The sequence below is a fragment of the Somniosus microcephalus genome, chromosome 8 (assembly GCF_052327205.1).
Source record: "Somniosus microcephalus isolate GS21.2 chromosome 8, FLI_Smic_1.0, whole genome shotgun sequence".
NCBI lineage: Eukaryota > Metazoa > Chordata > Chondrichthyes > Squaliformes > Somniosidae > Somniosus > Somniosus microcephalus.
The window spans coordinates 64,440,055-64,512,143 of NC_140994.1; the positions used below are offsets into that span (position 1 = coordinate 64,440,055).

Below are 72,089 nucleotides of genomic sequence, written 5' to 3' on the forward strand. Positions count from 1 at the left end.
CTAAGTTCATACTCTTTCAGTCTGTTGAGCACCAGTTCCAAGTTAGCGAGATGCTGTTCATCACCATCACCTGTGATCAGAATGTCGTCCAGGTAACATTGTGTGCCTGGAATTCCCTGTAATACCTGCTCCATGGCCCTCTGCCAAATTGCTGGAGCCGATGCCACACCAAATACCAGCCTATTGTACCGGTACAACCCTCGATGCGTGTTGATCGTGAGGTATTGGCGTGACTCTTCTTCAACCTCCATCTGCAAGTACGCCTGCGCCAGGTCTATCTTGGTGAAGTGTTTCCCGCCAGACAGTGAAGCGAAAATATCCTCAATCCGTGGAAGTGGATACTGCACCGTGTGAAGCACCGGATTAACGGTGATTTTGAAATCTCCACAGATGCGAACCTTCCCTGGGTCTCCTGGCTTATTGTTCGCAGGACGTTTCATAACAGGAACAATGGGCGTAGCCCACTCATTCCAATCTACTTTAGACAGTACCCCTGAACGTTCTAGTGCTTCCAGCTCCGCTTCAACCGCAGGTCGTATTGCATAGGGTACCGGTCTGGCTTAAAAAAATTTTGGTTGTGCATGTTCATCAATCTTGATGTTTGCCGTAATTCCTCTCAGTGTTCCCAGTCCCGGCTGGAACACCTCTTTAGCCTCATCCAGTATTCTGGACAATCGTTTAGGTTTGACAGCTGTTTCCCCGGAATCTACCGTTAGTGCTTTCAAGGAGTGCCAATCCATATTCATTTTCCTAATCCACTCCCGTCCTAGTAGTGGTGGACCTCCTTCAGGTAGCACATATAAGTCCATTACTTGGCTTCCTTCGCCCTTGTGGACCACTTCTACCTCTATTTTTCCGATGGGGTACACTCTTTGCCCCGTGTACGTTTTCAATATAATCTCCGTATCCTGTAAGGGAATATGTTGGAATAACCTTCTGTAATCTTTCTTATTCATGACCGTCAATGCCGATCCAGTGTCCAATTCCATTTTTACTTGGACTCCTGCTATCTTAAGAGTGACCCAAATTGTCTGGAGGTCTGTACCCTTAGCAATGTTGTGTATTCTTAAGCTATCCAGTTCATTACTGCGAGCGTCTGAATCTGACTTCTGTTCGGTCAAACTGTTCTTTGTCACCTTGTGTACCTTTGCATATTTTCCTTGCGGTGACTTTTTATTGCTGGTCTTCTTTCCTGACCGGCATACTTTAGCTATGTGGCCAAGCCTGCCACACGTTCTGCATTCTTGGTTTTTAAACCAACACTGGTTCTGATCGTGCGTTGTCTCTCCACAACGATAACATTTGACAGAACTCAAACCCAATTTGTTTGTACCGAGTTCCGGTGGCCGTAGCTGCATTACTGCCGTGCCTCTCGCTGCGGCCTCGTGTGCTGCTGCCATAGTGACCGCCTTCTCGAGAGACAGCTCATTCTCCTCGAGCAGTCGCCTTTGTGTATCCTGTTTAAATAAACCACACACAAATCTATCTCGAAGTGCCTCTTGTCAGTCCCGTTCCAAACTGACAATATTTTGCTAGCTTATGTAATTCCATCAAATATTCAGCATTGCTTTCATTTTGCAGCTGTCTTCTATCGTAAAATTTAAATCGTTCCGCTAGCACCAGCGGCGTGGGGCTAAGATGATTTTTTAGGACAGTAACAATCTGTTCGAACGTCTTATCCGCCGGTTCATCTGGTGATAACAGGTGTTTCAATTGCCCGTATGTCTTCGCACCCATTATGTTTAGTAATGTTAGTGCTTTATCTGTCTCAGGAATTTTATTTGCCTTACAATAGTTTTGTATGCGTTCTACATACATAGCCCAGTCTTCTATATCACTGTCGAAGGCATTAATGTTCCCATGTTTAGGCATCGTAGCAATTTATTGTATTTTTAATGTTATCTAAGATGGCGGCTTCCCGCTCTTGCCGTCGTCCTCCACCCACAAAATGGCGGTTTTCCCGCACTTGGCGGTCTTCACCCGTCCCCCGATGCTGTCTCCGCTTCACCGCGGCTCTCGCGCCTTCAGTTTCCCCAGACGCTGCGCCTTTAGCCCGAATGCGGCCCTTATCTCCGGTCGCGATCGATGTCCCGCGCTGCGCCTCTCGCTCGAAAGCGGCCCGGCCCTTATCTCTGGTCGCGATCGACCTCACCGCCCTTATTCCTCCGTCTTCCCAGCCCCGTCTGTACAGCCAACGCGGTTGACTTTCTGTCGCGTCGCTGCCCGGCTTACCCACCACGAGGTAGTAGAAGAAGCTGACAGTCGCTGATGGAGGCTTCGAGGTCAGGATGTCTTCTGCACTCCGGTTGCTCAATGCCTGCCGCTCGATGTGTCTTCCCGTAGGTGATGAGGGTGGAAACCTCTCTTCGACGTCCTGTCTGTGGACGAAGTCGCCGTGGAAATTACTGCAGCAGGGTAAGAATCGGACTCGTTGCCACTGTTAAGTCTGTGTGTTATAGTGAGAATTACTACACAGACCACAAGAGTAAATTCAACAGGTCTTTACTGGTTGGAGGTCGGACTATACTGAATACAATATTATTACACTGTGCTTATATACCGGTGTGGTCACCACCGGTATTACGTATACAGCAGCCAAAGAAAGTAGTACCTTTCTTAAGGTGGACCAGGCTTAAGTTCTCTTAAGGTGGAACAGGTTACACACACCACATGGCCCGCAGTGGATTTCCTGTAAGTGGCCAGGTTCTGATCTCGGCGCGCTGTGCTAACCTGACCCAGCGGCGTAGTTAGTGCAATGTGCCGGCTGGGATCAGGTGAGCACTGTTCAGCCAATCAGGGGAGGGGAAACTTCATTCATAAGTTTGATAGTAAAGACTGTCAAACTCATGAAAAGTACGGCACCCCAAAACACTACTTAAACTTTAAATAAATTTTTTAAAAGCATCCCAATAACTAAATTAACTATGAATAACTTTAAAAAACTATTTTAAACAATTAATCAAATTTTTGAAAAAAATAAATTTAAAAAAAATTGCGTCTAAAACTAAACTTACCTTACTGTAGGTTCTTTAAAAATAATAAACCTGTGAGAAAAAAAATTCTAAATTGGACTAAAAGACCACTTACCTGTAAAACTAAGTACTTACGTGTGGTTTTTCAATGCGTAAAAACCGGAGCCCTTTACACATGCGCAAATCTGTAAAAATACAGGAAATCCAAGTCGCACGCGCTGCCCAATACCGCGCATGCGTTCAGCCTCTTAACCCCTTGGGTCAGAGGACAGGAAATGCCGGTTTTCAGCGCATGCGCTGTGCATGCTGAAAATTGGCAATTCCTCCTGGCACACGCGTGAGTACCCCTTCCGTACTCACGCGTTGTGACAGGAATTACTGGGCCATTAAGCAGGTGCAGAGACTTGGAGGTTGGGGGGGTGGTTAGGAAGGGAGGAAGGAATTGAAAGAATATCCTGTACTTTTATAAGAGGCAGGAAAGATAAAATGTTGCAAATGGGAGTGGCAAAAATCATACTGCATGAGAAATGGGGGCAGGGATAATTATCTGAAATTGTTGAACTCAGTGTTGAGTCCAGCAGGCTGTAAAGTGCCTAATCGAAAGATGAGGTGTTGTTCCTCGAGCTTACGTTGAGCTTCATTGGAACAATGTAATAGGCCGAGGACAGAGAGATCAGAGTGGGAGTGAAGCAGTGAATTAAAATGACAGGCGACCGGAAGCATTCTGAAGGGACCGCTCCCTCTGCGACACCCTGGTCCACTCCTCAATCACCCCCAACAGCCCTTCTCCTTCACCTGGCACCTTCCTGTGCAAGCGCAGGAGATGCAACACATGCCCTTTTACCTCCTCCCTTCCCACTGTCCAGGGCCCCAAACACCCCTTCCAGGTGAAACAGCGATTTACTTGTACTTCTTGCAATTCAATATACTGTATTCGCTGCTCACGATGCGGTCTCCTCTACATTGGGGAGACCAAACGCAGATTGGGTGACTGCTTTGCGGAACACCTCCGTTCAGTCTGTAAGGGTGACCCTGAGCTTCCGGTCGCCTGTCACTTTAATTCACCGCTTCACTCCCACTCTGATCTCTCTGTCCTCGGCCTCTCAGCCTATTACATTGTTCCAATGAAGCTCAACGTAAGCTCGAGGAACAGCACCTCCTCTTTAAATTAGACACTTTACAGCCTGCCGGACTCAACATTGAGTTCAACAATTTCAGATAATTATCCCTGCCCCCATTTCTCATGCAGTATGATTTTTGCCACTCCCATTTGCAACATTTTATCTTTCCTGCCTCATACAAAAGTACAGGATGTTCTTTCAATTCCTTCCTCCCCTCCTAACCCCCCCCCCCCTGTCTCTGCACCTGCTTAATATCTGTTACATCTCCAGCTTTTTCCAGTTCTGATGAAGGGTCCCAGACCTGAAACGTTAACTCTGTTTCTCTCTCCACGGATGCTGCCTGGCCTGCTGAGTATTTCCAGCATTTTCTGTTGTTGTTTCATAATTAGGGTCTTGCTGGTTTGAATAGCACTCTGCTACTACTGGTCTGAGACCTATAGTACATCTACAGGGAGAAGTACATTCCTCAGAGTTCAGTGCTCTTCCCACTGCACATCACATTGCAGTAAGGGTGCTGTGTGTGTCAGCACATTGACAGCAATATCTACATATCCAGGAAGCCAACACTTCTTTCAACGCACAACAAATTCACCTGTGTGCAGAGATAATGTAAGTGGTGTGCACCTGCCTCAGATCAGTGCATGTGGTATAGCTGTCCCTTTTGGAAGTTTGTTTAATTTTGTTTTCAAAATCAATCCCCGTACTTATTTTCTGTTACTTGAATATGCCTGTGCTCCAGTCCAATGGTGAACAATTGCCAATTGACCGTGATATCAGTTCTCAAAATAATTCAAACCTGTCAGATGGGGGTGCGCGGCATAAGTTACAAAATCGGTCAACAGCACACCATTAAATCCTTGAAGCAGAAGTGTCTAAGCAGCAAATCAATTAGCATTTGTTTCCATTGTTGCGTATTTGCACATTCTGTTTGTACTCCAGATAAGTATATACCTGCTGGTTTTACACTTAAGCAATGCAGAACTTTGTTTTGGTTAACTATGTACTCTTGCATCAGCAGTCTCATTGCAAAACTACTCAAAGCTTGCTGCTTGTACAAAAACTATTTTATCCATTTCATAGTATTTTACATCTATTTATGGTCAGTTCCTTCCCAACAGTTTGTTTCCCATGACTGCTAGAATATATAAAATAAGTTGTTCAGCTCTGTACCATAGTGTGATTTGTGGTTTAGGTTTTGACCAGGTAGCCAGTTTCAGCAACTCGGAAACCTGGGTTGCCAAAGTAACTTGGCTGTTTTTTTAAAAACATTTATTATGTTTGAGCCAATGCAGTATCCAATCTCAAACATGGTCCACCATGGCTACCAAAATGGTGCCACTGCACCTTCAAGCAAATTAAAAATGTGAAAGATTGTTCATCAACCAGGATGATGATGGTGATTCCTGTTTTAAGGACAATATGGACTTAAATTGTGTTAATGCGTTCTTTCAATGAAAGTACAAGTATTACTAGTACATGAGCAACTTACTGGCTTATAAATCTCCATGGCAGTTGAATAAGTACAAAATACTCTACAATTTTTGCAGGTATGTTAATAACTACCACATTTCATGTTCAAAGTAACTATTCTCAAAATTATTTCCCCCACCCCTCACTAGTAATCTTGGGCAGATTAAGTTAAATTAATGTGAATTAAACCTATGGATTCCATGAACAGTGCTGCTTACCAGCAGGTGGACAACATATGGAACAGTAGCCTCCTCTCTTCAGAGGGGAACAATAGATGTCTGTCCCAGCATCCAGTTTGGAGGATGGAAAGTTTTGTAACAGTGATATGCTGGAAGTGTTTGGGTAATATTGCACTCCCAACAGTTACATTCTATGGATTACATTGTCACTGTCTTAATAGTACTGGTGCCATCGAGTTTTATCAAGCATTTGATCATCTGTTGGAGGATGGGTATTTATTTATGATTTATTCCTCAAATCAATAATGTTCTTAAACATTGAATATTGGGTATTGCAGATTTATTAGAAACACCCAATCTTTATTCATTTCTCTTATTCCCTCCATTTGCTAATCCACACAATTCTGCATTACATAATTATATAATAGTTAAAATACAATTCCATATAAGGAGAATTTACTTGACTTATCCCTTAATAACTTTAGTTTTCATTACTTACCAAGCTCTCCATAGCCTGGTACAATGCCCTTACTTCAATAGTTTCACTCTTGTAACATATAATTGCTATTCTACCAAGTGAAACGTTAATTATAAATCTGTCTTTGACTCAGTAACATTTTGTGCCAGTCTGTCTCTTGCTTTCCAGAGAAACCCCAATTAAAAAGGATGATGTATACCTAGATGTTTTCCTTTTCACACACTTATCAAATGATTCAATGGCAGTCTTTAATTAAGCCTCTTATTACTTCATCCTGAAACTGATCATTGCTGCAGGGTTAGCCCAGTGGTACTTTAAATTGACTTAAACTTCCCTGCTTAACAGGCATAGGCGAAAGGTTAACATTACTGCAATATAATGAGAAAGCAATAGTAGTATAACATTAGTAGAATTCAGGAGAGTCTGAGTAACCCTTTCCTTACAGCGCCATTACCTCTACAATAAGGGGCCAGATTTTGTGGTAAAAATAATGGTGAGGCTATCGGCGCTCACAGTTTGAGTAAATCAGACAGCAACTTCTGGCGACTGCACATACGCCGTTAAAGGCAGAAATCAGGAAATTCCTGTCCCAGTTGCCGTGCTCCTCCAGAAGCTTCGCTATACCGGTATCTCACCCAGAAACCTGCCATTGAAACACATGGAATGCATGAAGTTGAGGTATTTACTCACTAGATACCCACTAAACTCGCCAGAAAAAACATAAGGCTTGTCCATTTAAGTATAAATGGATTTTTAATGGCTTGATAAGTCTTAATAACTACCAAACAACCTCTCTGGCACTGAAAATTAACTTTTACAAGTGTGGTGTCTCATTCCTTCAGATTTTAATTATTGTTGGAGATTTAAAAAAAATAAAATTTAAATAACTTTTAAAACTTTTTCTTTCTGTCTCTTCTAAGTCCATCTTTCCCTCTTTTTTTATTTCACCTTCTGTACATGATTTGGCATTGAATTAAATATTCAAACTTGCACGTTCTGGTTCAGACTGTGTGCTGCTCATTAAAAATTCTTCAATTTGATTCATTAAGGAGATGCACAGTTGCTTGCCCTGTTCACACAGGTCCCAGATCCCCTGCAGAGGGTGCTGCACTGAAATGGCTTTCTAATTACTGCAAGTGGCAGTGCAAAAGCCCATAGAAAGTTTGTGGGCAAATGTAAGTGGAATGAATGGCTAGTGCCATTCATTTGCTGCTCACCCACAAACAGCAATGTGATAATGACCAGATAATCTGGTTTTGTGATGTTGATTGAGAGATAAATATTGGCCAGGACCTGGGATAACTCCTCTACTCTTCTTTGAAATAGTGCCATGGGATCTTTTACGTCTACCTGAGAGCAGATGGGGCCTCAATTTAACGTCTCATCCCAAAGACGACACTTCCTCAGCACCGCACTGGAGTATCGGCCTGGATTATGTGCTCAAGTCTCTGGAGTGGGACTTTGAACCCACAACCTTCTGACTCAGGCAAGAGTGCTACCAACTGAGCCATGGCTGACAATGTTTCCTTTTCTGCAATTGACGAGGACTCTGATGCTGTCAGCCTGTGTAATTCTCTTCATTGCAATGCATCAGTGACCTTTTTGAAAGATAAGGTGCTCCAAATTGCAAGTTCTCAAACCTGATAATTAACAAAGCAACTGGCGCTGTTTTTATAAAAAAAAGTTTAGAATTTCTTGAAACAACAGTGGTGTGTTTGTAATCATTGTATTTATGTATTTATCTATTATTAATAGTCAAAAAGTTAAATAATGAATTAAGCATTCAATGCTTTTTTTCCCCCCCAAAATGGGCTCCATACGAAAAATACTACGGGGCCATTTTGATGTGTATTGTCCAGTGGCCAGGTGGAGCAATCAGGACGCCCACCTGACGTCACCAGCGGGAGCTAGAATCATTTTACTAATTGAGCTTGATTTAAATTTGACAGGCGAGCTGCCGACGCCTTTCCAGCACTGATTGGCAGCTCGCCGAGGTGGCAAATCCAGTGGCCCATCCACCAAGCTGAACATCCGACTTAAAGGAGAGGGGCAGGACCGATGGTGTAGGAGGTGAATAGACAGGGAGGAGCATTTTCATTTTGGCAGCACAAGAAGATTATGCTCGTCCTGGCCCCAGAAATTTCCCCGAAGATTTTGGGGGGTTTTTCAGCAGCCTCCAGCAATCTCGTTTAGGGACACTGGTTTGGCTATATGCAATTCTATAAATTGCGTAAAGGTTAAATATATATTGTGTAAAGGTTGTCGGGCTGGATAGCAAGGTATTAAGAGCGTAGTATAGTGTAGTGTAATGCAAGGGTTCATATAATTTAGAGAGGCCTTTGATGCATCTTGTCAATAAAACTACCTGGCGGTGATTTGGATACTTTAGGCGCTAAAGAGCCTCCGAGGTGGCCAAGATGGGGTCTTGAGCTGCAATGGCGGTTTAGCCTGCCCTTTGCACAAGATGCCATCTTGGTAAAGGAGTTGAAGCGTGCGCTAGGAACAGCCACCCAGAGGATCATTAAGGATCTGATTGACAATTAAATTGCCTGCTAGCACTCATGAAAGAGGCTGCATGCCATTTTGGTGGCTTGTGCTTCAATTAATAACCTCTCCTAACAGCGACCAGCTGAACAGGAGTAAACAAGTCGTTGCTGAGGATTTTGAGTGCTACTTAAAGCTGTGCTCAGCTTTCACTCTTCACTTGCTGCTGGAGGTTTGAAGAGGACTTTTGAGACACATCGGGAGACTTTCTGGGACACTTTGTCGAGATTTTGTCAAGACTTAACCAATATGCTTTCAATCTGGAAAATCTGAGGACTTCACGTAAAGAGAGTGAGTGCCATGCTACTCTACCTTATAGGAGTCACCAGGAGAAAGGGAGTGTTTGGTCATTGGCATCTTGCTGGGGGGCCCCCTTGGTCTGGAGGAGGACATGAAACCAAACAGAGCAGCACTAGCTGCTGCAGGAGAGAGACAGACAGGAGGGCGAGGTGGGCTGCTTCCTCCGGTACAGGACATCCCTCCTCCTCTGGACCACCTCCAGTGCTGCGTCCGAGAACCCGTGCGCCCTCTCCCTTGGTCCCTGACCATCCTGAAATGTTCCGTGTGCATCAGCCAGCACACTCCATACCTGAAGTGGAAGTGGGTGCGTGGAGGCTCCACAAAATTTACTTCTAATCAGCGCTTGAGTGCCAAACTTGCAGGTGTCCGTTTTAGCATCTCTAGGCAAGTTTAAATCATGGTAATCATCAATTAGACCCCAAATTGTGGGCTAAAACCAGACTTTCAAACAGGCCTGTCTTATTAGCACAGCAACCACGTAGCGCCTGTTTTCACCCTTTCACCAAACTAACCCCTCTGTTTTGCTTGCAATTTTGTCTCCACCTATTGCTTGAACCTGATTGACCCGGCTCTGTTGTATGGCTATGGTGCAGGAGGAACAGCTGTGTTGTATTTCAGTCAGTCAGTCAGCCATTAGACAGCTGCTGCATCCTATTAACCGACTTCTGTTTGGAATTTATCTCGCTTGTTTAAGCAAAAGTTTGTTGACATTTGAGTTTTGTGTTTGACATTTACTTAGGTTATCAGGATCCTTGGACCTAGATGGCTTTGTGAAAAGTATGGTACTCAGTACATCAATATTTGAATTCCTTTTCTTTGACTACCCTATAATGCAAAATATAAACTCATTGGCCTGTTGAGCAAGTCATTAATAATTTTCTCACGAGACCTATAACACAGTGGCTGGAATTTTCCCGGTGCTGTGCGTGCGGGTTTGGAGGCGGGTCGGCAGTAAAAGTTGCAGTAAATGTGAGTCGGGAATGAGCCATTATCCCGCCTCCTTGTGCCTTTAACTTGGGCGTGTTTGTCAGCGCACCACACACCCAAATGGCAGAGGCAGGAGACCTAATTAATCTCATTAAATCCTTGTTCTTAGACCCTTAACAGGGATTTTAACCAGATCTTTTGAATTTAACTGGAGGATCACAAGAATCACGCAGGTCGGGAACCACGTCTGTCAACCTGAGGCGGAAGCTCAGTGACCATTGAGCGAGGTCATTAATGCAGAACATGGAAAGTGTAATAAATACTCCCACATGACACCTGCGTACTAGCCTAAGCGAAAGGCTCTTGTTGACTTCATTTTGAGCACAGATTTAGGTGTGTAGAATTTGCAAGTCTTTTCTGCAACCTTGGAAGCCACTCTCACCACATTGCTAGTAACTATCACCCCATTGACAGATTGCTCCTCTGATCTCTACTTGACCTGCCATCTATTACATCAGCATGGGTGCCGCTTATACTGTCTCACCTTGGTCCTCAGATTCGGACCAGGATGAGCCCCAACACCAGCAGCAGCAACCTTCTCCTCAACGACCTGATGCTCCACAGGACAGAGGGCATCAGCGCATAGCTGCACAGTGCCGGAGATGATACCCCCTACATAGAGTATACAGGCAGAGGATGAGCTTCCTCAATATAACTGAGCAGCAGTGCCAAAGGAGGCTCAGGTCATCGCAGACATTTGCAGCTTGCTGGAGCAAGACCTGCAGCCTAGAGGACGTGGTGGACATGCCTTACCAGTGGCTCAGCACCCTCAACTTCTTCACCTCGGGCTCTTTCCAGTGATCTGCAGCAGACATTTGCGGCATCTCGCAGTCGGCCACCCACAGATGCATCACAGAGGTCACCGATGCCATGTTTGACAAGTCAGCCAATTATGTGAATTTTGCCACTGATAAAGCCAGTGTTACTGAGCATGCTCTCGGCTTTGCCACTGTAGCTGGTTTCCCACGGGTACAAGGGATCATCGACTGCACACGTGGCCATCAGGGCACCCCCACATCACCCAGGAGTGTTTGTGAACCCCAAGGGCGTTCACTCCCTCAATGTGCAGCTGGTCTACAACCATAGGAAGATCATCATGCATGTGTGCGCCAAATTCCCTGGCAGTTGTCATGACATTTTCGTCCACCCTCCCTCAGCTCTTCGCACTGCCAAACAGACTTTCCGGTTGCTTGGAGACGTGGCTCATGACACCCTTGAGGAGGCCAAGCAATGAGGCTGAGGAGCGCTATAATGAAAGTCACATGTCCACCAGACGTGTCATAGAGCAAACAGTAGAGATGCTGAAGATGCGTTTCAGATGTCTTGACAGATCTGGAGGAGCCCTTCAGTACGCACCAGCCAGAATCTCCAGAATCATCATCTTTTGCTGCACGCTGCACAACAGAGCAAAGCATCGAGGATCAGAGCTGCATGAGGAGCAAGGTGCAGAGCACACAGCTTCTTCAGCGGAGCAGGAGCAGGTGGAAGCTGAGGTCCACATGCCAGCAGCACCGGAGCACATTTCTGCCAGGGAAGCCAGATTCACTTAACTTCCTGCATTGCACCCATATGGCTGCCACATGCTGTGCCAAGTTTCCTCCCGCCGCCTTGCCAACAACATCATAAAGCATCCCTACAATGAACAAGCCAGTCCTTTCATATTGACCCCCATTGCTGGAGGTAACGTTATGTCTCACCACTCACTCCAACTCACAAAGCCACTTCCAAAGTAGCAGGCAACAATGGGCATGACTGGAAAGCGGTGAAAATAAATACTTTGTGTCATAACAGTTACACAACCTTAACAATAACAGTTCTTTATGCTCCCTTGTGCATTTACTTCTGTGTCATTTTTCTTTTCCAAGTGCTTCTACAAGGTGCAACCCCTGTGATTTCAGCAAAGGTAGAGGCAGGCTGCTCAAGTCCCTGCTGTGACTGCGTAGACACTTTTGGCGGATGTCCTCTGGGTTTTGGAGCCTCTGATGGCCCCACCAAAGTCTGCTCCTCCTGCGACTCTGCAGGGGCAGACTCTGCCATCGCTGTCCGAGGAGGCATCTGGGGCTCTGACTGAGGGGATGGCAACGAGGGAGAAGTGTGAGCGCTTTGAGAGGAGCCCACACTTCCATGTCCCCTCTCTCCATCATCCCTCTCATAGGCCACCCGCATTTCCCTGATAGCAAGGAGCTGGAGAGCACCTTGCTGCGCAACAGTGGGGACATGAGGACCCAAGTCTACATTTAGATCCCTCATAGAGAGGAGGTCTATGAGCCTCTGCCATCTGTTGTCCATAGCTAGCATATGCTCATATGAATGGCGCATTAGCTGCTCCATACAGATGGCCATCCTTTCCATGGAAGAGCATACCGTCGCTATCACCTGCGACATTGCTCATGTTGGAGATGGACTCCTTCATTCTCTGCACATTTGCAGACATCATGGCTGCAAAACCTGCCAGAGCCTCCTGCATTTCTTGCTGCCCCTCCAGGATCGCCCTCTTTCTGGATGGCCCCCATGGCTCAGCATCTGCAAGCAGCTGAGCAGAGCTAGGATCGTCCTGCGCCCTCCAGCGAGGAATCTCCACTGCTGTTCCTGTCTCCTCCAACTGCCCTTGCTGACTTGTGAGACTCCAGGTGACAACACTATATCTCGCATTGGACCCACCGAGGTGTGCGTATCTGCGCTGGTGCTGGGTGCACTTGGGTTTGCTGATGCTGCACCCTCAGTGGCTGGAGGTTCCTCTGAGGAGTTGTCTTCCTCCTCTGGCTGGACAGTGGGGGGGGGGGGCGGTGCTCTTGATGGACCTGTGGGAGAGTAAAGAGATGAGTTAGAAATGTTATATTAAGAATGAGTAACAATATCATTATGCACATGTTGAACATTCACTGACTGCTGTATGCCGTGTGGCTGGATGAGATGTAATTCTGTCACCAGGCTGCTGAGAGGTCCCCCTCTCTGTCTCCCACCACCATCAGCTCTGCAACTCTTGAGATCTCCAGGGCCACGTCCTTTGCTGCAGTTAATGTACTGAGGATGGAGGGCCACCTCCTGTTCACTCCTCCTCCCTGCTGTTGTGCACTCTCTTGTCCTGCAAGGAGGGAAAGAAGAGAAGTTTGAGTGAGAGTGATGGAATGAGTGTAAGGATTGTGTGGGTTACAACAGTAGAAGGTGACTGAGGGTGTGGGGTGCCAATGCCAAAAGGTCTCCTTCTGTGGTATTAGTTGTCATGATTGCATTCGGATGTGGGTGAGTGTGAGGGGTGGTTAGTCAGGGGAGGATGCGAGTATGTACATAGAGAGGGATGGGTGGATGTGCAAGGTATGTTGGTGTGAGGAATGATATGCAGGAGCAGGCTTGGGAAGGCAGAGTGATGGGGATGTGATGACAGGCACAGCAGGATGAAGGTGAGTGTGGCTTTGTACTCACCTTTCCTGATCTCATCAGATCATTGAAGTGCTTTTGGCACTGCACCCAGGTCCGTCTCGCCACATCCCTGCTGTTTACCTCCTCAGCTATTTGGAGCCAGGCTCTTTTTGGCTCCTGAGGAGGTCTCTTCCGCCCATCCGCAGGGAAGAGGACATCCCTGCGTGCTCTGACTCCCTCCACAAGAATGCGGAGGGTGTCATTGGAAAACCTGGGTGCAGCCCTCTGTCTTTGGGAAGTCATGTTTACAAGACTCAGCAATAACAAAATCCCCCCAATATGCTCCCTCCACACTCCCGAAATGAACCTTTAAATGCGATGTGGCCAAGGCTGCTTTAAATATCCCCGCTGGAAATGAGTCATTGATGATGTCATCAGACCCGCGCCATTTTATAGGGCTGGGAAACGCGCATGTCTGCCTTAATAGGGGCCAGTAACTGAAAGTTGCTTTGAAGAGCGGGCTCATCAATGCAACGCAGTACTGACCTGCCACGTGGCCCGCACGCACATGACCCGACTCAGTAAGGAACATTCCGGCCAATGAGTTTTGTTTCAGTCAACGCAGCTCAAACAAACATATAGCATTGATTGCAATGTTTTACCATGTACTCCGGCGTTCATAGTATTGTTAGTGTAAGATTTTCAATAAGGCTCTTAAATATTGAAGTCAGGTGTCGTAGGTTTATTAAGCATTCAGTACATGCAATATTACTTAAACATACACTTAAAAGATAGTACTTACAATCACACCTGATGATGGTTGGTTGGGTATTCAAACATGTTACAGTTCTGAACTCTGTTAGGCCTTTATGAATCCAAATACTTATTATGAACTACTTTTTATGCATTTCTCTTACCCCCTCTACGTGACAATCCACACAATTCTGCATTACATAATTACATATAATTTTTAATGCAATTTCATATAAGGAGAAATGAATTGACTTATCCCTTATTAATAACTTTAGTTTTTCTTACTTAACAAACTCCTTTTCCAACCGGTTAACACATATAACTCTATTACTTAGTTGTCTTATCAATAGCTTCATTTTTCAATATAAGTACGATGTTACCAAGTGAGACCTTGAATTATAAGTCTGTCTTTGTTTCTGTATCATATGTACCAATCAAAAGTGATAAGAACATAAGAAATAGGAGCAGGAGGAGGCCAATCGGCCCCTCGAGCCTGCTCCACCATTCAATAAGATCATGGCTGATCTGATCCTAACCTCAAATATACTATCACTCTCCATCCCACCTGAACCCACGTGATCTCCCAGGAGAGGCGAAAAACCAGGTTTAAAAAAAAAACCAATGGCCAATTTGGGAGAAAAAATCTGGGAAATTCCTCTCCGACCCATCTAGGCGATCGAAACTCATCCAGGAGATCACTCTGTCCCTATATTTTCTACAGTACTTACCTTCTGTAAAGGCGATCTCCACCCCAGCCAGGAACAGCAATAAAACCATCTCCTGAAATCTAACAGAATTAGAACACAAGAAGTAGGAGCAGAACCAGGCTACATGGTCCCTGGGCCCGCTCCACTACCCACAGGGCCACGACCATTCCGAACCTAGACTCATGTCCAATTTCCTGCCCGCTCCCCGTAACCCTTAATTCCCTTTACTTCTAGGAAGCTATCTATTTCTGTTTTACATTTATTTAATGATGTAGCTTCCACAGCTTTCTGGGACAGCAAATTCCACAAACCTACCACCCTCTGAGTGAAGAAGTTTCTCCTCATCTCAGTTTTGAAGGAGCAGCCCCTTATTCTAAGATTATGCCCCCTAGTTCTAGTTTCACCCATCATTGGGAACATCCACCCGATCAAGCCCCTTCACAATCTTATATGTTTCAATAAGATTGCCTCTCGTTCTTCTGAACTCCAATGAGTAGAGTCCCAATCTACTCAACCTCTCATCATATGTCCACCCCCTCATCCCCGGAATTAACCGAGTGAACCTTCTTTGTACTGACTCGAGCGCAAGTATGTCTTTTCTTCAGTATGGACACCAAAACTGTATGCAGTATTCCAGGTGTGGTCTCACCAATACCTTGTACAACTGCAGCAATACCTCCCTGTTTTTATATTCTATCCCCCTAACAATAAAAGCCAACATTCCATTGGCCTTCTTGATCACTTGCTGCACCTGCATACTAACTTTTTGAGTTTCGTGCACCAGGACCCCCAGATCCCTTTGTACTACAGTACTTTCCAGTTTCTTGCCATTAAGATAATAACTTGCTCTACGATTTTTCCTGCCAAAGTGCATAACCTCACACTTTCCAGTATTGTATTCCATCTGCCAAATCTCTGCCCACTTACTTAGCCTGTCTATGTCCCTTTGCAGGTTTTTTATGTCCTCCTCACTCACTACTTTCCCTCCCATCTTTGTATCATCTGCAAACTTTGATATGTTACACTCGGTCCCCTCCTCCAAATCGTTAATATAGATTGTAAAGAGTTGGGGACCCAGCACTGACCCCTGCGGAACACGACTAGTTACTGATTGCCAGTCTGAGAATGAACCATTTATCCCAACTCTCTGCTTTCTGTTAGAGAGCCAATCCTCCACCCACGCCAGAATATTACCCCCAATCCTGTGATTTTTTTATCTTGAGCAATAATCTTTTGTGTGGCACCTTGTCAAATGCCTTTTGGAAGTCTAAATACACTACGTCCATTGGTTTCCCTTTATCCACCCTGTATGTTACTTCCTCAAAGAACTCAAGCAAATTTGTCAAACATGACTTCCCCTTCATGAAACCATGCTGAGTTTGTCCTATTAAATTATGTTTATCCAAATGTCCCATTACTGTCTCCTTAATAATGTACTCTAAAATTTTACCAACCACAGATGTTAGGCTAACAGGTCTATAGTTTCCAGCCTTCTGCCTACTACCCTTTTTAAATAAGGGTGTTACATTAGCAGTTTTCCAATCTGCCAGGACCTTTGCTGAGTCCAGGGAGTTTTGGAAAATTATTACCAATGCATCCACAATCCCTACCGCCACTTCCCTCAAGACCCTAGGATGTAAGCCATCAGGTCCAGGGGATTTATCCGCCTAGAGTCCCATTATTTTACCAAGTACCACTTCCTTAGTGATTTTAATCGTATTTAGCTCCTCCCCCCCCCCCCCCAGAGCCCCCTGTTTGTCCAGTGTTGGGATAATCTTAGTGTCCTCCACCGTAAAGACTGATACAAAATATTTGTTCAGTGTTTTGGCCATCTCTATGTTTCCCACCATTAATTTCCCGGTCTCATCCTCTAAGGGACCAACATTTACTTTAGCCACCCTTTTTCTTTTTATATAACTATAGAAACTTTTGCTATCTGTTTTTATATTTTTTGCTAATTTACTTTCATAATCTATCTTCCCTTTCTTAATCCATCTTTTAGTTATTTTTTGCTGTCTTTTAAAGACTTCCCAATCTTCTATCCTCCCACTAGATTTGGCTACCTTATATGCCCTTGTTTTTAGTCGGATGCTATCCTTAATTACTTTACTCAGCCACGGATGGCAATCTTTTCTTTTACACCCTTTTTTCCTCAGTGGAATATATATTTTTTGGAAGTTGTGAAATAACTCCTTAAATGTACACCACTGATCATGTACCGTCTTACCCTTTAATCTATTTTCCCAGTCCACTCTAATCAATTCCGCTCTCATACCTTCATAGTCTCCTTTATTCAAGCTCAGCACGCTTGTTTGTGATCCAATCTTCTCACCCTCTAATTGAATATGGAATTCAACCATGTTATGGTCACTCATTCCAAGGGGATCCTTTACTAGGACATTTTTAATTAATCCTGTCTCATTACACAGGACCAAATCTAAGGTTGCTTGCCCCCTGGTCGGTTTAGTTACATACTGCTCAAGAAACCCATCCCTAATACACTCAATGAACTCATCCTCAAGGCTGCCCTGCCCAATTTGATTTGTCCAGTTAATATGATAGTTAAAATCCCCCATAATTATAGCTGTTCCCTTATTACAAGCCTCAACTATTTCCTGATTAATACTCCGTCCAACAGAGTTGCAACTGTTCGGAGGCCTATAGACTACGGCCACTAGTGTTTTTTCCCCTTATTATTCCTTATCTCCACCCAAACTGTTTCACTATCCTGCTCCTTTGACCCAATATCATTTCTCTGTATTACAGTGATTCCTTCCTTTATTAACATAGCCACCCCACCTCCCCTTCCTTCCTGCCTGTCCTTCCTGATTGTTAAATAACCTGGTATGTTTAATTCCCAGTCATGGTCACCCTGCAGCCATGTTTCTGTAATGGCCACAAGATCATACCCATATGTAGTTATTTGTGCCGTTAACTCATCCATTTTGTTACGAATGCTACGTGCATTCAGATAAAGAACTTTCAAATATGTTTTGTGACACTTAGTTCCTGTTTTTTCCCCTTTTACTACTTTACCTTTTACTCCATACCTTCTGTCCCTTCCTGACACGTTCTGTTTTTTAATTCCCCCCACTGCTACCTAAGTCTATGACCTTCTCCGTTGTCATTTTTATTATTTGCTCTCTAGAAACCACCCCCCACTAATTAGTTTAAAGCCCTCTCTACAGCCCTAGTTATATGATTCGCCAGGACTCTGGTCCCAGCACTGGCCAAGTGAAGTCTGTCCCAACGGAACAGTTCCCTCCTGTCCCAGTACTGGTGCCAGTGTCCCAAGAAGCAAAACCCATTTTTCCCACACCAGTCTTTGAGCCACACATTTAACTCTTTTTAATTTTATTTATCCTAGCCAAATTCGCTCGTGGCTCAGGTAATAATCCAGAGATTATTACCCTTGAGGTTCTGTTTTTTAATTTGACCCCTAGCTGCTCATACTCCTTTAATAGAACCTTCTGCATGCCGAGATGTTGTTCTTTGCAGAACGAACTGTTTTCCCACACTGTTATCAAATAATTAAATTTCTCAAATTTATGAATCGGTATGCAATGGCATATCTTTAATTAAATCTCTCATTACTTCATCATTAAACTGTCCATTGCTGCAGGGTCAGCCCTGGCCCAACAGCCCAGTGGTACTTTAAATTGCCTTAAAGTTCCCTGCTTAACAGGCAAAGGCTAAAGATTAACTTTACTACAATATAAAGAGAAATCAATAGTAGGATAACATTAGTAGACTTCAGGACAGATTGGCCTAGAAATTCAGTGGGTTGCGCCAGCTGCTAACGCCATAAAAGGGCTATATTTCCGGCGTGAGACACTTAGCGCCTGAACGCAGTCCGATCTGCGCCGACGCCCAAATTCAGTTGACATTTAGCACCGGCGCAAAGTGTTTGCGCCCGCTCAGGTGCGCGCGCAGCTTATGACGTCATATCGTCGCGCAACGCTGTTTGTGCGCCCCAAACCGGAAATTCAGTGGCGCCCGGCCAATGTGGGCGTGGCGCTGCTAAGAACTGTGAGGTGGAACGCAAAAGAGGCCCTGTGGGCCTCGGGGAGTGCAAATTAAAGGGCACTTACACTGACCTATAAAGCCCAGCCATTTTGCTGCAATGACTTTACTGCTTTGGATTTCTGGATAGAGACCAAGGGACAGAGGTTACAGATTTGGGACAACATAGGAGAGGTATTTTTGGCTTCTGGCCAGTGCTTTGACATTTGATTCATTGTGATTTATCTGTTCTCAACTTTATTATGGGGGGCCAACCCTCAGTTGCAGCATTATGTGCGAAGGGCTCGCAGACGCTGTGAGAGAGGGCCAGCCATGCCTAGACACAGAGGGGCCATCAGGCGTCGGCAACGTAGGCCTTACCCACTCAGGCAATACCGGCAGCAGGTGTCCTATCTCACCATGACTGCGGCGCATTGTGTGAAGAGGCTGCGCTTCAGAAGGGAGGTGGTTGCAGAGATCTGCCAGCTGCTTCACACAGATCTGCGTCCACAGCTGATGTGCAGGACGTCTCTCTCAGTGGAAGTGAAGGTCACGGTGGCTCTGAACTTTTATGCAAGTGGCTCCTTCCAAGCCGCTGCTGCGGACATAGCGAACATCTCCCAGTTCGCCGCGCATCGCTGCATCCGGCAGGTCACCGATGCACTTTACGCGAGGAGACACCAATTCATCTCCTTCCCCATGACCCGACACAGGCAGGAGCAGCGTGCAGTCAGATTTGGCAGGATCGCGGGCTTCCCCATGGTGCAGGGCGCCATTGACTGCACGCATGTGGCTATGCGGGCACCTATCCGCTATGCGGGCACCTATCCACAATGCCGAGGATTACCGCAACCGGAAGGGCTACCATTCCCTAAATGTACAGCTGGTGTGTGACCACAGGCAGCGCATCCTAGCTGTCAATGCCCGCTTCCCAGGAAGCAGCCACGATGCATTTATCCTGCGCCAGACTACTGTGGCTGACATGTTCGAGGCACAGCCTCCACCAAGGGGATGGCTTATCGGGGACAAGGGCTACCCTTTGTGTGCATGGCTCATGGGCCCAGGACCCCAGCGGAGGAGGCATACAACGAAAGCCATCAAGCCACAAGGAACATCATCGAGCAAACGATAGGCGTCCTCAAGCAATGCTTCCGCTGCCTGGATCGTTCCGGAGGATCTCTTCAGTATTCACCGGATAGAGTCTCCCAGTTCGTCGTCGTGTGCTGCATGCTGCACAACCTGGCTATCCGCAGGACTCGGGCACTGCCACCTGGCATTGCACCACCACCTCAGGAGGAGGAGGAGGAGGAGGACCAGCCCAGGAGGGAGCGACAAGGGCCAAGGGCCGTCCGCCGGGGGCTTATTGATCGACACTTCTAGGCCCCCTGTCAGGGAATGGCCTGTGGCAATGAACGCACCTGAGGCAGCCGCTCCGCAAGCCCTCAGCCGGTTAACGCAACAACCACTTCAAACATGACACCTGGCCATGCTGAATAAATCAAAAGCTTTATTTCACAAACTCTGGGCCCTTCCCACATGAAACAGAAAAACAGACAAGACCCCCCAAAAAAACAGTCAAAAACATCTGTCACTCCCAAAACCTGCGGAGGACTAACAAAACTTGCCCATCCAAAAGGCCTTCAACAGCGGCCTTACAAAAATAAGCCCCCCCCCCCCCCACAACAGAGACACCCCCATGAAAACAAAAAATGCCTTGATCCTCGGCCTTAACAAAATAATGCCCCCCACAACACAAGCACCCCAATATAAAAGAAACCACTCTCACCACACTCTAATGGGTGTGCCGAGAGGGCGAGTCCTTAGACAGGCTTCTCCGGCCCCTGGCCGACCTGCTCTGCCTCAACCTGGGCCCTGCGGGTGTGGTGAGGCTGGGGGAAGGCTCATGAGGGCCACAAAGCGTGTCGGCAGATGCCCTTGGGGGTCGGCCTAGACGAGGCCTGGCCCGGGAGGGGCCGGCTGCTGACTGCTGCAGCTGTGGCTGGGCAGCATCAGTCTTAGCAGCAGCTCGTCGCACCTTGGCTGGGGGAGTGGCAGTGTCGGCAGCACCATTGGGGCAAGCTGGCTGATGGCCGGTGCGCGCTGCTCGCCAGAGACACTGGCACTCGGCCGGGCTGGCAGTGTAGCAAGCGCAGCAATCTGGGGGAGGCCAGACCGCTGTGCTGCAGCAGGGCGGCGGGTGCCATGGCGATGCCTCCGTGCCACAGCGAGTGTGGCAGAAGTGAGTGCCCGAACTGCCCTGGTATGTGCCCGCATCAGCTCTGCCAGTGTCTGGACGGCACCACTCATCTCGCGAGTCGCGTCCTGCGCTGCCGCCAGTTGCTGCACACCCGCGTCCTGCGCTGCCGCGAGTTGCTGCACACCCCTGTCGTGCGCTGCGGCCAGTTGCTGGACACCCCTGTCGTGCGCTGCCGTGAGTTGTTCGAACCCCCTGGCCTGTGATTCCCCGAAAGCCACCACACTCTGAGCCAGGGACTCAATGGCGTGAGGCATCTGTTCGACCACCCCCATGAACTCTTGGTGGCGCCGCTCAGACGCCGCCGACATCTCATCGAGGACGCGCACCTCCTGGGCGAGGACCGTGTCCGGACTGGAGGGCGGACTCTCCCTCCGGGGAGAAGGCCGCCGAGCTGGCCGACCCTTCCCGCGTGCGTCGACCCCACTTGGGCCAGGTTCTGCCCTCCCCTCCAACACCCCCCCCTCTGGGCAGAAGGCCGGCGTGCTGCCGGAGCCTTCCCGCGTGCGTCCACCCTACTGGGACCAGCTTCGGCCCTCCCCTCCAACACCTCCCCCTGGCTCTCCTGCAGGCCAGATGTCTCCCCTCCATTGCCATCCCCTGGCGCGGAGGAGGGTTCCCCCGATGTGCCGCCTTCCTCCTGGTCCTCGACGTCCTCCTCCTCCAAGGGCCTGGCTCTCTGCGCTTCAGGGACCACCTCCTCCTCACCAGCTGAAAGCAGGAAGGCACAAGAGTAGCTTTAGAGTGAGGACCGGCCGTCAGCGAGGGAGGCCTGAGTGGTGCATTATGCGCATTTGTCGGTCAGTGGGAAAGGATGTAGATCTGAAGCGCGAGGGCAACGAGAGAGGTGCAACCGGTCATGTCCTTACCAGTGGGTACCAGTACAGGGTCCGCCTTGCCGATCGTGACAGGGCCAGTCACCCGGCCACGCATGAGTCATGCCACGCTCTCCTCCAGATCAGTGAGCGCCTGGTACTCGGGACGGCCTCCACCAGTGACAGCCTGGCTCCTTACATTGCTCGCCAGCTTGGCCTGCAAGAGAAAGGACGGCCTCTAAGTACAGTGTGGTGCCCTGTCGCTGTGTGCACTGCCTCCCATGGTGGAATAGCTTGGCCAGTGTGGTGCCCTGTTGCTGGGTGCACTGCCTCCCATGGTGGAATAGCTTGGCCAGTGTGGTGCCCTGTTGCTGGGTGCACTGCCTCCCATGGTCGAATAGCTTGGCCAGTGTGTTAAGTGCAGAAAGTGCTATTGATGAACATGCAAGTGCCATTGCTGCGGGAGGAGGGCTGCCCATTAGGCCTTTGAGGTCCCTTTGCCCATAATGTGAGGTGCACATGCAAGGATGAGGGGGACACTGGAAAGGGTACTCACCTTCACCATCCGAGTGAGGTCGTTGAACTTCTTGCGGCATTGGTCCGCACTCCTGGGGACATCACAGGTGGATGACACCCTGCGGGCGATTTTGCCCCAGGCTCTCCTGTACTGGCTCCTGGGAGCCTTCCTGCCACTGTCCGGGCACAGGATCGCTCTTCTCTTCTCCACACCATGAATGAGCACACTCAGAGCATGCTCTGAGAAGCGCTGCGCTCGCTCACGGGCCCTCTCCATTGCTCCAGGCGCTATTTTGGCACACCAGTAGTGCTGAGGCCTAGCTGCAGGGCTCCAGTATGCAGGGCGTGGCAGCAGTCAAAGTTGACCCTTCCCCCTTTAAGAGCTGGCCGGCGTCAGGGTGTCTGCTGTCAATCAAAACATGACCGCACCTGCGCTGCGCCCGGCTTCGGCGTTATTAGGCCGCATCGCCGGCTTAGTGCCGGAACACAGCATTTCAACGCCAGTTTCAGCGCTCGGCCAAACTTAGGGCCAACTCTACTGAATTTCGGCGATGTGGCCTACACTTTCCGGCGGGCGCTAACTTTAGCGAGCGCCCGACTTTAGCGCCCCAAAAGTGTCCAGACTGAATTTCTAGGCCATTAACTTCAGTAGACTGATTTACCCTTTCCTTACAGTGTATATACACAGAATGTGTATTGTTCCCTTTGTGTAATCTCTGGCATTTAGACATTTGAAAGTGTGGCATTAGAAATGACTTTTGATAAGTATTTTTAAGACCAACATAAACCTATAGTAAGTTTACATTCTCTGGAACTCTGTATACAGGAAAGTTTTGAATTAAGTTGGATCAGGATTAATTAAAGACATAGGGCTGGATTTTCATTCAGCAGTCGGGTTGGAGGTGGGACTACAACTTTAGGGGTTGTAGTCCCGCCTCCATCGAGATGCGGCCAATCCACGCGATTTTAACTTGATTGACCTTGTTGAGCCCGCCCAGCGGGCTCAGCAGGTCAATTAAGGGCCACCTGGCAACAGGTGACGTTACAGACTGAAATTTCATCTGTCAAGACATTTTGACAGATGAAATATCAGCGTTTCACAGCTGTTTGAAGCTGTCAAACACTGACAGTCTTACTTCTAACCTGAGTCCTTCTCCACAGACTCAGTTAGAAATCTCTCCTGCACAGAAAGCTGCAGGCTGTCACTTTTGACAGATCGCAGCCATTCTGCTTTCTGTGCCGGTGAGATGAGGGACTCCCCGAACCTAAAGGAAGGAAGGCTGAAAAGGTAAGAAAATGTATGTAAAACTTATTTAATCACTTTAGACACACCAAACACACTTACCTTTGCACTCATGCACACATCACTCACCTCACCTGAACACCGACATCTCGACACCCTTCAACCCGACGGCCCGACTCCTCCAACTTGGCGTGGTTTGGAGCCGTCGGGAATCCCACAGTTCAAGCTTAAAAATAGGGATTGAACTAAAAACTGACTGTTAACTACCTGTTAACAGGCAGGTAATTGGCACTAATCCCTTCCTGCCTTGGGTAGGCGGGTCCCAGTGCGGGGCGGGTACCCGTCTCCTTTGAAACTGGCATGGAGGCTATTATGTCCGTGTATAATTGAGACACGGACTGCAGGAGTTGATTATAACAAGTCTTTACTGAATGGAGACAACCTGGAAACTGAAACTACAGAAGCCTGCTAGGGCCTTTTATACAGGGGTGGTCACTGCCGGTACTGCAGTCTGAGACCAGTTATTCCCTTAAAGGTACATACACAACAATTCCTCCCCTTTTAGATAAACAGTACATAACATTCATTTAACAACTAAGTAATAACTAATTACAATTACAATTACAGTTGCTAGATACATTGGTTGAAGTTAAGTAATTATAAGTTCAGTCTTTGAGGAGGCTTCCTGATTCTGTCTGGATAACGCCTCTTTGGGATATCAGGTTCTTCTGGCAAGGTTGAGTCGGGATCAATGTCGTTGTTTGGTTCGTCTGCTTCCAATATCACCGATTCTGTGGTAGATGCAATTGGTACTTCGGTTTCATCGCCAGGTGTATCAGATCGTGGTGTGGAGTTGACGTTTTCCAGTGACTCTAGAATCTGGTCAGCATGGCGTCTTACAATGCTCTCTCTAACATCCACGGTATACATTAGAGGTCCTTGCCGTGTACAGATCGTTCCTGGCTGCCATTTCTCTGTGCGGTAGTCCTGGGCCAAAACTGGTTGACCTATCTTAAAACTCCTGGTCGGCCTTTCATTCATATTCTGAAACTGCCTGTTCTCCACATCTCTTCTGATGTTTGGCTTAACCAAATCCAAGCGGCATCGTAGTCTTCGATTGAAGAACATCAGGGCTGGAGTTTGGTTGGTAACCGCATGTGTTGCATTCCGGTAGGCAAACAAGAAGTTATCCACCTTGTGTTGTAGGGGTATATCTTCATTACACATTGCCTTGATAGCCTTCTTGAATGTTTGAACAAACTTCTCGGCCAATCCATTAGTGGCTGGATGATATGGGGTGGATGTGTAATGCTTAACACCATTGTTCTTTAAGAACCTCCGGAACTCTTCAGACACAAACTGTGGTCCATTGTCAGAGCAAATCTATTCAGGCAGCCCATTCCTGGCGAATATGGTTCGTAAGACTGTGATAGTTTTTTCTGTGGTGGTTGAGGACATTTTTATTACCTTTGGCCACTTTGTGCATCCACCGCAATTAAAAACATCGAGTCCATAAATGGACCAGCAAAATCAATGTGTACCCTTTGCCATGGAGATGAGGGCCACTCCCATGGATGTAGAGGGGCTTGTGGTGGGGCGTTTTGGACCTTCTGGCATCCTGTACAGCTCTTGGTCATCTCTTCGATTTCTCTATCGATTCCCGGCCACCACACAAACGCTCTGGCTAAGTTCTTCATTTTTACCCCTCCCAGATGACCCTCATGAAGCTCATTGAGCACTCTATCCTTCAATTTGGGTGGAATTACTACTCTGGATCCACACATCAAGGTTCCTCTGCACACTGACAGCTGTTCTCTTCTCGGCGAGAATGCTGGCAGCAGTGGTTCGCCATGTGCTGGCCATCCCTTCACAGTTAAATCATAGACCCAGGAGAGTGTCGGGTCATTTCGTGTTTCCTTTTCTATGTTTGCATTCGTCACCGGGAGACATTCGACTATGGTCGAGTGGAATAACTCCACTGGATCCACTGCCAGTTCTTCTTCCACCGTCGGCAACGGTAGGCGCGACAACCCATCAGCATTCCCATGCTGTTTAGTTCCTTTGTACTCGATGTCATATTGGTGTGCCCCTAGGAAAAGGGACCACCTCTGTAGCCGTTGTGCCGTCATTATCGGTACGCCCTTCTCAGGGTTGAAAATGGAGACGACAGGTTGATGATCAGTTAGTAGAGTAAATTTCTGACCGTGCAGGTAGTGATTGAACTTCTTCATCCCCCACACCAGGCTGAGGGCCTCTCTGTCAATCTGGGCGTAGTTACGCTCGGCTGAAGTTAACGAGCGTGACGCAAAAGCTATCGGCCTCTCTGAACCATCAAGGAATTTATGTGACAGTACCGCCCCAATGCCGTAGGGAGACTCATCACACGCCAGTCTTATCTGTAGTGATGTGTTGTAGTGAGCCAATACTTCTCTTGAAGTGATTAGGTCCTTACTCTTCTGAAAGGCCCGCTTACATTCATCGCTCCATTTCCATGCTACTCCCGTTCGTAGTAGGGCGTTCAGTGGATGCAGAATTGTGGACAAATTCGGCAAAAACTTATGGTAGTAATTTACCAATACGAGGAATGACCTCAGTTGCGACACATTTTCAGGCGCTGGAGCCTTAACTACTGCTTCAATTTTGTCAGGGGACTTATGCAACCCCTCTTCATCAATCACGTGGCCACAATACGATATCCGTTTCTTAAACTCGCGATTGGCTCATAGCCCATGTTCACGTAGTCCAGTGAGCACCTGCTCTAGGTTGGCAAGGTGTTCACTGTCATTTTCACCTGTCACTAGGATGTCGTCCAAGTAACACTGAGTCCCCGGAATCCCTTGCAGGACTTGTTCCATCGCTCTTTGCCATATCACCGGAGCTGATGCTACTCTGAATACCAGTCGATTATACTGGTAAAGACGTTTGTGAGTGTTTATCATGAGATACTTCCTAGAGGATTCTTCAACCTCCATCTGCAAATATGCTTGTGCTAGGTCAATTTTTGTAAAATGCTTCCCTCCAGATAGTGAGGCGAAGATATCTTCTATCCTTGGAAGAGGATATTGTACTGTGTGAAGGACTGGGTTCACTGTCACCTTGAAGTCCCCACAGATGCGAACCTTCCTTGGCTCCTCGGACTTATTTAACATTTTCTTCATGACGGGAACGATGGGTGTCGCCCACTCGCTCCAGTCTACCTTAGATAACATGCCTGCATTCTCCAGATTCTCCAGCTCTGCCTCGACGGCTGGGCGAATTGCATATCGTACCGGTTTTGCTTTGAAAAACTTGGGAATTGCATTCTCCTCTATTTTTATCGAGGCGGTTACGCCTTTAAGAGTGCCCAGTTCTTGTTGAAATACCTCTTTGGCGTCAGCTAAGATTGTTGACAATCGTCCAGGAGTGATGTCGTCATCCTTTTTACCAGCCACCGTCAGTACCTGAATGGAGTGCCAGTCTAAACTTATCTTTCTGATCCATTCACGTCCCAATAACGGTGGTCCACCATCTTGCAGAATGTAGAGATACAATTTCCGTATTTTCTTGCCGTTGTATTCGACAGGCACCCTTATTTTTCCTCTGGGGTATACTTTTTGCCCCGTATACGTCCTCAAGACAATGGATGTCTCTCTCAAGGGTATGTGTGAGAATAGCCACTCGTAGTCTCGTCGATTCATGATGGTTAGAGCTGATCCTGTATCCAATTCAATTTTGACTTGAGACCCTGCTATCGTGAGGGTGACCCAAATGGTTCGGTGATCCTCTTTTGCAATTACGTTGTGTAGTTTGAGACAGCTTAGTCTCTTGTTCCCGGATTCACTATCGCTCATCTGGTCTTCGGAACTACTGTCCGTCATCTTTTGTACTTTCCTGTACGGTTCCTTAGTAGCCTTTTTGTTGTCGTTGGTTTTCTTCTCAGACCTGCAAACTCATGCAATGTGTCCCATCTTTCCGCATTGCCTGCATATTTTGTCCTTGGACCAGCAGTCCTTCTGGTCATGGTTTGTTCTGCTGCAGCGATAACATTTTGCAAATCCCCGTGTCATTTCATGGGTGCTGTATTCCTGTGGCTTTTGTTGTATTTCCGCAGCTCCCCTTGCTGCTGCTTCGTACGATACTGCCACGCTGAAAGCCTTATCTAGCGTCAGCTCTTTCTCTCAGAGTAACCTCTTCTGGGTTCCTTCACTCAGGAGTCCACAGACAAATTTGTCCCGTAAGGTATCTGCCAGTCCTGCTCCGAATTGGCAGTGCTTTGATAGCTTGCGTAGTTCCGTAAGATAATCAGCATTGCTCTCATTTTTATGCTGGTTTCTCCTGTGGAATTTAAATCTTTCTGCTATCAGCAGCAGTGTAGGATTTAGGTGTTCCTGTAGGATAGCAACAATTTCGTTAAAACTCTTCGCCTTTGGTTTGGCTGGAGTAATCAGGTCCCGCAATAGGCCGTACGTTCTTGCGCCCATTAAATTTAGCAATACCGATGCCTTTTTCTCATCGGCTATTTCGTTTGCCTCGCAATATACCTCGACTCTTTCCACATACGTGGTCCAGTCTTCTATTGCATTATCGAAGGCAGTGATATCGCCAGTCTTTGGCATCTTGAAAATCTAAGATGGCGCCTCCCGCGCTTTTCCTTCTTCCCCGCCGAGTTAAGATGGCGCCTCCTGCGCTTTCCCGCCGCTGCTGCCAACGCTGTTGCTGGCGATTATATTTATTTTACTATCCTGTAATGGCGACGCCCTATGGTCTTCGCGCCTCCCCGATCGCTGCTGCCAACGCCGCTCTCCGCGGTATTTTAATTTTTCTATCGCACTTCAACATTTGCTCCGTTAATTGAAGAACCGTTCCCGTCGTGGAGCGGACCCTCTGGGACACTTCCCTCCCTCTTCTTAGGTCCGAACGCTGCCCGGCTTCGAAGCACCGGCCGCGCCCTGTGTGTGTCTCTCTCTCTCTCTCTCTCTCTCTTTGCTTCCCGACTCGCTGCCCGGCCCCGTTGCAGAGCCACCCGATCGAGCTCTAGCCTGCCGCAGCCCAGGAAGGATCAGTGCACTACCTGCCACCAGCCCGATTAGCTGGGAAACCACAGACTGGAGAACCAAGCCTGGCTCTCGACAGTCTCTCCTGCAACTTTTCAATTCGATGATTTGGAGGGCGGTTGCCCACGGTCGACGCCCGTTTCTCGAATTCCTTTGGATTATTTTTTTTTTCTTCTGGCTTCGACCTTCAATAACGTCGTCTGAGGTGCTGCCGAGTTGCAGGTAAGTTCGTTTCTTACTCGTCGCCAGTATTATGTCCGTGTATAATTGAGACACGGACTGCAGGAGTTGATTATAACAAGTCTTTACTGAATGGAGACAACCTGGAAACAAACTACAGAAGCCTGCTTGGGCCTTTTATACAGGGGTGGTCACTGCCGGTACTGCAGTCTGAGACCAGTTATTTCCTTAAAGGTACATACACAACAGAGGCGGGATGGGGTCGGGACCCCCGATTTTCGGGAATTTAACTCCCCGCATGCCTCCAAACCTGACTCCACGGCACAATGAAAATCGAGCCCATAGTATCAAAAGTCAGCATAACTTCTCTTATTGCCTTAATAAAGGCAGTCTCTGGATTTAGTTCAAGCCCAGTCAAGAGAACTGACTGGTGCGTAGCTAGTAGGTGATTGACGTCTTTGGGGAACTCTTCTATGTAATAATGTCATTCTTTCTTTCTCAGATAGCGGAAGCATGTCTGGAAGCTGTGGCTCATGATTTCAATGCCAAATCCACAAAACCAGTTACTAGAAGTATAATGGGGTAAATCCATTACCAGTGACACTGATTGAGTTAACATTTGGCATAATTCCTTTGGGCACCACATATGCAACAGTCCTGGAGCTCTTGATCAGGAAAACACTGAACACATAATCACTGAACACATAATCAATCATTCCTTAAAGGGTCTATTTCAAAACTTCAGTCCTCAATGTGTGTGCCATATTTTGAAGCAATGACTCCATCCAGTTATAGAACTTGCACACTGGATGCAGACGCTTCTCTCTCCTACCCTCTTTCAGAATGATCCAAATTGGATAAAGTTTGGTATTTGAGAATTAAACTGAAATAGTGCCGTTCAGGACAGCTCTTTAGACTTTGATTTGGCTTTCACTCTTAACTAGTGATTGTGCAGTCTAGTGTTGGTAACCAGCATCAAGGTAACAGAGACCACATCAGTAACTTTTTTTTAGTCTTGAGTTGTAAAGATAAATCACAATATTCAGTCTCATTAGCTTGGAAACTTCTTGTTTCTGCTCAGTCCTGCTGTATTCATGCTCACAAATCAGTCCAAAAGTATGTTTATGCTGGTGCTTTTTAGTCTGGATATTGAAGGGCCAGTGTCCTTGAGCCATCTCCTTGTGTTTGCATTAAATCTGACTCCCTTACTCCAGTGGAAGAAACTTCTCTTTCAACTTGGCAGAATTGTGGACCTACGTTAGTTGTTTGAAAATCACAGTTCAGGATCGTTTTCTGGCTTATAAACAGAGCATGCTGGCAATATTCAGCAAGTCAGGTAGCATCTGTGCAGAGAAAAACAGCTTTTCTCTCTCTAGGTGTTGCCTGACCTGCTGAGTGTTTCTAGCGTTTTCTGTTTTTATTTCAGATTTCCAGCATCTGCTGCATTTTACTATAATTTCTTGCTGCTGGAGTTGTGCATAATGTTGGTCCCTACTGTGACAAGATAGTAGTTGTATCCTAATTTGGTACCTAACACTATCATGCAGTGATATGAGCTAAAGTGTGATGACATAAAATGATTCACATAATTGTGTTTGAACAGTATGGCACTAAATTCTGATGCAGACATCAATTTGCTACCTAAAGCTGCAAAAAAAAAAAAAAAAAAGTCCTAATTTTATATACTTCACCATGGAAGAATGGTTAAAGCCCATAAGTTAAGTGAAGGACATATTCCTTGTTTTGTTCTTGCTAAAGGTCATATTTTAGAATGTTTTTGTTGCTCTGGCAAAATTATATATTAATTATCTAAATATTAAATTCAATAAGTGCTTTCGTATTTCATATGTAAACCTGTTACCTGTGACCTATGTAGGTAACACTGTCCTAATAGCAAAGGAATGTCATAAGTGGGTTAAGCATTTGCCTATTGGAATTCCCTGCAGTGATTTCAACCCTGTAATTTTTTTAAAAAGCCATAATCTTCATAAGTTTTTTTTAATGCATGGAACTCTTCCCGTGTAGTGAGTTTACTGAGTGAGCTTTGTGCTGAGTTAGTGTCACCTGTAAGATGTCAATGTCAAGTCAGTGTCAGCTGTGGCTCAGTTGGTAGCCCGTCTGCGCTCTCCGGTGGGCGTAAAAGATCCCGTGGCACTATTTTGAAGATCAGCAGGAAAGTGTTCTCCCTGGTGTCCTGACCAATATTTATCCCTCAATCAACATTCCAAAAAAGCAGATTATCTGGTCATTATCACATTGCTGTTTGTGGGAGCTTGCTGTGTGCAAATTGGCTGCTACGTTTCCTACATTACAACAGTGATTACACTTCAAAAAGTACTTCATTGGCTGTAAAGCGCTTTGGGATGTCCTGAGGTCATGAAAGGCGCTATATAAATGCAAGTCTTTTCTTTAATGGTGTCAGAAAGTAAAGCAAGGGAAAGGGGGAGAAAACCAAGAATATAAATCGGCAGCCACACAATCATGGTTCCCCAAAAAAACCTTTTCATTTTGAAGTTAAGTTTCAATATTTTAAACAAAGACCCTGACTGCCTGTTTACCTTGAGTTTGTAAGATTGGCTGTCAATCATTGAGGGCGATACATCATGAAAGTTAAAGGATTACTTACATTTATACAGCACATTTTAACAAAGCAAAATGTCCCAAATCACTTCAAAGTTTCAGACCCAAGCAGGACAGAAATTAGGGGAGGTGATCGATGGTGCTGGCAAAGAAGTAGGTTTTAAGGGTACTTTTGAAAATAGGGAGATGTAGCAAAGGGGAGTTTAAGAGATGAGTTCAAGGCCGGAATTTTCTGTACCTGCGTGGATCGGGTGCAGGTGGTCGCCATGGCGGGTCGTGACCCCGTTCTTCTTCCCATGCCACCCCTGAGATCAACTTTCCGTTAATGGGGCCTATTCAGGCCGTCCTGTGCATTACCCGGCCCAATTAAATGGTGCGGGTCTGATGATGTCAGCAATGACACGTTTTCAGCTGGAATATTTAAAGGGGCCATGGCCACATTGCATTTGAAGGTTCATCTAGGATAGTGTAGGCAGCACAATTGGACTGCTACAAAGAGTGCCAAACATGACTGCACAGTGGCAGAGGGCTGCACCCAGATTCTACGATGACTCTCTCCATATACTTGTGGAGGGAGTGAGAGCATGCAGGAAGGCCCTCTTCCCTTCTAATTGGTGGAAGAGACCTCCCCAGGAGACAAAAGGAGCCTGGCTCCAAATAGCAGAGGAGGTCAACAGCAGGGATGTTGTCAGGAGGACCTGGGTGCAGTGTCGCAAACATTTCAATGTTCTGATTAGATCAGGAAAGGTGAGTGCAAAGCCACACTCAACTTCATCCTGCTGTGCCTCTCATCACATCCCCATCACTCTGCCTTCCCAACCCTACTGCATATCATTACTCACACCATCATACCTTGCACGTCCACCCATCCATCTCTCTCTCTCTCTCTCTCTCTCTCTCTACATTATCACATCCTCCTCTCACTAGCCACCCCTCACACTCACCCTCATCCTCGTGCAATCATACCAACTAATAACACACAAGGAGGCCACTTGGCATTGCCATCCCACACTATCATAGTCACCCTCTACAGATGTAACCCATTTATTCCTTGCACTCATTCCATCACTCTCACTTAACCTTCTTTTCTTTCCCTCCTTGTAGGAAAAGAGAGCCCACAAGGAGAGGGAGAGAACCGGAGATGGCCCTTCATCATTGGCTACCTTAACAGCAGAGGAGGCTGCCTTGGAAGTCTCTGGAGTTACCGAGCAGCTGGAGGTGGGAGACGGAGGGAGGGGGACATCTCAGCAACCTGGTGAAAGAATTACATCTCATACAACCACATGGCATACAGCAGTCACTCATATGGGGACTGATGTCAGCAGCCAGTGAATGGTCATCATGTGCATAATGGTATCTGTACCCATTCTTCAAGGACATATCTAACTCAAAAGTTAATTATTTGAAGTAAGTTTAATTTTTTTTTTAGAGTAAATTAAGCTGTTGGGGAGTTTAAACCGGAAGTAGAATCCGGGTTTAAAAAGGGGCGGGCTTAGTGCAGCAGTGCTGAGTGCGGTGGCATTGAGTGTAAGCAGAGTTTGGTAAGTGGGAGAGTTCGGGCAAGTGGGAGGTGAGGGGGTGTTTTTGCTCTGTTTTGCTTCCCACTCTCAGGCTAATCCAGCACTGCGGAAGCGGAGCAGCGAGACAATTCAACCGGACAGGCTCCACAGACAGCATTCAAAAGGGAGGTTGGTGATCAGCTGGTTGGTAGGTCCTCTTCTCTTCTATACCTTTAAGTTGGTAAGTCCTATTAAATAGTGGTGTAATATTATCATCTATATCGGGGCAGAGGGTCTTCATAACTAATAATAAGAAATTTAATTAATTACATAGATATGGGTGAACAGGTGATGTGTTACTGTTGTGAAATGTGGGAGCTGGTGGACCCCATTGAGGCTCACGGTGATTACATTTGCGATAAGTGTTTGCTGCTAGAGGAACTCAAGCTCCGTGTTAAAGAGCTTGAGACCGAGCTTCAGACACTGCGACACATCAGGGAGGGGGAGAAGTTCCTAGACTCTGTTTCAGGAGGTAGTCACACCTATGAAATTAATTAATGCAGATGTAGTCTGTGGTCAGGGACAGGACAGTGTGACTACGAGTGAGACAGGTACAGGGATCCAGGAGGTAGTGTTGAAGGAGCCGCAGCCCTTGCTCTTGTCAAGCAGGTTCGAGGTTCTTACTCCCTGTGAGGGCGGGAGCGGGGACTGCAGGGAGGATGAGCAACCTGGCCACAGCACCGTGGAACAGGGGGCCATTCAAGTGGGGGGAGTAAAAAGAAATGTTGTAGTGGTAGGGGATAGTATCATTAGGGGGATAGATAGGGTTCTCTGCAGTCAAGAGCGGGAGTCCCGAAGGCTGTGTTGCCTGCCCAGTGCCAGGGTTAAGGACATCTCTTCTGGGCTGGAAAGAAACTTGGAGTGGGAGGGGGAGGATCCAGTTGTCCTGGTCCATGTTGGTACAAACGACGTAGATAGGACAAGGAAGAAGGTTCTGTTAAAGGAATATGAGCAGCTAGGGGTCAAATTAAAAAACAGAACCTCAAGGGTAATAATCTCTGGATTATTACCTGAGCCACGAGCGAATTTGGCTAGGATAAATAAAATTAAAGAGTTAAATGCGTGGCTCAAAGACTAGTGTGGGAAAAATGGGTTTTGCTTCTTGGGACACTGGCACCAGTACTGGGACAGGAGGGAGCTGTTCTGTTGGGACGGACTCCACTTGGCCAGTGCTGGGACTAGAGTCCTGGCGAATCATATAACTTGGGCTGTAGAGCGGGCTTTAAACTAATTAGTGGGGGGGAGGTTTCTAGAGAGCAAATAATAAAAATGACAACGGAGAAGGTCATAGACTTAGGTAGTAGTGGGGGAATTAAAAAACAGAACGTAGTGGGGGAATTAAAAAACAGAACATGTCAGGAAGGGACAGAAGGTATGGAGTAAAAGGTAAAGTAGTAAAAAGGGAAAAAACAGGAACTAAGTGTCACAAAACATATTTGAAAGTTCTTTATCTGAATGCACGTAGCATTCGTAACAAAATGGATGAGTTAATGGCACAAATAACTACATATGGGTATGATCTTGTGGCCATTACAGAAACATGGCTGCAGGGTGACCATGACTGGGAATTAAACATACCAGGTTATTTAACAATCAGGAAGGACAGGCAGGAAGGAAGGGGAGGTGGGGTGGCTATGTTAATAAAGGAAGGAATCACTATAATACAGAGAAATGATATTGGGTCAAAGGAGCAGGATAGTGAAACTGTTTGGGTGGAGATAAGGAATAATAAGGGGGAAAAAACAGTAGTGGGCGTAGTCTATAGGCCTCCGAACAGTTGCAACTCTGTTGGACGGAGTATTAATCAGGAAATAGTTGAGGCTTGTAATAAGGGAACAGCTATAATTATGGGGGATTTTAACTATCATATTAACTGAACAAATCAAATTGGGCACGGCAGCCTTGAGGATGAGTTCATTGAGTGTATTAGGGATGGGTTTCTTGAGCAGTATGTAACTAAACCGACCAGGGGGCAAGCAACCTTAGATTTGGTCCTGTGTAATGAGACAGGATTAATTAAAAATGTCCTAGTAAAGGATCCCCTTGGAATGAGTGACCATAACATGGTTGAATTCCATATTCAATTCGAGGGTGAGAAGATTGGATCACAAACAAGCGTGCTGAGCTTGAATAAAGGAGACTATGAAGGAATGAGAGCGGAATTGATTAGAGTGGACTGGGAAAATAGATTAAAGGGTAAGACGGTACACGATCAGTGGTGTACATTTAAGGAGTTATTTTACAACTTCCAAAAAATATATATTCCACTGAGGAAAAAAGGGTGTAAAAGAAAAGATAGCCATCCGTGGCTAAGTAAAGTAATTAAGGATAGTATCCGACTAAAAACAAGGGCATATAAGGTAGCCAAATCTAGTGGGAGGATAGAAGATTGGGAAGTCTTTAAAACACAGCAAAAAATAACTAAAAGATTGATTAAGAAAGGGAAGATAGATTACGAAAGTAAATTAGCAAAAAATATAAAAACAGATAGCAAAAGTTTCTATAGTTATATAAAAAGAAAAAGGGTGGCTAAAGTAAATGTTGGTCCCTTAGAGGATGAGACCGGGAAATTAATGGTGGGAAACATGGAGATGGCAAAAACGCTGAACAAATATTTTGTATCAGTCTTTACGGTAGAGGACACTAAGAATATCCCAACACTGGACAAACAGGGGGCTCTGGGGGGGGGGAGGAGCTAAATACGATTAAAATCACTAAGGAAGTGGTACTTGGTAAAATAATGGGACTCTAGGCGGATAAATCCCCTGGACCTGATGGCTTACATCCTAGGGTCTTGAGGGAAGTGGCGGTAGGGATTGTGGATGCATTGGTAATAATTTTCCAAAACTCCCTGGACTCGGCAAAGGTCCTGGCAGATTGGAAAACTGCTAATGTAACACCCTTATTTAAAAAGGGTAGTAGGCAGAAGGCTGGAAACTATAGACCTGTTAGCCTAACATCTATGGTTGGTATAATTTTAGAGTCCATTATTAAGGAGACAGTAATGGGACATTTGGATAAACATAATTTAATAGGACAAACTCAGCATGGTTTCATGAAGGGGAAGTGTTGTTTGACCAATTTGCTTGAATTCTTTGAGGAAGTAACATACAGGGTGGATAAAGGGGAACCAGTGGACGTAGTGTATTTAGACTTCCAAAAGGCATTTGACAAGGTGCCACACAAGATTATTGCTCAAGATAAAAAATCACGGGATTGGGGGTAATATTCTGGCGTGGGTGGAGGATTGGCTCTCTAACAGAAAGCAGAGAGTTGGGATAAATGGTTCATTCTCAGACTGGCAATCAGTAACTAGTGGTGTTCCGCAGGGGTCAGTGCTGTGTCCCAACTCTTTACAATCTATATTAACGATTTGGAGGAGGGGACCGAGTGTAACATATCAAAGTTGGCAGATGATACAAAGATGGGAGGGAAAGTAGTGAGTGAGGAGGACATAAAAAACCTGCAAAGGGACATAGACAGGCTAAGTAAGTGGGCAGAGATTTGGCAGATGGAATACAATACTGGAAAGTGTGAGGTTATGCACTTTGGCAGGAAAAATTATTGAGCAAGTTATTATCTTAATGGCAAGAAACTGGAAAGTACTGTAGTACAAAGGGATCTGGGGGTCCTGGTGCACGAAACTCAAAAAGTTAGTATGCAGGTGCAGCAAGTGATTAAGAAGGCCAATGGAATGTTGGCCTTTATTGCTCGGGGGATAGAATATAAAAACAGGGAGGTATTGCTGCAGTTGTACAAGGTATTGGTGAGACCACACCTGGAATACTGCATACAGTTTTGGTGTCCATACTTAAGAAAAGACATACTTGCTCTCGAGGCAGTACAAAGAAGGTTCACTCGGTTAAACCCGGGGATGAGGGGATGGACATATGAGGAGAGGTTGAGTAGATTGGGACTCTACTCATTGGAGTTCAGAAGAACGAGAGGCAATCTTATTGAAACATATAAGATTGTGAAGGGGCTTGATCGGGTGGATGCGGTGAGGATGTTCCCAATGATGGGTGAAACTAGAACTAGGGGCTTAGAATAAGGGGCTGCTCTTTGAAAACTGAGATGAGGAGAAACTTCTTCACTCAGAGGGTGGTAGGTTTGTGGAATTTGCTGCCCCAGAAAGCTGTGGAAGCTGCATCATTAAATAAATTTAAAACAGAAATAGTCAGTTTCCTAGAAGTAAAGGGAATTGAGGGTTACGGGGAGCGGGCAGGAAATTGGACACGAGTCTAGGTTCGGAATGGTCATGGCCCTGTGGGTAGCGGAGCGGGCCCAGGGGCCGTGTAGCCTGGTTCTGCTCCTACTTCTTGTGTTCTAATTCTGTGTTTGATTTCAGGAGATGGTTTTATTGCTGTTCCTGGCTACGGTGGAGATCGCCTTTACAGAAGGTAAGTACTGTAGAAAATATAGGGACAGCGTGATCTCCTGGACGAGTATCGATCGCCTAGATGGGTCGGAGAGGAATTTCCCAGATTTTTTCTCCCAAATTGGCCATTGGGTTTTTTTATCTGGTTTTTCGCCTCTCCCGGGAGATCACATGGGTTCGGGTGGGATGGAGAGTGATAGTAGATTTGAGGTTAGGATCAGATCAGCCATGATCTTATTGAATGGTGGAGCAGGCCCGAGGGGCCGATTGGCCTACTCCTGCTCCTATTTCTTATGTTGTTATGTTCTTTACTCTCCCACAGGTCTATCAAGAGCCACCCCCCCCCCCCCAAACTGTCCAGGAGGAAGAGGAAGACGACTCCTCAGAGCAGCATCTAGCCTCTGAGGGTGCACCATCACCAGACATAAACGCTCCCAGTACCAGCACAGATAATTACACCTTGGTGGGTCCCATGCGAGATATAGTAGACAAGTGAGCAAGAGAGATGGTGGAGACAGGGACAGCAGTGGAGACACCTCGCTGGAGGGCGCAGGACACTCTAAGCTCTGCTCAGCTGCATGCAGACGCTGTGCCTCAGGGGCCATCCAGAAAGAGGACGTTCCTGGAGGTGCAGCAAGAAGTACAGGAGGCTTTGACAGGTTTTGCGACCACGATGTCTGCAAATGTCCAGAGAGTGGAGGAGTCCACTTGCACAGTCTAGGGGAATTTATAATGGGGAACAAAGACATGGCAGATCAATTAAATACATACTTTGGTTCTGTCTTCACAAAGGAGGACACAAATAAACTCCCAGAGATGTCGTGGAACAAAGGGTCTAATGAGATGGAGGAACTGAATGAAATCAGTATTTGTAGGGCAATGATGGTAGGGAAATTGATGGGATTGAAGGCCGATAAATCCTCAGGGCCTGATAATCTACACCCTAGAGTACTTAAGGAAGTGGTCCAAGAAATAGTAGATGCATTGCTGGTCATCTTCCAAAATTCTATAGACTCTGGAACAGTTCCCATGGATTGGAGGGTAGCTAATCTAACCGCACTATTTAAAAAAGGTGGTCGAGAAAAAACGGGGAATTATAGCCAGTAAGCCTGACATCGGTAGTGGGGAAAATGCTAGAGTCCATTATAAAAGATGTAATAGCAGAGCACTTGGAAAACAGTGACAGGATCGGACAAAGTCAACATGGATTACAAAAGGTAAATCATGCTTGACTAATCTACTGGAATCTTTTGAGGATGTAACTGGTAGAATAGATAAGGGAGAACCAGTGGATGTGGTGTATTTGGACTTTCAGAAGGCTTTCGATAAGGTCCCGCATAAGAGACTAGCGTGCAAAGTTAATTGGGGGCAAGGTACTGACTTGGATAGAAAACTGGTTGGCAGACAGGAAGCAAAGAGTTGGAATAAATGGGTCTTTTTCCGAGTGGAAGGCAGTGACTAGTGGGGTACCGCAGGGATCGGTGCTAGGACCCCAGTTATTCACAATATATATTAATGATCTAGACGAGGGAACTAGATGTAATGGCTCCAAGTTTGCAGATGACACAAAGCTGGGTGGGCATGTGTGCTGTGAGGAGGATGCAGAGAAACTCCAGTACGATTTGGACAGGTTGGGCGATTGGGCAAATGCAGTATAAATGCGAGGTTATCCACTTTGGTGGCAAAAACAGGAAGGCAGATTATTATCTGAACAGCAATAGATTGGGAAAAGGGGAAGTGCAACGAGACCTGGGGATCCTTGTGCACCAGTTGCTGAAGGTAAGCATGCAGGTGCAGCAGGCGGTTAAGAAGGCAAATGGTATGTTGGCCTTCATAGCGAGAGGATTCGAGCACAGGAGCAAGGATGTCATGCTGCAGTTGTACAGGGCCTTGGTGAGTATTGTGTGCAGTTTTGGTCGCCTTATCTGAGGAAGGATGTTCTTGCCATGGAGGGAGTGCAGCGAAGATTCATCAGACTGTTACCTGGGATGGCAGGAATGACGTATGAAGAGAGATTGGGTCGATTAGGCTTATATTCGCTAGAGTTTAGAAGAATGAAAGGGGATCTCATTGAAACTTATAAAATTCTAACAGGACTAGACAGACTAGATGCAGGAAGGCTATTCCCGATGGCGGGGGAGTGCAGAACCAGGGGTCACAGCCTAAGGATAAGGGTTAAGCCATTTAGGACTGAGATGAGGAGGAATTTCTTCACCCAGAGAGTGGTGAACCTGTGGAATTCTCTACCACAGAAGACAGTTGAGGCCAATTCATTAAATATATTCAAGAAGGAGTTAGATATATTTCTTAAGGCTAAGGGGATCAAGGGATATGGGGAGAAGGCAGGGGCAGGGTACTGAATTTGGATGATCAGCCATGATCGCATTGAATGGCGGAGCAGGCTCGAGGGGCCGAATGGCCTACTCTTGCTCCTATCTTCTATGTTTCTGTCTCCAACATGAGCAGCACTGTGTCGCAGGTGATAGCAACTGTAGGCTCTTCCATGGATAGGATGGCCACCTGCATGGAGCAGCTAATCTGCCACTCACAGGAGCACATGCTCTCTGTGGAGAATGGCAGAGGCTCATAGACGTCCTCTCTCGGAGGGATGTCAGCGTAGACGTGGGTCCTCATGGCCCCAATGATGTGCAGCAAGGTGCTCTCCAGCTCCTTGTTAGCAGGGAAGTGCAGGCGGCCCATGAGATAGATGATGGTGAGAGGGGGACATGGAAGTGGGGGCTCCTCTCAATGCGCTCACACTTCTCCCTCATTGCCACCCTCCACCCCCCTCAGTCAGAGCCCCAGATGCCTCCTCGGATCACGATGGCCAAGTCTGCCCTTGCACAGTCGCAGGTGGAGCAGACTTTGGTGGAGCCATCAGAGGCTCCAAAACCCAGAGGAGTGTCTAAGCAGTTGCTGCAGGAAAGTGAGGAGGCTGCCTCCACCTCTGCTGAAGCCACAGGGGTAGCACCTCGTAGAAGCATGTGTAAGAGAAAAATGACATAAGTAGATTCACAAGTTTAGCTACTTGGGTGTTTTATTAAATGTTTCTGTAAATTTTCCATTACTGTGATATCACAGATAAAATTCTTTATTTTCACCACTTTCCGGTCATGGACAAATTTGTGTGCAACTTTGGAAGTGGCTTAGTGAGTTGGAGTGAATGGTGAGATATAACGGTACCTCCAACAATGATGGTCAGTGTGAAAAGAATGGCTTGGTCATTGTAGAGATGCTTTATGGTGATGCTGTGGGGTGGTGCCAGCCTGGCGCAGCATGAGCAGCCATATGGGTGTACTGCGTAAAGTTAAGTAAATCAGGCCATGATGAGCCCCTTCCTGGCCTCCCGGGCAGCAATGTGCTCAAGTGCTGGTGGGATCTGGGCCACAGGTTCTTCCTCCTCCTCTTCCTCATCTTCCAGCTGATGCCCCTCCTCCTGCTGCTCCTCCTCTGAGGAGGCTGTGAGCTCAGTGCCTTGCTCCTCATGCAGCGCTAATCCTCACTGCTGCGCTATGATGATTCTGGAGACCCTGGCTGGTGCAGACTGAAGGGCTCCTCCAGATCAGTCAAGGCATCTGAAGCGTATTTTCAGCATACCTATTGTTTGCTCTGTAATACATCTCGTGGACATGTGGCTCTTATTATATCTCTCCTCGGCCTCAGTACTTGGCCTCCTCAAGGTATCATGAGCCACGTCTTCAGTGGATAGCCCTTGTCTCCAAGCAGCCAGCCGGAAAGTCTGTTTGGAGGAGCAAAGAGCTGAGAGGGTGGACTGGCGCAGGATGAATGAATCATGGCAGCTGCCAGGGAATTTTGTGCACGCATGCATGATGATCTTCCTATGGGTGCAGACCAGCTGCACATTGAGGGAGTGGAAGCCCTTGTGGTTGACAAAGATTCCTGGGTTCTGATGGGGTGCCCTGATGGCCACATGTGTGCAGTCAATGACTCCCTGAACCTGTGGGAAGCCAGCCAGAGTGGCAAAGCTGAGCGCCCACTCAGTAACACTGGCTTCATCAGTGGCAAAGTTGATATAATTGACTTGCTTGTCAAACAGGGCATTGGTGACCTGTGAGATGCATCTGTGGGCAGTCGACTGCAAGATGCCACAAATGTCTGCTGCAGATCACTGGAAGGAGCCTGAGACAAAGAAGTTGAGGGCGCTGGTGACTTTGACAGCATTGGTAAGGCGTGTGCACCCGCTCCTCTGGGCTGCAGGTCTTGCTCCAGCAATGTGCAAATGTCTGTGATGACCTGGCGCGATAGTCTCAGCCTCCTTTGGCACTGCTGCTCAGTTATGTTGAGGAAGCTCATCCTCTGCCTGTATACCCTGTGTTGGGGGTATCACCTCTGGCACGGTGCAGCTTTGCGCTGATGCCCTCTGTCCTGCGCAGCATCAGGTGGTTGAGGAGAAGGTTGGTGTTGGTGCTGCTGGTGTTGAGGCTCATTGTGCTCCGATTCTGAGGACTAAGGTGAGACAGTATAAACGGCACCCATACTGATGGAATGGATGGCAGGTCAAGTAGAGATGACGGAAGCAATCTGCCAATGGTTTGATAGGTTCCACCAATGAGGTGACAGTGGATCCCAACTTTGCTGGAAACACTTGCAACCTCTAGAAAGCTAAATCTGTGCTGACAATGCAGTCAGCAACAGCATCTGCCTTATGAAAGGGATCAGCTGTGAGGTTGGAGTTTTTATTGTACATTTCATCCTGTGCACTAATGAGCTGGATCAATGGCCACTCAACTTCCGCCTCAGGTTCACAGATGTGGTTCCCGAGCTGTGTGACTCCCGTGCTCATCCAGGGAAATTTGAACAGTAGGGTGAAAAATGTGCTTAAGGGTCTGACAAGTACCTAATAATGATTTAAATTAGCTCGCCCAGCTCTGCCGTTCAGGTTGCTGCTGCGCTGGCAAACGTGCCCGAGGGAAAGGCACGTGTGGGCGGGATGACGGCGGTTCCTGACCCGCTGCAAGAGATTTCAAATTTTACACCCGACCCGCCTCCAATCGCGCCTGCATAGACCCCAGAAAATTCCGGCCCAAGTGTGGAACTCGTTCAGTTCACTAAACTGAACCAAACCTTGGTTGAGGATGCACATGTAACTCAACATCCCTGGACCATAGCGAACACCTCCATAACTGAACCACTATCGAATCACATCAGTGCTATTTTTTTAATTCATTCACGGGATGTGGGTATCTCTGGCAAGGCCAGTATTTATTGCCCATCCCTAATTGCCCTTGAGAAGGTGGTGGTGAGCCGCCTTCTTGATCTGCACTACTGCATACATCCTGTAATAATGAATAGTAGCATTAACTTTAATTTCTTTTTCTTTAGAAGCATTTATAGAATCCCAGTATTTTATTGAAGAACATTTGGTCAAAGCTTAGTGGGCAAGTACACTGCCTGGTGCCATGTTGAGCCATACAATGCAGGTAAGCCTCGCATTCGATCCCTGGTCTGTGCTGAATTGGATGTTCTGAGCTTGGGAGATGAGAGATGCAATACAAAGGGCCTCAATGCTGCTGGTTTATGGAGGAGGAAGAAAAAAAATGGCCACTGTTCTCACTTTTGACTCCTATCCAGTCATTCCTGCCAGGAAGTGTACATGTAGACATTGGGGGAGAGAGAATTAGACATGTATGGTCAAATAGCACACCAACATGTACCATGCAAGGTCACACATGAAAATGGCCACTTGGGTGAGGTATTTGCATGGCTGCTGGCATCCGTGAACAGCAACATGGGAGGGACAAAAATTGGAAAGGAAACAAAACTGTTTTTTTCCCACACTCTCAAACAAATGGACTAGAATAATTTGATGATATGGTATTTAGAGACTTGCATTGTGCTGTGTTATGTTTGTTTATTAATTATATGGGAGCTTCCAATTAAAATTCTTTTCTTTATTTACTTCAGTGTAAAAATAATTTTGGACCAATTATAGTGCGTGCACTCATTATCAGCACTTTAATTGTTCATCTGTAATAGCCCTGTAATTATTCTCTGAATGAGTAAATACTTTCATTAGTAAATATCGAAAATGCACTCTTTATAACAAAAGCCCCTAATGAGTGTAGTATTTTCTGCCCATGTCAAAGTTTTAAGAGCTGGTTTCTAGGATTCACCAGATGTTACCACAATCAGCATTAGATAAGCCTTTCTCACAACTGCAGTGGGATCAGATTTAAAACATACTGTAATGGAAACTTATTTATTTTAAAAAACCCTCATGGAATTCAAGGTTTCCTTACAGGAAAAATTTAACTTTTTAAAGTTGAGCTTGGTCTGATTAAAAATAGCAAAAAAGCTAACAGTGCATTGTCTGGGGGGAAAAAAGTGTGTACAATTTAAAATTTGACATTTCAGTGCTGGCACAACGTAGTTTAGAACCCTATGGTGCTCGAGGACATTGATCTGCAGCGTGTACTTGGGATTTGCGGTTGAGATTTTCCTAGTTGTTTTATTTTAATCTCCAAAATCAAACCTGAAGTTTATATGGCCATTATGGAGATTTTTCACCTCATTTAATGATATGCAGTAAGGTTCTGTTCAGAAGAATAAAGACGCCCAACTCCTTCCCCAATCGTATTAACAAAGTAATCAGAGTCGAGGACTATTGCGTCCATTGTTAGTAACCACTATTAATAACCACTACAGAGTATACTTGCTGGTCACTAAAGTGCAGGAGCAGAACAGGCACTAGGGGATTGGCTCATATCATTGTAATCAGACCTGCACCACTTTAGCGCTGAACGCAGTTTTCTTGCGGGCTTTTTAGACCAGTCTAAAATGGTCTCACCAAAAGAGAACCATAGCTTCTTTGAAATATCACAATTAATTGAAATAAAGTATAGTGTGATTTAAAAAAAAAAATTTTTTCCATCTGCTATGGACTGGCTGCTCCCGTCATCCCTTCGAAGTGGGCCAAAAGAAAGCTCCATTTGTGATGGAACTCTTAATGGGTTCAAGGATTTTTAATGGTTTTTAATTAAGTTTCCAGTTTTATAGTATGTTTTAGTACTGCCTTGAGTTCATTTTGTTGACATCTTTGATTATAATTTTTTAAAAGAGAATTTTTGTTTCCTTTTTCCTAACGGTATGTAATAGTAATGCCAAACCTAAAGTAGCTGATTATGATTTGCTAATTCACTGTGAGCAGAACAGGAAGAGATTTGAAAAAGGAACTCTTGCAATACAAACTTTTGCGGGAGTTCAGGGAATGATGAGGCATTTAAAGAGAGAGTCTCACAGCAGTTAGCAAGCTACTGTTAAAATGAATGATGGGGATTGGTTTTGAAACACTACAAATACATTTCATGGCTGAAGTGGTACAAGATAACATAAGGCATTGCCAATGATATCAGTTGGGACCAGAGCCTGCACCCACCACTTTGGTACCAGCTATATTTGGCACACTTACTTATCATTGATCAAAAAGAACTGCCTCTGCTGGCTCTAGGTTAGGATGGAGCCAGTTGTAGATCTGTGCCACCTGCTGCAATGATACCTGCAGCTAACTTGCACCATAGGCATGGAACTACCAGTGGTGGCCAAATTCCCCATCTCCCTCAGCATTTTTGGCCCCTGCCTCCTCATAAGCTAGCAAAGAATCATCTGCAGTATCCTCCCAATGTGCTGACCATACATGTATCAAAGAGGTAACTGATGTACAGATCAGCACTCTCATTAACCTTTCCGCCGAATATCAACAGCGGCCGAAGACAGCTGTCCAATGTCATTGCACTGTTGGATTTCCCAAAGTTGAGGAGTTATTACTGCCATCCACCTTTGTCAGTATATGAGCATGTATCAAGTAGGTGAGTTATGTTACAATGATTTTATGCATGAAGCCTTTTTAAGATGTGTGTGTGACAAGGGTGTCAGTTGTAAGTTGCAGCTTTAATGTGTGCCCTGCTGGAGTATAAGTATGCATGATAAGCAACAAAAGAGCTGTAAGGTTGTTTGAGTGCTTGGCATGGGCCAGCAGTAAACTGCATTGCAAGTACAGTTCGAAATGCAGAAAAAGCTTGGCACAGATGGTAAGCACACATGTAAGTAGGACATGGACAAGGTGGAACCCATGTGTACATACTCTTGTCAAACACTCTGTGCAGTGGTAACTGTTAATTGTTTCATTAACCCCATCAATTTCACTGATTGAACTCACACTAATGGGTGCATGAGTTCAGTTAGTGAAATTGAAGGAGACGATAAACTGCTATAATTACTTATTTATCAGGGGACGGCAATTAAATATTTCCCTATCAACGTTTGCTAATAGCTTGGGAGATGTGACTTGAGTTTGTTATAGCTGATCATATGCTATAACAATCTTTGTAACACATAGAACGCCCAGTTAAACTAACAGAGCACTAGTAATATAACAGTTTGACTGTATATATTGATATAAAAATAGTGGATATATATGCAAAATCCTGCTTATCTGCCTTTTTAATTTATAAATACTTTTACTAAAGGGAAGAATGTATTGTTAGCAAGTACCTACAATGCAAAGTCATTCCGCTGTACACATTAAAAAAAAAATTAGAAATCTAAATTTACGGGGAAGCACTTCTAGTCAGGTGGAACCCACAGATGTGCTCCGCTGATCGTCACTCTGTTAGCTGAGTCTCAACATTGCATAGTGGAATTACTATTCTTTTTGTTTCTGAATGTCAATACAAAACTGTCTTTAAATAATTCAGTACTGGCTGGGTATACACTACCTGTGGGATCGTAGCATACAAACACCTATTTTAAAGAGGTTAGCACTTCTGCTAAAATAGCTGAGGAAGAAATTTTGTTTCAATCCATTGATGGTAGGCTACCATCCCACAGCATAATTTCAAGGATGTAAACATTATAGTAGTAATTATTCTTTTTACTATTGAGCCAAGGTTGTTGAATTAAGCCAGTTCTAATCCAGTTTAGGTTCATTTAAATTTATTCCTAAATAATGTTGGACACTGGGATTCTGCATAGTAGTCTACCTGCATAGTCGGAAGTTTAAGGCTGATCTATAGTTTGCAGACTATAATAGACACTTCCTTATGATTGTGACTAGCCTGTGTTGTGTCCACTCTTGAATTAATACTCCTACTGTCACTGGGTAGTTGCCAGCTCTAGTTTTTATCTTGCTTTCACAGATTTTAAGTATTTCCTTCTGTGTATTGTTTTGCTTCTATATCAATTCATTTGCAATTGTAATTTTTGGTTATGTGCATTCCAAGGAAAATGACATTGGGTAGCCATATTCGGGCTTGTGGAATGAGTGTTCCAAGTAGTCTATCTGCATATAAAGGTAAATTCTACCGAGCCCATGCTCCTAGTTGGGTGCTGCACTCAAAGGGGGTGTGGGTCGGCGATAGGGCTACTGCATTGTTGTGTCAATTCATTGGAACTGGTGAATTTATCCTATAATGCTTGTATTCTTATAAGTTCATCTGCTTTTTATTTACTGTTCAGTTCAAGTTACTTTAATTGGCTTTCATGTTATTGCTGAGGAATTTGTGTGATACGTTTGAATACTAATACTTCTGCACTGTGTGTCTTTCAAAAGACTGGACTGTATATTGCAATATTACTAACTTTTACTCTTTGCATGAACAATTTTGATGAGCAGACTGTTAAATGTCTCCTGGTATTACATTATCGCTCTTGTATTTCAGTATGTTATATTTTGATCTTGGATTGTTTTCTTTCCCCACTATTCATTAGAAATAGTTCTGCTTATCAGTAAATAACTGACACCCTCTGATTTTGTTGTGGCTAAAAGTTGCCCTAGGCTGGTGTTGGCAGCTCCTCCATTTTGAAGCAATTGTACAGTTTTAGACAAATAGCTAGTGTGGTTATTTCAATTGATCAAGTTTAAGATTAAACTCATGTTGAAGTTTAAATTTCTGTTTCTGTTGAGCATTTACTGTCTGGTTGTTGTGGGAAGAGGCTGAATTGTTGGAATTTAAAGATGTGTGTGTTTTTATGTACAAGATTCTATAAGGAAACATAAACATGTTTTTTTTTTTAAATGTTTCTTGTCAATTTTGTGCTCATCAAGGTGAGGGGTGTTACTGCTAGAGAATGAAACTTCATTATTGTACCACCTCGGGTACAATAGTTAAATGCAAAGTAAGGCTCACCTTTAGTCTCCTCCAACAATGTGTCTTAACCACAACCTCAGAAAAGGATCCTTAATGCACCAGTCTAACACTTTATTCATTTCTCACGCCTAAGGATGGATCGATTTTTAATGTGGAGCGGGAGCAAAACCTCTGCAGCGAGTTTAGCATGAGGCCTAGGCCATTTTAACTGCCAGACCTAATTTGAATACTGCAGAAGTGTCTCCTGCCTGAATCCGGTGGGAGTGATGTCAGGGCCAGCAGGCGGGAACAGAAATTGGGATGGGGGCCTGAGGATGCTTTGGACCCAAGGGAATAGTCCCTGAAGTGGTTAATGCTGTGGGGCCGGTGAGGGCGGGGCAGGGATATGAGGCTGGGAGGCCCAAGGACTGGAGGCGCACTCTTGCTCCAAATATTTCAGTTAAAATGGTGTTGCACCACCAATAAGATCATTGGGCCGTGACTTTTGAATTTAAAGCAGGCCCTCGCCTGTCTAGGGTCCGTGGCCTGCCTGTACATGTTCTGATAAGTTAAGATGCAGGGGGGGGAACCTTGTGCGACCTTCCCCCCTGTCATCATAACCTTGCGACCGGATCGCTTTTGCCGGGCAGACAGAGTTACAATCGATCATCTAGTCTCTGGAGTGAGACTGGATTAAAGGCAAAATTCCCTGCTTTGACGTTCCCGGCAAGTTCCAAGAGTGCACGTTGGAAAATGTACACTCCCAGCCCGTGATATTCTATCCATTAATTTTAACACGTGAAAGATCACTGGTTGGAGGTAGGTGGATGTAACTTCCTTGATATACACTCCTGGAATATACACACTGGGCACCAAAGCCAAAAAAGCACCTTAAATTGGCAGTTAAGTGGAGGCGGTTCTCTGCTCTGGGCAAGGACATGGGATTGAAACTGTGCAGGACTGTGAATTCAGATCCCAGCGATGATGTATCAAACCCACTGCATCACCCACTTCCTGACACATTATAGTTTTAATAGAATTTTATTATTGGCTATATCTGTATTGAGTTTTTAATTTAAGTAATTTATTTGGTTTTGTTTTATGGTTTTGGTGTCTGCTTATGTTTTATAATTTATTTTCAGCTGCACTCTGTACCTGTGTTGAGGTTTGTATGAGCATGAACAGTTAAATACCAAGGAGACAGGTATTGAACTTAGAAACAATAGACTTGACAGCATTTGATTTTTATCTCGACTCGGGTGTGTCATGTAAGCATATTTGGTTTGTGGTATTGGCAACATGGAGCACTTAGTACCAGTCATGTGATATCACTTACACCACAAAGCTTGGCTCCCTCGGCTACCTCAAGAATACTTTGTCCAAAATTGATATATGACAATTGTTTTGGATGATTAAGAGGTCAAATATCACATAAAATTCAAACTACCGCTCACATGTTAGCAATAACCCGTTCCTTAACCAGCTGGTAACCTTTTCAACTACCGGCACCGGTGCAAACTTCTGCTAGGTTTGTATCCTGTTGGTATTGGTTTTTTCCTAAGCAACTGCTGCCAACACTTTAGAAAGTAAATCTCACATACATGGAATTATTTCCTTACATCGTGGCCTGGATTTTACATTGGAGTTGCGCCGACTCTCCGGTATTATTCGATTGGAGGCAGGAAATTATTTGCGACACGCTCTTCTGGCTTCCTGATTGCCCCCACCACTTCCAGAATTTCCCACTGAAAGTAATGTTGGACATACAGGGGTTTCCGCTTTGCCCGCAATCGGGAAATTGGAAGTGAGGTGCCCTCGTATGGGGGGTGTAATGTGACGGTATGCAAATCCCGGGAATACATAAGCAAAATACTGCGGATGCTGAAAATCTGAAACAAAAACAGAAAATGCTGGAAATACTCAGCAGGTCAGGCAGCATCTGTGGAGAGAGAAACACACAGTTAACGTTTCAGGTCGATGACCTTTTGTCAGAACGGGAAAACATCATCCCTTGTATTTCCTGTCACTTGTATCCTAGCAGCACTGGGCGTGAGAAATGCTGGGACGTTTGTCAGAGGACCTTTTAAGATTTAACAGAACACCTCAACCCATAGTCAATTTCAGGACAGAAGAATTTTGGGGCCCTAGACAGTGCTGTGAGAGGAGATGTCTGGGCAGGGATTGCATCTCCTGCACTTACATGGGAAGAGCAACTGGAGTTAAGGGTGTTGGAAGAGTGAACTTGGGTATTGCAGAGTGAACAGCCCCTCCAGAAAGCAGAGATAGGAGGGGTAAGAGATTTTTGACAGTGGGATCATGTTGTAGCTGGTGGAAATGGAAGAATATGATCTGGCAAATGTGGAGGCTGGTGGGTGGAAGATGAAGACGAGAGGGATGGTGCTTCCTGCTAAATGCCAGCCACACTCCTTGGAAACACAGAAAATGGTGTTTCCTGCTCCGAATGTAGTGTACACGACGGTTGCAACTGTCCAATCAGAGCGCTGCACGAACGTCAATCATGTCAAAAGGTCAAAAATTAACACTTGAACAATAGAAGAGATGTGTGAACTAACAAAGTGTTGGCCACTGCTTCTTTAAGGGATTTATAGAAAATAGAGGATTCTATCTTTTTTATTTTAAAACTTCTTTGCCGCCAGAATGGACTATGGAAAGTTACTAGGTAAAATTTTTTTTTAATTGCCATGAGGTGAAAAAAACAGATGATAAAGACTGCGGTCAATGGTTATGATGGACTGAGGAGGAAGCTGAATACCATTCTTAACGAGCTCCACTTTAACCACTGATGAAATATGATTCCAAAAAAAATAATTTCAGATGTTTTGGCCCCTTGAGCACTAAAACATTAGCTGTCTGAAATGAATATATAAGTTGCTACATGTTGTATTGATTTTATAACAGAAACAGAACTACAGTTCTACAAATAGGAGAGCAGTGAAGACATTACAGTGAAGCCGTTTGTTGTCTGGCCAAAACAAATTTCAAATCTTTAGAGGCTCAGTTGCACTACAGGATTGGTTTATTTTATTTGAGTCTGTTCTGAACTAATCACAGGTGGGTAATGCCAAGTCTTAGATACAGGGTACATCTCTGGTACAGTATGTGATACTTAGCAAAGAGAAATACTAACCCCAGGAAGAGCCAGCCATTGCTAATTTATTGTTTCTCTTGTTGCTGCCTGTTTGGATTATTCTGAGCTATTGGGGAAGGTCTGACAGACAGAAATGAAACATAAGAATTGCAACATTCACATAACTGTGCAGGTGGAATCTTGTCCAAGCTTAGTTATTGTCTGTTGCTGTTAAATGCAGTAGAATGTACCCTGCAATATAAATGGAACAGATTCTATAGCACCGATAGTCTCAGGTTTTCGTTTTGCCTTGGTGATTCTATAATATCAATGTGCTATATAATAACTGGATTCATGTCAGTTCATAATAAACTTGTCATGACATACAATGTGATTAAAGCAACCCACCTGCCTTAAACAGAATCAGCTCACTAAAGCAAACACCTGCAGGGTGTTTCTACCCAACAAGAATGGGGCGGTAGCTGAGCGAAAATGGCAGTGCCCCAATTATCGCTTCGTTCCTGCTCCTGGTATAGCCACTGCCATTTTCGTTGGGGCCGTTACATAGGTGGCCCGGGAGGCTCAGGCACCCGAGTGTCCACTGTCAATAAGGTAGGACCCCAACGCAATTTTGAAGCACCAATGAACGTCCGGTCCACCCTGATCAACGTTCTGCCTCTGAGTGCTGGTTCAGCACTCGCTGATCAGATGTTAATGAGGCGAGGACCTCACGTTGACGGCATTGGGTTTAAGACACAATCGTACTGCTCGCTGATGTCTGTCTGCCTGGGGTTAATGTTCTGTCACCACTACCTGCATTCCTACATATAGATTGGGCTAACCAAATTAGTAACAATACTGTGGAGGAGGAATTCCTGGAGTGTATATGGGATGGTTTCCTGGACCAATATGTCGAGGAACCAACTAGAGATCAGGCCATCTTAGACTGGGTATTATGTAATGAGAAAGGAATAATTAGCAATCTTGTTGTGCGAGGCCCCTTGGGGCGGAGCGATCATAATATGATAGAATTCTTCATTAAGATGGAGAGTGAAGTAGTTGACTCAGAGACTAGGGTCCTGAATTTAAATAAAGGAAACTACAATGGTATGAGGCGTGAGTTGGGTAGGATTGATTGGGGAATGTTACTCAAAGGGTTGACGGTGGATAGGCAATGGCAAACATTTAAAGATCGCATGGATGAACTACAGAATTTGTTCATCCCTGTTTGGCATAAAAATAAAACAAAAAAGGTGACTCAACCGTGGCTAACAAGAGAAATTAGGGATAGCATAAGATCCAAGGAGAGGACATATAAATTGGCCAGAAAAAGCAGTAAACCTGAGGATTGGGAGCAGTTTAGGATTCAGCAAAGGAGGTCAAAGGGATTAATTAAGAGGAGGAAAATTGAGTATGAGAGTAAGCTTGCAGGGAACATAAAAACTGACTGTAAAAGCTTCTATAGATATGTGAAGAGACAAAGATTGGTGAAGTCAAGCGTAGGTCCCTTGCAGTCAGAATCAGGGAAATTTATAATGGGGAACAAAGAAATGGCAGCCCAATTTAATACATACTTTGGTTCTGTCTTCACAAAGGAGGACACAAATAACCTCCCAGAGATGTCGGGGAACATATGGTCTAATGAGAGGGAGGAACTGAATGAAATCAGTATTTGTAGGGAAATGGTGCTGGGGAAATTGACGGGATTGAAGGCCGATAAATCCCCAGGGCCTGATAATCTACATCCTAGGGTATTTAAGGAAGTGGCCCTATAGACTCTGGAATAGTTCCCATGGATTGGAGGATAGCTAATATTACCCCACTATTCAAAAAAGGTGGTAGAGAGAAACGGGGAATTATAGACCAGTAAGCCTGACATTGGTAGTGGGGAAAATGCTAGAGTCCATTATAAAAGATGTAATAACAGAGCACTTGGAAAACAGTGACAGGATTGGACAAAGTCAACATGGATTTACAAAAGGTAAATCGTGCTTGACTAACCTACTGGAATTTTTTGAGGATGTAACTGGTAGAATAGATAAGGGAGAACCAGTGGATGTGGTGTATTTGGACTTTCAGAAGGCTTTTGATAAGGTCCCGCATAAGAGATTAGCGTGTAAAGTTAAGGCACATTGGATTGGGGGCAAGGTACTGACTTGGATAGAGAACTGGTTGGCAAACAGGAAGCAAAGAGTTGGAATAAACGGGTCTTTTTCCGAGTGGCAGGCAGTGACTAGTGGGGTACCGCAGGGATCGGTCCTAGGACCCCAGCTATTCACAATATATATTAATGATCTAGACGAGGGAACGAGATGTAATATCTCCAAGTTTGCAGATGACAGAAAGCTGGGTGGGCGTGTGTGCTGTGAGGAGGATGCCGAGAAACTCCAGTATGATTTGGACAGGTTGGGTGATTGGGCAGATGCAGTATAATGTGGATAAATGCGAGGTTATCCACTTTGTTGGCAAAAACAGGAAGGCAGATTATTATCTGAACAGCAATAGATTGGAAGAAGGGGAAGTGCAACAAGACCTGGGTGTCCTTGTGCACCAGTCGCTGAAGGTAAGCATGCAGGTGCAGCAGGCGGTTAAGAAGGCAAATGGTATGTTGGCCTTCGTAGTGAGAGGGTTCGAGTACAGGAACAAGGATGTCTTGCTGCAGTTGTACAGGGCCTTGGTGAGACCACATCTTGAGTATTGTGTGCAGTTTTGGACGCCTTCTCTGAGGAAGGTTGTTCTTGCCATGGAGGGAGTTCAGCGAAGATTCACCAGACTGATACCTGGGATGGCAGGTATGACGTATGAGAGATTGGGTCAATTGGGCTTATACTTGCTGGAGTTTAGAAGAATGAGAGGGGATCTCATTGAAACTTATAAAATTCTAACAGGACTAGACAGACTAAATGCAGGAAGGATGTTCCCGATGGTCGGGGAGTCCAGAACCAGGGGTCACAGTCTAAGGATAAGGGGTAAGCCATTTAGGACAGAGAGGAATTTCTTCGCCCAGAGAGTGGTGATCCTGTGGAATTCTCTACCACAGAAGGCAGTTGAGGCCAATTCATTAAATATATTCAAGAAGGAGTTAAATATGTTTCTTAAGGCTAAAGGGATCAAGGGATATGGGGAGAAGGCAGGACAGGGTACTGAATTTGGATGATTAGCCATGATCTCATTGATTTCTCCTGCTCCTATCTTCTATGTTGCTATGTTTCCTAAGTGTAAACAACACTCCCTGAAAGCCATGACATTGCACAACCATGAAAATGTGGATCTATGAACCTACTGCTGGGTTAAGGCCACCAATTAAAGCAAAATAAACATGGGGAGCTGATCCCATACAGTTAGCTGCTCCTTCTGAAAATGCAATTTTTAAGATTTGGGTCAGAAATGCAAGGCCTTTGTGTAAAGCTCACAATACCAGCAGTGAGTCAGTGTGAAAATATATCTATCGACATGTCATTGATGTGTAACTTTCCAGATAGTTTAATAATTTTTTTAGTTTAATACTGATTTTTTTTAAAACAGTCAATATAAATAAAAATTTGTCCTTCTCCCTTCAGGCAAAGTTGTAAAACAAACACAAGTCTTCATGTACATGCTTTCAAATTTGTGTTTGCTAAATAGGAAAATATCCTCAAGGGATTTTGAAAAGAAACTGTCAAAAGCACACACCCCACAACCATGAACGTTAATGAGGAAAGACTTTATTTTAACTCTAATTGGGTCTCAGCAGAGCTGACTTCTGGAGTCATGGCACCTGACACTACAAATGTAGAAAAGGAAGAGGGCAGCACATGGAGGTCACTCTCTCTCTCTCTCTCTCTCTCGAGATGGGAACAAAGAAAGGAAATGGAAGAGATCACAAGTTAACTCGATAGCTGCCACACTTTTGGCAACACATAAATTGCCATTGCAGATCCCAGCAGCACCATTTTACACAAAGTGAAAGCAGTTCTTTACTTTTGAAAGGAGTAAGAATCGCCAAAATAAATCCCAAATTTTCATTTAACTTTGCTTGCTCTGAGTCGCGTATTTAGTTCATTATTCCAGCTATCAAAACTCTTACAAACACAGTGACGCAGGGTAAAATGGACAGGGGCAGTTTAGTCATAACTACTTGTCCTTACAACTGGCTGAGATCAATTGTAATATCAAAGAATAGGGATAGGCATGGAACTAAGTTCCAGGCCAACTCTTTATAGTGTGACCAGAACACGCAGTTTAAAGGCAGACAAAATAACCATCCTGGTGCTTACAATTAACTAAAATGACATAGTTGGGACAGTTTTAAAAATTGTTTTTAACCATCAAGAGATGTAATTTCTTTATGGCATTGTAAAAATAAAATTCGCATCAGTCAACTAGTAGTGTAGCTCTTGGGGAAAAACGGGAAAGGGATTATCTACATGTATTTTGTGTTTTATTGTGCTGATGCATTAAGCTAAGGGTGATGTGGCTGGTAGAAAATAGTTGCCCAAAACAGTTGTAATTTCCTGATGGCTCTTATTGAGATGGCAAGTGAAAACACTTCAGGTCATGTAATGACAGAACGCAGGGAGTTGTACATATTTCTGTCATTTTCATTGGTGGTGGGGGGGGGGTGGAGATTATGGAGGGGAGATTTAAGTATGAATTCACTCTTAGCTGCCCCATGTAGTTTGCTTTTTATTAGAGAAAATATACAAACTTAGAGGTAAATAGTTTATAGTAAATGTTGGTTCTCATAACTTAAAAACAAAGTAGGGTGGAAAAGGAAAGTACGTAGTTGTGGGAGAAACACAGGAAGGATATGGAATGCTTTAGATTGATAGTGACTGCACGTCGGACTAAAGCTGCTAAGGAAATTGGTTTAAGTCTTATTTACTACAGGCTAGAGGTTGTTTATGCTGTACCTTCCTTTTTACTCTCATTACTGTTACATTGTGCAGACTATTACCCACAGTAATCGTGTTTGCAGATACATGTTTAATACAGAGGAGTTAATCTTCCAGAGCATCTCCCTTAGTGCTTGAAAAGGTGTAGAGCATGCCCTTTTTATGGCACGCATCAAAATGCATGTCAAGTTATAGGTGCAAAATAAACCTTTCATCTTTTTGCTGGAGGTTATTGCCAAGTGATGACCGAGAAACAAAATGATTTTTTTAAAGTTTATAAAGAAACTGATTCTTTTTTGATTACAGACCATTCAGTGGCAACGTATAGTATGGGCAATGTTCCCTGTAGTTTTTTGGGGGGCCACGCGACCCATTCAAAATACTGTGCATGTACGGCTTTTCTATTTAAAAGCCAACAAGCCGGCTGCGTGGGACCTTCAGAGCACTGCACAACTTAAAGGAAACACGGTGCATAACAAATATCTGACATTGAATAAATGCATCAGTTTGTCATTGGGATCATTATGGTAGCCAGATACTGTGTTACATGAATAACCATCCCCATCTACAAAAGAGAAAAATGGCCACAAGCAAATAATCATACAATCCTCTCGAAAAATGAGGAAAAAATCAAGAGCCAGAGAAAAGCAACAGCAATGAAGGTACAAGCTGCTTCTCCCCTCATTCCTAAAGAAAAACATTAAAACGTGACCAGACCAGGTTGTGGATTCAAGACAAAATATTTTCATACAAATTTGGGCCCCTAACCGGCCCATTAATGCCAGGCATAGCAAGAGCTGATTGGTCCCATGAGTGTACAGCAACAACAACAACTTGCATTTATATAGCGCCTTTAATGTATTACAATGTCCCAAAGTGCTTCATAGGAGTGTTAACGAACACCGAGCTGCGTAAGGAAATAATAGGACAGGCAACCTAAAACTTGGTCAAAGAGGTAGGTTTTAAGGAACGTCTTAAAGGAGGAGAGAGAGGTGGAGAGGTTTAGGGGGAATTCTAGAACTTGGGGCCTAGGCAGCTGAAGGCATAGCCGCCAATGGCGGAGTGATTAAAATCGGGGATGGGCAAGACGTCAGAATTGGAGGAGCGCAGAGATCTCGGAAGATTGTAGGGCTGGAGGAAGGTACAGTGATAGGGAGGGCTGAGGCCATGGAGGGATTTGAAAACGAAGATGATAATTTAAAAAATGGATGCATTGCCGGACCGGGAGCCAATGTAGGTCAGTGAGCACAGGGGTGAAGGGTGTATGGTGGTCCCGTGAGTGTACGGCAGTTCCGTGCACGTTGGGATACAGACAGCTGAGTTTTGGATGAGTAGAAGTTTATAGAGGGTGTACGGTGGTCCTGTGAGTGTATGCTGGCAATGTGCTGTGGTATCTGATTAGAATATTCTTCGTGTGGTTTTATTGAGGAAGTTGTTGATCCTGTTATTAGCTTACAAAAAAAGGACAATTTGGCTTTTAAACAGGACTTGTGCTGTAATGACTAAAGTTTCAGTATTAATTAACAAATACTTTATTGATCTATTTTTAAAAACTTAATTCAACAGATCTGTAACTTTTCAGAAAAAAAAGCTAAAAAAGAATGTTTTAAGTTGGTTTAGTTGATCAAAATGGAAAGGGAGCTGCCATTCCATCTGTGACTGTCCTTGTAAAACAGCCTGATGAGAACAAACCTTGTTTTGTATTTAAGAAGTCATGCATTTTGTGACTGAATGGTGCCTTTAACATTAATCTTCTGTTATCTTGCTTGAGAACAGTGTTTGGAAGAATTGAGATGCCCATATTTTGTCATGTAGAGAAAGATTGCTGAGATGCTCCACACTTTAGGAAGGATATGAAGGCATTGGAGAAGGTGTGGAAAAGATTTACAAGAATTTTTCCAGGAATGAGAGACTTCAGTTATGCTGATAGACTGGAGAAGCTGGGGTTGTTCTCCTTGGAGCAGAGAAGATTGAGAGGAGATTTGATAGAGGTGTTCAAAATCATGAGGGGTCTGGACAGAGTAGATAGAGAGAAACTCTTCCCATTGGCAGAAGGGTTGCGAACCAGAGGACACAGATTTAAGGTGATTGGCAAAAGAACCAAAGGCGACGTAAGAATAAACTTTTTTTACACAGCGAGTGATTAAGATCTGGAATGCACTGCCTGAAAGGGTGGTGGAGGCAGACTCAATCTTTCAAAAGGGAGTTGGATAAGTATTTGAAGGAAAAAAATTGCAGGGCTACGGGGAAAGGGCGGGGGAGTGGGACTAGCTGAGGGTCGGCCCGGGCCGAATGGCCGCCTTCCGTGCTGTAACTATTCTATGATTCGATGATTCTATTAAATCAGGTTGTCCTGACCAGTTGTCGTACACGGTTCAGTGGGTTCTAAGCAGAATGGGAGCTGTTGCCCAGGTTTTTTATCCCTCATCTAGCAAGAGCATCGCATTCCACTTTTACCTTTGCAGTCAGGTACTGGTGACAGTGGGACTTGCTGTGGAATGCCAGTGGAGCTCCAGTGGAAATGTGGGACTGGCTACTCTGTGTTTGCTTCACTGAACCCAGCTCCCTTAAAGGCACAATTATAAACCCGCATTTTCCTGGGTCTGTGTGCTGTTGGTTCCTCCACTATGGAATATGGCTGACAGAGGAAGATCCACTACGTATTAAAAATGTCAAATATTAAAACTTTATCTGAAAACATTTAAAAGATGGGCGGTGAGTACAGTGCAGCTTGCGGAGTGATATGAAGCCATACAGCACAGAAACCGGGTTGGGAGCATCTTATTTTGTTGGATTAGAGCCGATCAGGTACTTTTTTGATCATATTTCTCAATAAAAATGGTGAAGAAAAGACTTCAGAACTTCATAATTTTGCTGCAGTAAAATGATGCATTCCCATCCCTGCACATCAAGCATCTGTTTCAGACAGAAAACTGTATTCAAGCAGTATGAATTGCAGCATTGCAAATATCTTGAATTGCTCCCAATCTAAGGGTCCCCAATTTCAAACAATTACCCCTTTTTCGTCAAGCTAACCCAGATAATAGTCACAGCGTTTGCCTTATACGTCGCTCAAGCTAACTGATTGTACACAGCAGGGAAAGGAAATCCTAACTTAACCAGGGGAAGGCTAAATCAATATGGCATTGTTTTACAATGATTTATGTGGGCTAAAGTACAAGTTCTTGTCTGCACAGCTCTTGCCAATGAACAATTTGTTTGCTCTTGTTCCTAACAATACAATACAATATAATAATACCATGTGGACCATGCTAATGTTGATTCTATAACCACATCAAATGGAATAATGTGGTGTAATTCATCAATTGCAAAGAACGTTTGGATGTTGCACAAGGTGGCTGACTTGATCAATAGAGCGAGGTTTTCAGTGGATTGGAGACTATAGGGTTGATTTTAGTGTCTGGCATAGATTGGGTGGACAGTAGGCCGGGTTTCTGCTCCGCCTGCTCAAAGCAATCGGGGGAAAGCCCGAGCCATTTAAATGTAATGGGCGAACTGTCAGCACCAATCACGCCCCGTATAGGCAGCTCGCTGCTTGGGAGGGTGGGAAATCTGGTGGAGCAGCTGCTACTTAAAGACAGCCTACAGTCCCTTTTTAAAGGGGAAGTGCACTTCTCAATAGTGGTTAGTGGAAAGCAATTGTATGAAGTAACAGGCAGCATAACTTCATCCAGGACTTCCTGATGCTTTGATGTAGCCGTGAAGGTTCCTACAGAGCTAGAGCAGGTGGGCAGCAGAAGGAAGCCCTTTTCACTTCTGATGGGAAACAGATGCTCAGACAAGTTCATCAGCAACAATGGAGCGAGCTGGCAGAGCAAATAAATGACACCAGCATTGTTCCCAGCACCTGGCTGCAATGCAGAAAAAAATTGAATGACCCAAGGTAAGACTCTCCTTCATAATCTCTCTTACGCTCTGCACTGCCCCGCACCATCCTACTTCAGCCCCAGCATGATCAATTCTTTCCTCCTTGCTTTCCATGCTTTCATCCAATCATAGGGGGACACCAGAGCCCCTCCCTTTGCTTACAATCACTCAAGACCTGCTACTGCCCTCAACCACTTCCCTCTCTTGGCCATACTTGCTGCTGCTTCTTCTCATGCACCCATCTTCAAAGCCCTTCAACATGGCTCATACTAACCCACTTTTGCTCCTCTTCCAGGAGAAGCTGGCACACAATAGAAGGGAGAGTATGAGAACAGGGGGAGATCCTGCCTCCATACACTTTGACTCCAATTGAAGCGGTGGCCATCTTCCTCATTGGCCATGAGTGGGCACGCAGCATTGGAGATGGCCAGGCACAGCATGGTGTTTGGGCATCATCTCTTCCTTTTCTCTTTCTACTTAACAGTCTTACTTGAACACTCTGCATGACAGCCTAATGAATCATTGTGCTGCAACTGATCTACTGCTACTGCTTCTCCTTGCCAGGACATGCTAATCCTTATTCCTGTCGCCTTTCTCTCGGTCCATCAGATGTCTCTGCCTTGCAGGAGCACCGACAGGCGGGGTGGGGGAAAACCCTCCTTAAGGTACACTGCCACCTGCTAACACCCTTCCAAGGACCAGCACAGAAATCGGCACCCTGCACGGCATAAATGGGCCAGTAGCAAGACAAAAGTCACCCTCTATATTTTTAGTTGTCACTGCACCCAATGCATTAAAACAATCACCATAAAATATGGTTTCATCTGTTAAACCATTTTAGAAGTTGTACCAATAATTTATGTTCTGTGGCTGTCCAGAAACACTTTGTACCAGTTCATAGTTTTCAGGCTTTAAAACCTACATCAAAGTGCAAAAAAAGTACTGGATTTAACAGTATGTAAAAACCTTACCTTAAGCCTTAGGCTGCCGATAGGTTGAGCCTAAGGCTTACGGTAATGTTTTTACATACTGTTAAATCCAGTACATGTATTGCACCTTGATGCAGGTTTTAACCCCTGTACCCCTGGGCCAACTAGTTTTATAACTTTTCAGCTCTTGTGATGCTGAAAATAATTACTGCACTAATATTTCAGTAATAAAAGGGTCCGAATGCCAGGAGTAGACTCTTTACTGTAACAATGTTAAGCTACTAAATTAAACAATATGGGGAACACAAGTTAACTGCTCTACAAATATGAATTGATGTAGGTCACTCCCCTGATACAGTGGTGCAAAGCAAACTGGGAGATGTCACTGCCACCTGCTGCAGCCTGGAACAACCCTGTGGCATAAAGGTTAGGGGACACGGCGACTTTGACAGCCACAGGCAGTGCTGGCCATGCCATGGTTTGGGCTTCAGTTGTAGCTGCAGCAGGTGACCGCTCCATTACAGCCTCCTCGGTAGTGCAGGCACCTCACACATTGCTCTTGGGTGAAATTGAGATATGAAAAGTGTTCCCTGAAGACCCGCTGTGGGTATGGCCTCCTGCACAGTGCCCTCCTCCTCCCTCTTCTCCCAGGTGCTTCTGCTCTCTTCTCTGCTCCCCCTCCTCCATCAGCCCCAAAGGCAGACCTACCAGATCGCCCACGACCATGATCAAATTTCTTGGCCCTAAAGTTTAGACAGCCCGAGTTCCAATACAGAGTCTCACTTGACAGGAACGTGAATCGGAGAATTGGCTACAGAGGTGAGCATTCCTAATTCAGGGTGCTGCTGATTTTCCAGTAGTTAAGAATAAATGACCCTCCCTGCCCACTCCAACTTTCCAATCTGTGCTCCATTGAGCGGGCAAAGCAAACTTCAACCTTTGAGACTTTAGATTTGACTGTGTTCTTAATGGCATAGAATAAAAGTTATGCTGTTTGCGTGACTAGCTCCTTTCCATGCAGCACATTGTCACTCCCATAGCAATTACCGTGTTTTGCTTGGAAAATTAGCTCCATGGAATTCAAGGCTGGTCTTTTCTGATATTTTTAGAACTCACTGAAATAAACATGCAATAAACATTAGGCAATAAATGATCGCTTAGGCAGTTAAGTGATCTAAGTCAATTTTCATAATTTATACACCGTATCAGGACATCGCCAAAGTTTTTTGTCGCTTGTTTCAGTACCATTTATATTATATTATAACTAGTTGACCTCGTGGGATGTTCCACATGGGAGACGAGAGCAAATGTAGTCTTCAGGTGAAGCGGGTTGGTGGGTGGGCCAGCGCACACAGATGATACTCGATCCCCATTTTAATATATACGTTCTGCCCTTATTTTTATGTTCCTTTCAATGTAAAAGAAAATTGGGCGTGGTGTGAAACGAGCGGCTGATTCGCTCTAGCCCATTTTGCGCTATCGCCTAAGACCAATTTCACCCCTCCTGTTGAGCTTATTTTTATGTAAAGTTTGATATTACCTACAGTACGTTAAAAATCTTGTATCTGTACCCATTTACTGTCAACTTTATCTATTATAGATTCCTATGTCCGTATTTACAATGGAAACTGCCTATGTAATCTTGTCATGATATAATTATACCCTCACCAGTGGTGGCATGGCAGCGGCTGGTATAGCATGGTGCATTGGGGAAAGGAGCTACTAATGGCTGGAGGTTGTGGGGAAAAAGTGGCCCTCAGTGGCTCCCTTCCTATCCCATCTGCCACTCATTCATGCTTCCCTACCCTTTCTGCTTCTCACTACCCATTCCTCTTCCTACCACACCCTCATTCCCATCACTTACCCCTTTGAACTATCCACCCAACCCATTTATCCTCCCTTTCTCCCTTGCTCCACTGTTACTCACCTTATCCCTAACCCTCCATTGACTCCCCTCACTCCCACCTGCTACCCCAAAGGAAGGTGCCAAGAGGCCACAGGCCCCCTCACCCTCAACCAGTTTCCCTCCTCTCTGCCCTTTCCTATTTTACCTTCCTATCTGTTTCCTTCAAAGAGGATTTGTTTGCTTTCAAAATTCAAAAATATCAAATTGGAATGAGGAAAGAAACTACATCTGTCTGTCCCTGTCCCATAGGTCTTAAAATTCGAAACTCTGTCTCACAGATATAAACCATTAACATTGACACTGAACTCCAAGATCGGGCTTTTGGGAGAGGCTATGGCCTTCAAGTGAAAACTTTAATGTAGGCATTAAAAGACACTTCAATCAATAAATTTAATGTTATGTAGTTATAATTTTATTTCAGTATGGCTGATTTTAGACACTAGAGTTACAGTTACTGAGGGGAAAAAGATTTTTCAGAAAATATTTTGAGAAAATTGTGGGACCCCACTGGCAAGATCGTGCAATCAGTGACCAGTTTGGATGGGTGTTTTCCATTTTAAATGCCGTGAGTTTATAATGGGTGGATGGGAGGGGGGGGGAAATTTTACCCAAAAGTGTGACAAAAATATGACCATAGAAGTCGAGGCTTTTTTTGTCCTCACCTACAGCAAGGTACTGTGGGCAATAATCTGGGAAATCATGGACAGAGTGCCCGCCATTTTCCAACATTCACTTGCAGCAGCTTGGGTACCTCAGTGTGGGCAAGAGCTAGACAAATCTACGCCTGCATCTCTACACCAATTGCACTTACAGATACAACAGTGTGTGACTTTTGCCTTCAAAGGCTATTAACTTGCAACAGTGAGCCTGAGTTGCACTGCCTAAGGACAGGAACTTATTTGAACATCTGTGTTTTCATAAGAGTTTCCTGATGAATAATTACCTGCTTGGGGCTAAATGCAATTTTGAGCAAGAACAATAGATCTGCAATCAATTACAGGCTTTAAAAAAAAATTGTCCTATTTGGAAGAGAGTATATAAGTTCAACTCAATTTAAGAGATTTTTGATTGGAAACTATGGCCGTGATTTCGCCTACCAAGGTGGGTCCAGGGCAGCCGGGGTTGGTGGTGGGGTGCGACCCCGCTGCTGGCTCCATCCCGCCCTGTGCAAAGAATTTTACACTAATTGGGCTTGTTAAGCCCGCCCAGCGTGTTTGCCGGCCAATTGAAGGAAGCGGGTCTGATGACATCACTTGAAGACGCATCCCTTAAAGGGACCATGCCCAAATTTAGTTTGACAGTTCTGTCCGTGTTCTACAGCATTGAGCTGCTGCAAACACTGACATATGCTTATGGAGGGAATCACAGCACGCAGGGAGGTTCTCTTCCCTTCCCGTGGGCAGAAGAGACCTCCCCAGGAGATCAACACAGTCTAGTTGCACAATGTACAGGAGGAGATGAGCAGGGATGTCGTCAGGATGACCAGGCTGCAGTGGCGCAAAGCTTTCAATGATCTCAGTAGATCAAGAAACGTTACTGCAAAGCCATACTCAACCTCATCCTGCTGTGCCACTTATCACATCTCTATCACTCTGCCTTCCCTACCCTACTCCTGCATATCCTTACTCACACCAATTCACCTTGCACCTCCACCCATCCCCCTCTATCTACATCACCAATTCCACATTTCACTCGCCACCCCTCACACTCACCCTCATCCTCGTCCAATCATATCAACTAACAACACACAAGGGTGGGCACATTTTAGCCAATGTTCATGTGAAGTTTCTGTTAATGTGCTGTCAAACATTGAAATCTTTATTTTCCACACTTTCCATTCTTGGACAGATTTGTGTGCACCTTTGGAAGTGGTTTAGTGAGTTGCAGTGAATGGTGAGACATAACGGTGAAAATGTGAAAGGAATGGCTTGGGCATTGTAGGGATGCTTTATGGTGTTGGTGTGGGGTGGTGCCAACCTGGCGTATCATGTGACAGCTAGGGTGTACAGCATCAAGTGAAGTAAATGTGGCCATGGTGCGGCCATCCCTGGTATCCCAGGCAGCAATGTGGTCGGGTGCTGATGATCTGTGTCCTGTGCAACACCAGCTGATTGTGAAGAAGGTTGTTGTTGCTGTTGGAGCTGCTGATGTGCCTGGTGCTGCTGGTGTTTGGGCTGATCGTGGCGGGATTCTGAGGACCAAGGTGAGATTTTTTCAAGGGCACTGATGCTGATGGAATAGATGGCAGGTGAGGTTGAGATGACACAAGCGACCTGTCAATGGAGAGAGAGGTTATTCCAATGAGGTGACACTGGTTAGAGAGTTAGCTCCTAACACTTGCAAGCTGCATAAAGCGCAATCTATCTTCCAAATGCAGTAAGCAACAGCTTCTAACCTTGCAAAGTGAAGACCTATGAAATGGGACCTTTTATAGACCATTTGCAGCTGTCCAGTTTAGAAATCATCCCATGCAGACACAACGCCCGACCTCCTTACCTGACGTGATCCCTGAGCAGCGGGGAAGCTGTTGTCGAGCTCTAAAAATCTAAAGTTAAGCTTAAAATACTACTAACTTGCCTCTTAACAATCCAGTTAATGATTTAACTTGCCTCCCCCGCCGCTTGGTGTCGGGTCTGTTCTGCGATGACAGACCCAACATCTGGGAGACTAGCGTGAAGGCGGGTTGACAGCGGGGTCCCTACCCACTGTCAAAAAAAAAAAAACATTCTCCCAGCCGACCCACCACCAAGTGCCCCCACTGACCCCCCGAAAAATTCCGGCCTATGGTGCGGAATTTCCTCAGGGCTTCTCTCAGTTACTCACGTAAACAGGGTTTCTGCCAAAGTTACGCCGGTGGAGCAGGAGGAACTCTGAGGAAATTGATGCCATATTTGTTGTATCAGCCATGGCTCAGTGAGTAGCACTCTCCTCTGAGTCAGAAGGTTGTGGGTTCAAGTCCCACTGCAGAGACTTGAGCACAAAAATCTAGGCTGACACGCCAGTGCAATACTGAGGGAGTGCTGCACTGTCGAAGGTGCCGTCTTTCAGATGCGATGTTAAACCGAGGCCCCATCTGCCCTCTCAGGTGGACATAAAAGATCCCACGTCACCTTATCGAAGAAGAGCAGGGGAGTTATCCCAGGTGTCCTGGCCAATATTTATCCCTCAATCAACATCACAAACAGAATATCTGGTCAATATCACACTGCTGTTTGTGGGAGCTTTCTGTGTACAAATTGGCTGCTGTGTTTCCTACATTACAACAGTGACTACACTTCAAAAGTACTTCATTGGTTGTGAAGTACTTTGGGACGTCCTGAGGTTGTGAAAGGTGCTATATAAATGCAAGTTCTTCTTCTTTGTTTGTTGTTTTTGGATTCCCTTTTAAACATACAGGGGGAGAAATTCGGTTGTTAGCGCCACCGATTAACGCCTAAAGAGGCCGAGAAGTGGGGCGCTAGCCAATTTCCGGGCGGGAGCAAGGCGCCTAGCGCCTCGCCCCATATTGAGCATGCATTTAGCGCCGGCGCTAAATCTTAGCGCCCGTTCATGGGCGCAGGCTGATTATGACATCATTTGAGTGTGCAATGCCTTTTGGGCGCCCCGGACCGGAAATTCAGTGGCGCCCCCCTCCGTAGCGCCTGGTGCCAATAGTGACAGCTTACCTGGACCTTACCAAGTCGCTCTCGGGCTGGAGGAGCGTTATTTAAAGGGGACTGGTGTGGTTTAAAAGCGGCAGCCATTTTTGGAGCACAACTTCCTCGAGAGCTACAAAGAGTTGCTGAGCTGCACACTGAGAGCCATTTGACCACTGAGCCAGTGCAGGCAGATGATCTTCAGCCTTCTGACCATCACCTTGCTGTTGGTGAGCCTTGACAACGGGGAACCTTCCTGTGGGCACTTATTATGGGGGCTGCATTGGAGGGGAACGTCCTGCTGCTGAATCATCTGGAAAGGGCACTGACACTGGGAGAGGGGGGCGGGCATGGCCAGACGGAGGAGGGCCAACAGACGTCGCCACAGCAGACCTTACGCTGGCAGGGTTTTCCGACAGCAGTTTTCCTACATGAACATGCCGGAGGAGCAGTGTGTCAGAAGGTTGCGATTTAGAAAGGAGGTGGTGGCACAGCTGTGCCAGCTGCTTCAGCCAGATCCGCAGCCTCAGATAAGGTGCAGGACATCTCTGTCGGTGGCTGAGAAGATGCCTGCTGGCCTGAACTACGCGAGTGGCTCTTCTCAGGCTGCACGTCAGAGGCTGATCAGAAGTAGCTTCTAGGCCCCTCTCTCGGAATGCTTGCTGCCATTCCAAGAACAGGAATGGAACCGGTCTGATACCCCCAAGCCTGTGAAGGGCAAGATGCATGTAAATAGAAGGCATGGCCATTGTAAATGAAGAAAGTGTTTCATTACACAAAATGTGGTTCCTTCAAACATGAGCAAGCTATGGCAACTTGCCTCTCACACCCAGGAGACTGTCCAAAACATAAATCACATTCCGACCATCTTCCTTGGCCTTGATTCCACTGCGCCAACCAAAGCATTCAATGCCCCATCAGTGAGGCGTTCTGCCCTCTGCCTCACCCTTTCCATGTCTTGCTAGGCGGGTGCGCCACAGGTAGGCTCCCACCGCTTTGAAGGCCTACAAGGCAGTGAGTGTGTCTGGTGATGCCAATTGACCTGCCCCTTTAAGAGCTGGCCGGCGCCAGTGTGTCTCAGGGAAAGTGATTATTGACAGCACCCTTGCTGTGCCCCGCCGCCGCGAAATTGGGTTGCGCCGCTGGGTTAGCGCCTTAAGAGTAGCGTGCAGCGCCTGATTTAGCGCCGCAATCACCTTTAGGGGTGCTGCAACCCAATATCGCGCTAGGTGGCGCTAAATTGCGCCTGGCGTTAAACTTTGCGCATCGCCAGGACTAGCGCCCCAAACGCGGCTATACCGAATTTCTAGGCCACAGTCTTTGATGTCAAGTCAAGACTCCAGGATGAATATCTGAGCAGGACAGTCTGGGGTGGAATGTATTGCAGTGAGGAGGCTATGTAGGCTTCCACCTGTGATTTTATCTCTATGATGTGCTCTTAATCTAACGTGGCTCATCTGACACTGATGCTGAGTAGAAATTTGGAGCTTCCTCAGAGGGAGGGAAGGAGTGAATACCAGAGGATACTGCCCAGCCTACTGTCTCACACCTCCTAGTCACCAGGTACAGAGCAACAGTTGAACCAGCCTTGAAGCAGTTCGCACGCCAATTGGCATGGCATAGACAGGCATTACAACTAAAAAAAATTTAAAAATAAAATGTAGGTGGCGCAGTGGTAGGAGCCTGTACAGGTTCGTGAGGCAATTTTCAGAAAATCCAGATTGCACTTTCTTGATCCAATTTGTCACAAAATATTGTGTGGATATCGTTACATGGCAACAGGTTGCTGCTCCAGTGAGCAACAGAGGTTCATTGAATACGACTAAGTTGTGCAGTCAGTTGATAGGAATGAGGTGACCTTGAACTCTCTGATGAATACAATATGACAGCCATTGCTTGCCAACAGGCAAATAGCATCTCTATTTAAAATACATTTTGTGGATGCACAGTCATTGAGCAACTCCCAATTCTTTGCTAGTGGTGCTCAAACTATGATGGCGTGTAGGTCATTTATATAATAGCGCATTGTTTTTGAAAAGCTACACCCCATGATGAATATGGAGTTTCGGTCATATTTCTAATCATCAAGTCGATTTTTTTTTTTTGTTAGCTATGGATATAATCAATTAAAATTTTGCTAATTGCCATGATCAGTATTCAACTTGAAATTCACAAGTGTCTGTAGATGAGATCCATGCCTTTCATCCTCAATTGACATTCTTTCCATGCAAATGCTTTTTATTTGCAAAGCAAGAGTAGGTGTACTACAACTGAGAGCCATTTGCCACAATGGCTTGCTTTGTCTGTGAATGGTCTATTAAGTCAAAAAGGAGTTTGCAGTCAAGTGGTAAATGGATTTGAGCCTGACCATTATTAGGTGGGCACTGCTGACACTCGAGGGGTAGGCCTTAGAACTGCAGATATTCTCTGTGTTTAATTATATCTGCTTTATTTGGTTTTAAAAGATATACATTTTTTATTTCCTTTTGGTCATGGTCAAACTTCAAAGGATATTGGGATGTATGTTCAATTCCATTCGCAACTCCTCAGATACTGAAACAGTCCATGCAGCAGGCAGCAAGAACTGGACGACATTCAGGCTTGGGCTGATAAGTGGTGAGTAACATTCACGCCACACAAGTGCCAGGCAATGATTATCTCGAACAAGAGTCTAACCACTGCCCTTGACATTCAACAGCCATCAACTGAATCCCCCACCATCAACATCCTGGGGGGGTCACCATTGACCAGAAACTTAACTGGACCAGCCACATAAATATTGTGGCTACAAGAGCAGGTCAGAGGCTGGGCATTCTCCCCAAAGCCTTTCCACCATCTACAAGGCACAAGTAAGGAATGTGATGGAATACTCTCCACTTGCCTGAATGAGTGCACCTCCAACAACACTCAAGAAACTCGACACCATCTAGGAAAAAGCAGCCCACTTGATTAGCACTGCATCCACCACCTTAAACATTCACTCCCTCCACCACCGGCGCACCATGGTTGCAGTGTGTACCATCTACAAGATGCACTGCAGCAACTCACCAAGGCTTCTTCGACAGCACCTCCAAAACACGTGACCTTTACCACCTAGAAGGACAAGGGCAGCAGGCTCATGGGAACACCACCACCTCCAAGTTCCCCTCCAAGTCACACACCATCCCTACTTGGAAGTATATTGCTGTCCCTTCATCGTCGCTGGGTCAAAATCCTGGAACTCCCTCCCTAACAGCACTGTGGGAGTACCTTCACCACACTGACTGTAGCAGTTCAAGAAGGCGGCTCACCACCACCTTCTCTGGGCAATTAGGGATGGGCAATAAATGCTGGCCTTGCCGGCGATGCCCACATCCCATGAACGAATTTAAAAAAAAAAAAAAAAAAAAAAAAAAAAAATATCTCTTGGAGTGTGGCGTACCAGATGACTAAACGGCAGTTGGGCGGCCCATGTGCTGCCTGCCATGTTGTCAGGGAATAGCTAGTGAGCAGCTGCTCAATAATGTATGTATTTCACCAGTGGTATTAGCCAGAGGGACTTCCAGAATGTGAAGTATTGTCGTCACTCTGGTGCTGAGAAAATTAGGTCTGACCAGGATTGTGGCCTAGACCTCCTTTTCACAGTTTTAGAGTGGCTCCCTCTGTAGATGGAGTGCAAATGCACCTATATGTTTCCTCTGGGGGGGGGGGGCGGTGACAGGCACCCCATCCCCGCCATAAGACTGTTGAGCTGGATGAAACCCCAGGTAACTCCAGACCCGGCCCCTTAACAGAGTCAGGGGAGACAGTGTGAAGGAGCAAAGCCGAAGGAGCCATCTGTGGGGGAAAAACGAGTGTAGGCAACCAACCAGGTACAGATAGCATTCTCTGCTATAACTGTGGGAAACTCGGCCATATACCACGGGAGTGCTATGCGCCGAGGAATAGGGAAGAACCGAGGAAGAATCCTGGGGTTGGTGGGTCTCGGGATGCAATAATACGACAGGCCCAGGCCTTGGAGAAGGTAGTAAGCCAGGCTGGAGGTAAATGTAATTCCTCCAAGGGAGGAGATGGAGGGGAACCTAAGCTGGAACCCTCCGAGCAATGAAGGGGTCGTAACAGCCAACTAGCATATCTGTGCCCACTCATGTAAGACAGCCACGGAAGACCAACCATGGATTTAATAGGAGAAAGAATGAAAGGGGAATACCTGGTAGATACAGGGGCGTCTCATACCACGGTCCATGCGAAGGATCCGCGGAGGTCCAATTGGTCTAGCGGCAAACCCTACGTTTTGGGAGGATTTACGGGAAACACGCTGGCTGGCACGGTATTAAAACCTCTTCGCATACAAGTGGGGCCACTCGAAATAAAGTGGGAATGCATATTAATAAATTGGGGTGAGGAGAGAGGAGTACTGGGATCAGACTGTATGGAAGCAAATGGCTTAGTGCTAGATCTCGTTAATCACTGTTTATGGAAGGGCAGTGAAGGACAGTGCGTTCTGCTGGATGGGCAAGGAAAGGTGTGTGTGGTTTTGGGAAAGGGAGCATACGACTGGGAGTCATTAGTGAAAAAAAGTCCGGAGTGGTGTAAAGCCATTATAGAGCCGGAGAAGGGGGCATTTGCCAAACACAAACACGACTGCGGGAGAATACCTGGAGTAGAGGTGGTAGTAGAGGGAGAACCTATGAAAACCCCACAGAGGCAATATAATTTCCCCAGAGAAGCAGAGAGGGATTTAGAGGTAGTGGTAAAGACCCTCGGGGTTCAAGGGATCTTAACATAAGAAATAGGAGCAGGAGAAGGCCATTCGGCCCTTCAAGCCTGCTCCGCCATTCAATGAGATCATGGCTGATCTTCTGCCTCAACTCCATTCACCGGCCCTATCGTCATGTCCCTTGATGCCCTTGCTAGTCAGAAATCTATCGACTTCGATGTTGAATATACCCAATGACTGAGCCTCCACAGCTCTCTGGGGTAGAGAATTCCAAAGATTCACCACCCTTTGTGAAGAAATTTCTTCTCATCTCAGTCCTGAATGGCCTACCCTTTATCTTGAGGCTGTGGCTCCTGGTTCTAGACTCCCCAGCTAAGGGAAACATTCTCCCAGCACCCTTCCTATCAAGCCCTGTAATAATTTTGTATGCTTCAATGAGATCCCCTTTCATTCTTCTGAATTCAAGAGAATACAGGCCTAGTTTACTCAATCTCTTCTCATATGACAGTCCTGCCATCCCAGGAATCAATCTCGTGAACCTTCGTTGCACTCCCTCTATGGCAAGTATATCCTTCCTTAGGTAAGGAGACCAAAATTGTACACCGTACTCCAGGTGTGGTCTCACCAAGGCCCTATATAATTGGAGTAAGACTTCTTTACTCCTGTACTCAAATCCTCTTGTAATGAAGGCTAGCATACCATTTGCCTTCCTAATGGCTTGCTGCACCTGCACATTCACTTTCAGTGACTCATGTACAAGGACACCCAGGTCCCTTTGAGCACCTGCATTCCCCAATCTTTCACCATTTAGGAAATACTCTGCCTTTTTGTTTTTTCTACCAAAGTGGATAATTTCACATTTATCCACATTATATTCCATCTGCCATGTTCTCGCCTACTCACTGAGCCTGTCGAGATCCCCTTGAAGCCTCTTTACATCCTCTTCGCAACTGACACTGCCACCTAGCTTTGTATCATCAGCAAATTTGGAAATGTTACATTTAGTCCCCTCATCCAAATCATTGATATTGATTGTGAATAGCTGGGGCCCAAGCACCGATCCTTGCGGTACCCCACTAGTCACAGCCTGCCATCCTGAAAAAGACCCGTTTATCCCTACTCTTTGTTTTCTGTCTGTTAACCAATTCTCAATCAATGCTAGTATATTACCCCCAATTCCATGTACCCTAATTTTGTTCACCAACCTCTTTTGTGTGGGACCTTATCGAAGGCCTTCTGAAAATCCAGATACACCACATCTACTGGTTCCCCTTTGTCTACTCCACTAGTTACATCCGCAAAGAACTCCAATATGTTTGTCAAACAGGATTTCCCTTTCATAAATCCATGTTGACTCTGCCCAATCTTGCTATTAGTTTCTAAGTGCTCAGTTATTGCATCCTTTATAATAGATTCCAGCATTTTCCCAACTACTGATGTGAGGCTAACAGGTCTGTAGTTCCCCGTTTTCTCTCTCCCTCCTTTCTTAAATAGCGGGGTTACATTTGCTATCCTCCAATCTGCAAGAACTGTTCCAGAATCTATAGAATTTTG

General features: G+C 45.5%; 1 long non-coding RNA gene across 1 annotated transcript; it reads left to right on the plus strand.

Annotated features, from left to right (window-relative positions):
* Positions 1-7,207: 7,207 nt before the first annotated feature.
* Positions 7,208-47,876, plus strand: LOC147113577 (uncharacterized). Its single transcript, XR_015079231.1, has 4 exons — positions 7,208-9,055; positions 32,599-32,901; positions 37,402-37,453; positions 42,775-47,876. It is a non-coding gene; the product is annotated as an uncharacterized LOC147113577 (long non-coding RNA).
* The last annotated feature ends 24,213 nt before the right edge of the window (positions 47,877-72,089 follow it).